Genomic DNA, 68,939 nt, shown 5'->3' on the forward strand with positions numbered 1-68,939 from the left:
TTTGTCTCTCTGAAGCTGATGGGGACATGCATCCGAGAGGCAGGAGGCAAGCACTGGGGAGAAAGTAATTAATCTCAGGAGATTCGCCTCGGGGGTCAGATTGGATGGATTCGTTTTTAGCTAATTAAGAAGATAAGCGCGCCCCTCCCCCAGGAGTTGGCTGCGGTTGCACAGAGTGGCCAGCATGAGACTGTCGAGCTACTGACAGGGCGCCCCAGGGGAACGTGAGCCTTCATTTTGCCGAATGAAAGGGGCTCAGAGGTCCTCCATCCCTGAATTAACTTCTGGTTGGAGCTAATGAAGGGGGCGGACTTAGCAAACTGTTTACCAGGCACTCCACGAGAGATGAGCCAGAGGACTATGGGAAATAAGGTTGCTGGTTTTATTGTTGTTTTTTTAAATGTTCTCATGTGATCACAGTATACAGGAGGCTGCCTGCTGCAGCATCTCTGCATAAATTCTGCTCCTGCCTTTGGTCCCCTCTCCTACCAAAGACCTTTTTGCCAGGAGTGGGTGATTCGGCCCCGATTTTGCATTGGATGAAATGGAAGCATTCGCTCACCTGTGATAGAGACGCCTCAAAGGAGAGTGATCAGTGTGTCTCTGTGTGGTCGGAGCCAGTAAATGCTTCTGACTACCAGTTGCTGGAAGCCACAAGGGGGGGGCTCTTATGGATGGGTCCTGCTTGTGGGTTTCCTATAATGGGCACTTTGTTGGCCAACTGTGAGGACAGATGGGCCATTGGCCTGATCCAGCAGGCTCTTCTTGTGTTCTAAGAATCAGATAATCCGAAAAGAGTCTCCACTCTTCCACAAGTATTTCATCTTTTGGGTCTCTTATTTTTGCTGTCAATTTCGCCATCTCCATACAATATTCTGGCTGCAGTGGTCGCATACTTAAAAATTTTAACCAACTTTTTTGGGGGGACCTCTGTCCCTATTGTTCCCCAAAGAAATGCTTCAGGCTTTGGGAGTATGACTATTTTAAACATCTTTTTTCAATTTATTGTGTATCATTTCCCAAAAGTCTTGATTTTTTTACAAGTCCACCACATATGAAAAAACAACCCTTCGGACTAGCCTCACCTCCCCCGTGAAAAAAAATCACCTGAAATAATCACCTGAGTAAACGGCGTTTCCGTGCGCTGCTCTGGTTTGCCAGAAGCGGCTTAGTCATGCTGGCCACATGACCCGGAAGCTGTATGCTGGCTCCCTCGGCCAATAAAGCGAGATGAGCTCTGCAACCCCAGAGTCGGCCACGACTGGACCTAATGGTCAGGGGTCCCTTTACCTTTACCTTAAACTTTTTTTTGGAGGGGGGAAGTGTGATTCAGTGATAAAGAGTTCGTATTTTAAGATGGATATGCCAAATTTACATTTTCTGAGACAATATAATAACTGAAATGCAGTCGCATGTCTCTGAATTTTGTGACGCCAAGTAATGTGTCCAAAAATGCAAATACTGGGGTATACTGTGCATATAAATACCTATATTAGTGAAAATAACCTATAAGATTGCATTATATTAGGGAAAATGCTTCTTACGTATATTAGGAGGAAATTCCACTCAAATGTGGATGAATCTGCAGGAGATAAAAACAATAACTGATGTGGAAATGTGGAGATGTGAACTTAAGAATGGAACAACAAGAAATTGATAGAAGCCAAAATTGACATTTCAGTGTGCCTCTCATTTTAATTTAGTTGGGAGACATCTGCCTGACCTAACAGACAACTGTGTGCCTTCTCTACTTACAAGCTTGAGTACCGCTGACACCCATTGCTCTCCACACACACACACACACATAGCAAGCTTCTGTCCTGTGCCCAGGCTTCATCCTGAAATCGCAGGATCCTGGCAACAATCTCCCTTCTGGTTTGGCAGCCGAGGCAACCACCATCCTCTGGCTACGCTTGGCACATTCTGATTCAATCATCCTAACAACTCATTGAGAGGTTTAGGGATGGGGGGGTGGCACAATGCAAATAGCAGCGAGCTGATGGTATCGTGCATAAATAAGGGACGTCGCGGCCGCATTCTGGTCTAGGGCCTGTCAGAGGAATCCACTGGAGAGGTATTAACATTGAAATATCGGCACATGTTCTCCTGGAACATTTATTGGGTGACTCCAGGCTCCAATAAAGCTTTTATATAAATTATTCATTACAGGATTCAGACAAAATGCCAGAACCAAAACAAAGAAGCACAGCGCCACACCCACCCAGGGACTTCCCCCCCCCCCTTTTATTACCTCTGAATTTTGCACTACGCTATTAAGCTGGTGTGCAGCAGTTAATTAGGGATGGAGAGTGGGAAGGAAGGAAGGAAGGAAGGAAGGAAGGAAGGAAGGAAGGAAGGAAGGAAGGAAGGAAGGAAGGAAGGGGCTAGTTGGAAAAGCTGGAAAACATTCTGACAATTCTCCTATTGGCAAGGCTGCATTGGCCAGGAAGAGCTCTTCTGGATAGAGCAATTGTCCCATTAATAGTGGTAGTAGAAGAAGATTGTGCTGATCAAGGGTTTGGTTATTGAATGCTTTATTAAGAATTCAAACATCATAGGCAATAAAAGCATACAGTGGTATCTCAGGTTACGAACTTAATTCATTCCGGAGGTCTGTTCTTAACCTGAAACCATTCTTAACCTGAGGCATGCTTTTGCTAATGGGGCCTCCCACTGCTGCCATGCCGCTGGCATGTGATTTCCGTTCTCATCCTGGGGCAAAGTTCTCAACCCGAGGTACTACTTCCGGGTTAGCGGAGTTTGTAACCTGAAGTGTCTGTAACCCGAGGTACCTCTGTGCCTCAAAAAATACATTCAAAACCACACACCTTGCTACCAAGTCAAACACACATTCCACCTGCTCTATTCGTGCCACCCCCTCTATACAATTCATAGTGTTACCCCCCCCCCGGGGTCCCTATTTTCCAGGGCCAGTCCTGGAATTACAAAAGCCATCCCAGCTTCTGGTTTGATCCCGAAATGTCCCTATTTCCCAAGCCAGTGCCACCAACCTCAGGAAGGAGAGGGTGAGCTGGTGCTTGTCCCGAGGTGTGGAAGTGGTGACTGCAAAGGAGCATCCCATTGCCTCTCCATGGCTGTTGCTGCTGGCTTCCTCCCTTGGGCAGCTTGTAACAGCTGGAGAACAGGCAGGGAGGAGGAGAGGCTGCTGCCTGATCCCACCTATCCTAAAACCTTTTATGCACCCACCATCCACCAATGGTGCTGTGGAAGACCCACGTGTCCTTGGCCTCCCTCCATCTACCGCTAGAGGGACCTGTTTTTCCATGAGGAGCTTGGTTTTCAGGCACCAGAAGCCCCTTTCCCTTCACCACTGGACCTCTTCCCTTAGTACCACTAACACTGACACCACCCTATAATCAGAGACAGCTGGTGTCTGGACATCCATGTTAAGCCTATTGATTTAATTGACACAGAAACAGAAAGTGTATGTGTATTGATGAAGGTTGGAAATGGGAAATGGCTAAATGTGCATTGCTAAAATTGGAGTTTTTCCACGGTAGACAGCATCTTAAAAAGCAGAGACATCAGCTTGCCAACAAAGGTCCGTATAGTTAAAGCTATGGTTTTCCCAGTAGTGATGTATGGAAGGGAGAGCTGGACCATAAAGAAGGCTGATCACCGAAGAATTGATGCTTTTGAATTATGGTGCTGGAGGAGACTCTTGAGAGTCCCATGGACTGCAAGAAGATCCAACCTATCCATTCTTAAGGAAATCAGCCCTGAGTGCTCACTGGAAGGACAGATCATGAAGCTGAGGCTCCAGTACTTTGGCCACCTCGTGAGAAGAGAAGACTCCCTGGAAAAGACCCTGATGCTGGGAAAGATTGAGGGCACAAGGAGAAGGGGACGACAGAGGATGAGATGTTTGGACAGTGTTCTCGAAGCTACCAGCATGAGTTTGACCAAACTGCGGGAGGCAGTGGAAGACAGGAGTGCCTGGTGTGCTCTGATCCATGGGGTCACGAGTCCGAGAAGACTAAACAACTAAACAACAATAAAGTTTTTCCTATAGCTCCTTAATGGATTAGTGATTACCTGTTGATGGTTTTCTACTCTATGCTGAAAGTGAACCTTTGATCATATGATGAAGGTGTAGAGATGCAAATCACCATTTTGAAGGGAGTTGCCTTTGAGTCTTTGTTTCCCAAACTCCATGGATGTAAATGAAGCTCTCCTGAAGGGACAGTAAACAGCCTAAGGCCAGTGAAGGCTGCTTCTAAATCTGTTTGGGTTATTTCATATTTTCTAAGATGCTGAGCCTGTGCTAGGCAGCACAAGACATTTTGTGGATATTTTGGGATGTATCTTTGATGCTTATGTTCTGTTTCTGAAAAGTTCTGCCTAGTAAAAGTTTGAATAATATTTTTATGGGCCTGGGCAATGATTTCCTCCAAAAGGAGTCAGTTCTTCAGCTTCCAGTCTATTCAAACTGTGCAATATTAATATCTGCAACCAGTGCTTTTTTCTGGGGGGACGCATACCCCTAAACATTTTGTGAATCTAAGTTTGGCCTTATTGAGGGGCAGTATTTCAATATGAGTAGGAAAATGAGAGTACCCCTAAACATTTTTATAGGGGGGAGTACTGTCTGCAACAGTCCATCCTGCCAGAGATGCTTAGGCCCTCTGACACTTACCTTATTTTGTGCTCTATAAGACTCACTTTTTCCCTCCTAAAAAGTAAGGGGAAATGTGTGTGCATCTTATGGAGCGAATGCAGGCTGCACAGCTATCACAGAAGCCAGAACAGCAAGAGGGATTGCTGCTTTCACTGCACAGCGATCCCTCTTGCTGTTCTGGCTTCTGAGAATCAGAATTATTTTTTTTCTTGTTTTCCTCCTCCAAAAACTAGGTGCATCTTGTGGTCTGGTGCATCTTACAGAGTGAAAAATAGGGTAGATCCAATTAATTTGGCTCCCATAGCAGCCCCTGAAAAATGTGCACTGCGCTGCTGTTTCTGAAAGGGGTGAGCGAGCAACCCTGGGCTGGAAGAAGTGGTGGCCCATCCCAGCCCTCCAGTTGTAAGAACTGGGCTGTTGCAAGCAGCACCTGCCTGGTTTCATCTGTTAAACACTGGCGGGCACACGAAAGCCGTGCTGCTACAGTATCATGAGTAGATGTTGCAGTGATAATTGGACATCTGTAGGCAAGATTTCCTCAGCTAGCCTAAGGCAGGCAAGCCCGTCACATTGGAGAACACACTTGAAATGTCAAAAGCCTCCCCCTGGCGTTTTCACACCAAACAGGAGGTGACACCAGGGAGGAAATCTCGGAGACTTGCCAGTTCCTGCTGGTGTTTTCCGTTCCCTGCCTCTTTAGATAGCAGGAAGGACCCCGGGCAGCCTGTCAATAACAGTCAGGGTGAGGCCCAAACTAGCGTTTGGAGATCTGCAGGTGGAATGACACTCCCGTAAAGAAAACATTGCCGCATTTGGGGCTTTTTAAGTTTAGAGAAAAGGTGAGTAAGAGGCAACATCATAGTCATTTATAAAATTACGCATGTCATTGAGAGAGTGGAGAGAGAAATTTATCTCCGCCGCTCATCACACTAGAACTCTCGGACATCCAATAAACCTGAATGTTAGAATATTCAGGAGGTCAGACAAAATAAAGTACTTCCCCTAGGAGACAGTGTGTAGTTAAACTGTGGCACTCCCTCCCACAAGAGGCCGTGATGGCCACCAACTTGGACGGCTTTAAAAGAGGATTAGAGAAATTCACGAAGGAGAAGGCTATCGACACTTTCTCAGAAGAGGCACCTGGTTGGCCAGGGTGTGAGGGAGTTCCAAAGTTGAACTATGCGTTGCACAAAAAAGTACTTTTCTCTTTTCTGTCCCACATCTTCCATTGGATGTCCACAAGTACTAGTGTTTTGAGAGAAAAACTTTTCTCTGTCCACTTTCTCCATGCCATGGAGAAATACATAAACTTCTACCGTGTGGCCTCTGACTTGTCTTCTCTCTAAAATAAAAAGCCCTAAACGCTGCAAACTTTCTGCATAGGGAAGTCCCTCTCTACCCCCCTTGACCTCGCTGCTCTGCTTCAGTCATTGACTCTGGTTTCTTGCACTTAAAGAAAGAGAGAGACTGAGAGACAGAGGAGGGAAAAAACTTATCGTAATCCACTTCCTGTGCTTATGAACTTCACCACTCATGCCACCCTTATATCATCCTTTTCGTCACCTTTAAATAATCTCCTAGCAGACCCCATCCCCTCACTCCCTTCCGCCTACCCCAACCTTGGCTTGGAAAAGATCCATACGCATTTCGTGTCAATTTGATGTTGGGAGGTGGGGGTGGAATTTAATAAATGTGAGCATCAAATATTCATTCCGGTACAGGGGCTTAAGTAGTTTTAAACTTGCCAAAATCAACATCGCCCATCTATCTTTAATGAGACTCCTGTAAAAAAAATGACTTCAGTCATCGTCATGTTGTGTGCACCAGACAGATACATTTACACAAAGCCAGGGTACTATATATATATATATATATATATATATATATATATATATATATTCAACTCCCCAAAGAAATCACACTAAATAATGCAACGTGTTTATGAAGAGACTTTCAGTTTATGGAAGTAGTTTACTCTCTAGGTCAGCATTTGTGAATTTTGTAGAAGTTTCAGGCATGGGGCTTTATTCTGTTTGCAAGGAAAATGAAGTGCTTGAGTGGCCAAACCCCCCCCCCAAAAAAAAAAATACCAGATGTCACTCCTTTAAGCACCATGCCAATATCTAGCTGCTAGATCATGCCCAAGCCCCTTGCAACAATTTCACTCTACTGCAGCTTCAGTTAACGAAGGAGTCAAATTTTCAGGAGACTCTTTTTAAACTTCCACAAATATTCTTAATTATAGAGCTGGATCAGTGGGTCAGAGCATGGTGCTGATAACACCAAGGTTGCATGTTCAGTCTCCATATGGGACAGCTGCATATTCTTGCATTGCAGGGAGTTGGAGCAGTTGACCCTCATGGTCCCTTCCAACTCTATGATTCTAGGACTGTGCAATATTGTTATTTTTTTAAATCTCTAGAGGGGTAGCTGCCTTAGTCTGTTGCAGCCAAGACAGCAAAGTCTTGCAGCATCTAAAAGACAGAGGGCAGTTCCTAGATGTTTAGCAGGGAAACAATTGGAGGAAGATAGGGTTGTGAAATCTCTCACCACCAGCCTATTCTACTATGCCCTGCCCTGGCTGATCTTACTCCTTGTAAAGCATGATTTAAACCTAAACTTGAATTCCAAGTTTAGAAGCAACCCACTTTTTTTCCCTTAAAACAACAAGAACAACAACCATACCAGTCATAGCTGTCAACTTTTCCCTTTTCTTGCAAGGAATCCTATTCGGAATAAGGGAATTTCCCTTAAAAAAAGAGAAATGTTGACAGCTATGATACCAGCTTGTGGTGTGTCCTAGTTCCACAAGAGAGTGCTGGTCCTTCTCTTATTTTTTTTCCCCCTAAGAATGAAGGTGGCAGATTTGACAATGCTATAAATGTGACACAGTTATGGGCCTGGGAGCACATGAGACCCGAAAGAGATCCCGGCAGAAGACAACCGCTGCCCGTGCAATTCTTGGATGGTTTAAAAACAGGATTAGACAACTTCGTGGTGGAGAGAGCTATTGATGGTTGCTAGTCAGGATGGCTAGGCTCTGTCTCCACAGTTAGAGACAACAATGCTTCTGAATACCAGTTCCTGGAAACTGAAGGAGGGGAGAGGGCTCCTGTGCTCAAATACAGCTTGCTGGTTTCACACTGGGGCATCAAGTTCAGCCACTGTGAGAACAGGATAATACACTAGATGGGCCATTGGCCTGATCCAGCAGGCTCTTCTTGTGTTCTTGCTCAGATCTCTATTCCCAGATAGGATAAGGAGCATCTGTGTCCATCAGCCACAACATCATGGTGCAGCACAAAGAGTCTCCCACTTTGCTGTAGATGGATGTTGGGTTGCATCCTGTTTACAACTCCCTGCCCCTCGCGCTTTCTCTGGACCTCGAGGCAAGATGCCATTTTGGATTTAGCCTCTGGGAACAAAGGGCCAGTCATGGTTGCATTCCTGCATTGCAGGGGATTGGACTAGAGCAGGGGTCAGCAAACCTTTTCAGGAGGGGGCCGGTCCACTGTCCCTCAGACCTTGTGGGGGGCTGGACCCACCCTCTCCCAAAAACACCCCCTCCTGAAAGGACCCCCCCCCCCGAAAGGACCCCCTGTCCCAAAAGGAACCCCCCGTCCCGCCGCCACTCACACCACAGCCTCCAACACCGCCTTGTCTTCGGCAGTGTCGTCATCGTCCTCTGCCTCAGCTAGGAGTCCACAGGGCACAGAGCCCATGCCGTTGGCCTGGCAGCGGACGCAGCCTCCCCACCGCCGCCTCTTCCTCCCGCTCAGCTCTTGGCCATATGTGGCCGCCTCAGTGGTTAGGAAGGGGCATCTCCCAGAGGTGTCCATGGCTTCAGATTGGCCGTAGGAGCTTCCTGTGGCCAATCTGAAGCTGTGCCAGCGTCGCCACCCACCCAGAGGTGTCCGCAGCTTCAGATTGGCTGCAGGAGTTTCCTGCAGCCAATCTGAAGCCGCGCCAGTGTCACGAAAGTCAGTCCCCGCACAGCAAGGCCTCCACACCGCGCCAGTTTAGCACGGGGACTGACCGAGCGGGTGGCAGGGTCCGCAAGGTTTGCAGGCCTGATTAACGAGCCCAATGGGCCACATCCAGCCCCCGGGCCTTAGTTTGCCGACCCCTGGACTAGAAGGCCCTTGTTTACCCCTTCCAGAACTTCAGTTCTATGATTCTATGCCACTAGATAGTTATCTAGGACTACAAATATCTTTCCTATCAGGGAATGGTCTTCTCTTAATAAACACATGCTTTCTGACTTCATACCAAGTCTCCGTCTGAATGCCTTTCAACCAAAAGCATGCTCCAAGCAAGGATTCGTTTAACTAAAGTTAACTTTCCCTGCCGCATTTAAACTCTACATACGAACAGGCCAGACCTTGTATAACCTCTGTGTCAGCTTTCTGCGAGCAGATCGGGATGAATGCTTAACAAACAGCTTGCCCGGAGGAGCCCCTAGGAGACCATGCAGAAAGCGCACAGCCGCCTTTGAACAATAGGTAATGTATTGTGGGGTGTTTTCCTGCTCTGCCTTTAACTGCATGAAAGCCACGTTGGCTTTTTGACCAGCAGAGGATGGGCTGCTGCAGAGCAAACGAAGATGGCAGACAGATAAGATGCTTCAGCAATATGTAATAACAGAGGGAAGAGGCAGGCGCCGACAGTTATCCTTCTTCTAAAAATAGCAGTGGTGCAAGTGGATCCCCTTTTTGCACATTGTGCCCCATGCACATGCATCTAAATGCATTGTGCATGCGCAGCAAGGACCCATGTGATGCTTCATCCTTCCATTTGCACCCTGCCAAGGTTTGCTTTGAACTGTGGGTGTGACGCCAGATGATGATTATTTTCCAGGAGGCCTTAAAATGAAGACCACACAGGCCTACAGCAGTCTTGGCATGTGAACATAAAAACATCAGAAAGAGCCTGCTGGATCAGGCCAAAGGGAGCCCATGCAATCCAGCAACCTGTTCTCACAATGGCCAACTAGATGCCTCAATGGGAAAACTGCAAATAGGATTTGAGCACAAGAGCTCTCTGCTCTGCTCTGTGGCTTCCAGCAACTGGTATTCAGAAGCATTGCTGCTTCTGACCCTAGAGGCAGAGCAGAACCATCATGGCTTGTAGCCATGAATAGCTTTATCCTCCATGAATTTGTCTAACCCTCTTTTAAAGTTAGCTGAGTTGTTGGCCATCACTGCTTCGTGTGGGAGAGAGTTCCAGAGTTTGGCTATGCGCTGCATGAAGAAGGACCTTTTTTGATTGTGTCGGGCCTTGGCCAAATCCAATGGAAGAGCCTAGTCGATACAAGACTTGCTTCTCCCTCTCTCACCTCGAAAAAGCTTGCAATTTGGGTTACTAACCCTGCTGAATTTCACTTGTCTAACTAGTATAAATCGACCCTTTCAGTCACGCAGTGTTCGGGCAAAACTCCACCCAAGAACCGCCGGATTCTGCCTGGCTCCACCCACAATGTGACCCATTGGTACCTTGGCTCCTCCTTCTCCCTGGATTCCATCCTGGCTCTACCCCTCACCCAGCTCCTTGTGTCTTGGCTCCAGCTGACCTGGGTCCACCTCTTGGAGGTTTATCTTACAAAACCCAGTTAGAAAAGCCCTGCTTGATAAGGGCCAGTGGCCGATTTAGTCCACTATCCCATTCTCTCAGTGGCCCGACCGGATGCTTCAACCGCCTGCTGTCATTGCCACACACTGTATTGCTGTGAGTTTGTTGGGGGCTAGTCTGGATGATGCCAAGTGCCTTCCGATTCTTGGGATCCAGAATCTGTTGGGGTAGAAGGCATGAGAGCAAGCTTGCCAAACCAGTCCCCTTATCGAGGCAATGGTGCCTGAGTAGTCAAGTACTGTGATTAGCATAACCAAAGGGGGGGTGTCAGCTGAGCTGCAAGAAGGCTGGAAGCTGGAGACACCTTGAACATGCTTGCTTCATGCTGGATCCAAAGCTGCAATTAACAGAGAAGCAAGATCTGATGGTGCGCTACTGCTGCGAACCCCGCCAACTTATGCTCAGGTTGTGCAGATGTGTAAATAAAACCATAGAGTGGCGTAGCGTGGGGGGTGCAGGGGGGGCCGGCCGCACCGGGTGCAACATCTGGGGGTTAGGGTTAGGGGGCGCAAATCCACGGGTTAGGGGGCGCAAATCCACGGGTTAGGGGGCGCAAATCCACGGGTTAGGGGGCGCAAATTACTTGCCTTGCCCCAGGTGCTGACAACCCACGCTACGCCACTGAAACCATATACACTAAAGACACCACAGTCTCCACTGACCTTCATTCCAAGAAAACCAAAACTGCGATCCCTGGAGTCCCTCACCTCACGGAGATTTTAGGGCTGCACGCATTCTTCTTTTCCATTTCAACTGGGGTGCAGGCTTCCTCATCCTGGTACAGCACGCTCCCACAACACACAATTGCTGCCTTTTATACTCCCGTAATTAGAAGATAATGGAAACTATTTTAAACCCTGCTGCATCAAGACGTCTCTTGAGGGCCATGCTAGATGTAACGTCATGACATCATTGATTGAATCTCCCGTGTTTAAAAATAAGATAAGAAACCGAAAGCAGTTGGTGGGAGGTCAACTCAAGATGACGGTGCTGCGGGAACAGGAGTGAAATCTCTCCCCCCCTTAACCCACTCCCACCCACTGTGGAGCTGTTATTTGGCCTACAGCAGAGGTTTTCAACCTTTTTGAGTCCATGGGTCCCTTGACCAACTACATTCTTTCTGCAGCACCGCTGTGGGGCTCAGGAGCCCAGTTATGTCTCTCCTTGCCTGCAGAGCTGGCAGCCTCTCACCCTTTTTCGAACACCCTCACTTGTGGAATATTCCCTCAGCTTCCTCTCCCTTCTCCTTGGGAGTCCTCCAGGCAGCTGCTGCTGCCATCCCTGGTCTCTCCCCCCTCGCCCCAAAGAGAGGTGCCTCTCAGAGGCACCATTCACTTGCGGAGCTTATAGCCAAGGCTGCTGCAATAAACAGCTTTGCAAGCCTTTGGGAGGCAGAGATGCGAGACGCCATCGGGGGGGGGGGAATAGGGACAGAGGCCAGTGTCGCCCATGGCACCCTGACCACCATTCAAGGCACCCCACTGGTTGAAAACCTCTGGCCTATAGGGATGTACTCAGGAGCAGGAGAAGTTGCCTTATAATGAGTCAACTGTTGGTCCATCTAGTTCACTATTGGATGAACTTGCAGCCATGGCTCTCCAGGATGACAGACTGGGTACGTTCCCAGATCAAATGTACGAATCCCCTATGAAAGGTTGCAGTGTTTGGGAATTATTAGAGGAGATTAAGAGGTGATGTGATAGAAGCTTATATAGCTATGCATGGTATGAGAAAGAGGATAGAATTCTCATACAACCAGAATTCAGGGCCATCCAACTGAAGCTGGATGTTGGACAATTCAGGGCAAATAGGAGAAAGTATTCATTCACGCAAGCACAAAGGTAAACCATGGAACTCGCTCCCACAGGAGGCAGTGATGGCTCCCCAACTCAGATGGCTTTAGAAGAGCATTGGACAAATCCATTAAGGAGAAGACTATCTATCCATGGCTACTAGCCATGATGGCCATGCTCAGTCTCCACTGTTGGAGGCAGCAATGCTTCTCTGCATGCCAGCTGCTAGAAACCACAGGAGAAAAGAGTGCCCTTGCTGGTTTCTCTCTGGGGCATCTGACTGGCCACTGTGAGAAAAGGATGCTGGACAACATGAGCCCTCTTTTGGCCCGACCGAGCAAGCTCTTCTTAGGTTGTTAGCCCTTTTCAGAGCAGACCTATTGAAATTAACAGACGTGACTAATGTAGGTCCATTCATTCCAATGGGTCCACTCTGAGTAAAGCTTTGCAGGCTACAGCCCATTATTATTTAAAATGTTTTTTAAATAAAACCAGAAGGGAGAGCTGATCACAGACATCTGGGTGTCACACCTTCATCAGTCCTAATTCTGGGACCTTTGGGATCTGACAAGCACCTTGTGCAATCCATCCTGCAAGCCACTCATGACTACAAAATATCCACAAGCTGACCTAGTTTGGCCAAAACTAGACACAGGCTTTTCCTGAATTGGGAGGGGTCCTGCATAGACAGAAGCAGGTACGGAAATTTGACTCTCTGCCGTTTTTATCAATTGGAACCACATCATTCCCTAGCGAAGGTTGCCACCAAGTGGCTGAAAGTTTGGAAAACACTGGGGGTTTTTTTCAGGTTAGAGATGCACAAACACACACACCGTGTTCTTAAATTACTGTACAGTAGTCAAATTGCTGTTTCTGAAACTTCAGAGTTTTAATGTTCCATTTGAAGAAGTTTTGCTCAGAGTAGAAGGTGGGAAACATCCAGTCCAGAGTTTTCTCAACCCCTTCTCCACAGCCCTGCTCCATGGCCTGTTAAGTATAATTGGTTTAACTCACACTGAAATGAGAATGGCTAAAAGAGTTTTGCTGACATGGTGTGTGTTTTCCCCCCACAGCAGTTTCCTGCGTGTTACAAATTCACCATGTTTGAAGGGTTGTGGCTGGTTCTTTGGTTTCTCTGAAACTCTGTGAAGGTGTAAATGAAGCTCTCCAGGAAAACAGCTCCAGGCAAAATGGATGCTGAAAGAGAGAGACCTTTTCTTATAGGTCTGTTTGGATTGTTTCATATTTAACAACAACAATTTTATTATTTGTACACCGCCCATCTGACTGGGTTGCCCCAGCCATTTTTGGCGGCTTCCAGCATATATAAAAACATAAAAAATATTACCCATTCTATGATGCTGAGCCTGTGCTAGACAGCACAAGAGACTGTATGGATATTTTGGGTGTACAGTATCTTTGATGCTTGTGGATTTTCAAGAAAGTTCTGTGTGTCAAAGTTAAATATTTTTATGGGTCTGGACAATGTTTATTTCCAAGAGGGGTGAGTTTTTATGCATCCAGTCTCTTCAACCTGCACAATATTGTTATCTCCAAACTGGCCTATTTGAATGTTTTTGCCTAACTAAAATAAAAAAATTCCTTCCAGTAGCACCTTAAAGACCAACTAAGTTAGTTCTTGGTATGAGCTTTCGTGTGCATGCACACTTCTTCAGATACTATCTTCAGTATCTGAAGAAGTGTGCATGCACACGAAAGCTCATACCAAGAACTAACTTAGTTGGTCTTTAAGGTGCTACTGGAAGGAATTTTTTTATTTTGACTATGGCAGACCAACACGGCTACCTATCTGTAACTTTGCCTAACTAGAATGTCTGTCTTTCCTTGAACTCTGACTGGCAGAAATTGGGTTTGCTGAGCCAATGGCCTAACTCAGTTTTTTTTGGTTTTTTAAAAGCAGCTTTATGTGTTCATTTGTTTTTCCTTTCTTGTTAGGCTTGGTATTAACTGTGGAGAGTAAAGGTAAAGGGACCCCTGACCATTAGGTCCAGTCGTGACCGACTCTGGGGTTGCAGCGCTCATCTCGCTTTATTGGCCGAGGGAGCAGGCGTACAGCTTCTGGGTCATGTGGCCAGCATGACTAAGCCGCTTCTGGCGAACCAGAGCAACGCATGGAAACACCGTTTACCTTCCTGCCGGAGTGGTACCTATTTATCTTCTTGCACTTTGACGTGCTTTCAAACTGCTAGGTTAGCAGGAGCAGGGACTGAGAAATGGGAGCTCACCCCATAGCGGGGATTTGAACCGCAGACCTTCTGATCAGCAAGTCCTAGGCTCTGTGGTTTAACCCACAGCGCCAACCACTGTGGAGGGTAGCAAGCTGCAAATGAGGCCAGCAAAGGCTATTTTGTGTTTAAAAGCTAGAGGAAGAATTTCCGCAGGTGCAGCTACCTCCCTACAGTACTGTGACATGAGAAGGTTCACCTGCCAATATTCCCTCTTCAGAGCTGAAGACACAGGAGCCTTTTCTCCTTTCTATATGCTCTCCTTAGTTACACAAGATATTTAACCTATGTAACCAGGGAGCAGTTGTTCATGCAGAACAATTGGATCATTTTAATTCCAGAATATGGTCCCCTACAAAAAAAGAGGGAGAGGCAGTATGCCAAGTGGGTGGACAGCAAATAGCAGAATAGCAACAAATATCCATGGCTGAGAAAACATGGAAACGGAAGTGCTAAACAAGTACAGGGAAGAACCAGGCATTTGTGACTTCTTATACCGAGTCAGATCATTGCCCTGTCTAGCTCAGTATTGCCTACACTGACTGGCAGCAGTTCTCCAGGGTTTCAGGAAGGGTTCTCTCCCAGCCCTAACTGAAGATGCCTTTGGGGATAACCTTCTGCATGCCAAGCAGGTGCTCTGTGATTATTTTTTGTTCTGGAAGGAGAGGGCACCTGCTGCTTCATCCCACCTGTTATCAGAAAAAACTGCTCCTTTTCCCTTATTGGGTATCCAAGAGCCCATATAGAGTCCTTAAATAGGTTCCCTATCGGAAGGAGAAAATAACAGAGGCCAGCCAGAGAATACTGAGAAGTAAAGCAGCTAGTAAGCTTGATCTTTATTAACTGTTGCAACAGGGTGCTCACTCCCACATGCAGGAGGCAGGAGGGACCCAGAACAATGGCGTGCAAGCCCTTATATAGACTTTTGAAGTTGCCCACCCTGTAGCCAGAGACCACCCCCCAAAAAATCATGCATACATCACAGAAACAGGCGGTCTACAACAAAAATCCTGTCTGCCAGAATACTTGATAATAGTCACTGAATACCGGATAATAGTCAGGCATTACCTGGACAGCCCATTCTTTTGTGATGGTAAATACTTTAGTTCCTGAATCCAGGTCACAGGCTCACCCTATTCATACAGACATATGCCCTTAAGACAGGTAAGCAAAAGACAATGGAGAGGCTTTCCCATTTCCATCCTCCTTGCAGAGAAATATTTGAGGTTACTGTGAGAGTTAAAATGGTTTGGGAGAGTCAAAATGACTCCAGGATTGTTCTCCTGTACTATTTCAGACACGTGGCTTATATACTTATGTATGTGTTTGCCTCGTACATTTATGAACGCTTGTTTTATATGTGGGACCTTAGAATTCTTATAGCACACCTAGCCTAAAACCTAGGATTTCTCACTAGCGGGCTAGAAAGGGGTATTTGTGAAACGTGAGATTCAGATCGTGTCTCTCTATACTTTTTGTGGCTCTGTGTTTCCTGTATCGTCACCAGACATCACGGTTGCCCTCGAAAAAGATGTCCGTTCTTTCCTCAGTGTGACCTCCTGAAGTTCTGGTTTCGTCGTTAATAGTAGTAAAAGAAAGACGGACGGCGAGGGTAAGGCGGCATCCCTATAAGTTCTGAGTGGGGTGAAACACAGAAGAGACTGGAGACGCTTGATTTTTGTCTCTGAGCAACGCTGCCCTAAACAAAGATGGCGATGATCTCGCTTTCCTGGGGGCGGAGTGACGTAGCGCACAGAATAAAATGGCGGCCGTGACTTCTGAAGGAGCCCGAATATTGATCTTGGTTGGCTGTTTTCCCTGCGGGGAGGCTGCGGAAGTAGCTCTGCGTGCCGCCGGAAGTTGGTGATGGTGCCTGGCGGACCTGACCTGGTTGCGGACAGACCTTCTTCTCCATGCGGGCCGGGAGTGTGAGTCGAAGGTGGAGGTTCTGCTCCACCCTGATTTGCATATGCTAATATATATTGATACATTTAAATAGTTGCAGGTTGGCGGTGGCCGTTAGGGATGCTTCACCATAGAGGGCTGCCCGTTGTGCGTATGCTAATTTATGCAAATAATTGTCACGTGTTTGTGTGAATTGGTCGCCGGGTTAGTAATAAACAGGTTTTGTTTCATGTGTTCTTATTGCATCGTTTCCCTAAATATCTCAAGGTGATCACATGGGTGACCCCTCTCCCAATGAAGGGTTCTCACAACACCCCTGTGAGGTAGGCTTGACCAAGAGAAAATGGCTCAAGATCAGCTGGAGTGTCAGTGGCTGAAGGGGAATTTGAACCCAGGCCTTATGGCGTCCAAGTCCAATTATTGTGTTGCTGTCTCTTTAAGTCCACCACTCCATTCTAATAAGATTTCAGGATTTTCATATGGGCTTAACTTGGATAGATAGATCTGTTATATTTGCTTTGCAGAATCTTAGATTTCTTTGTAAGAGCTTGGTGTAGAGATGATGGTTAGTAAGAAAAAAATTGTTTTGTCATTGATATCCCATCATTCCTTCCAAATTGCTCTGAGGGGCATATGGAATTCTCTCTCCTTTCATCCTCTCAACAACCCTACAAGGCTGAGAGGGACTGGCCCAGAATTACCCGGTGAGCATCATTGCTGAGCTGGGTGGGATTTGAGCCTGAGAGTTCAGTAATCGTTTTCTATCTCTGTTCTGGGCTAACTGAAACTCATTTTTCTGTTTATCATCAATTTGATGTGGAGGTTTGAGTCTCTGGCTTTTTTTGTTGTTGTTGTTCAAACAGGGTCCTTCACGCAAAGCAACTGACAAACGTCCTTCAAAGAAGCTAAAATGTGAAAAGAAAAGCCTGGCCAAACGGGAGATACAAGGAGCCAATTTCTGTGCGAGCACCAGCCACCTTCTCTTCCCAAAAGAGACAGCCGATAAAGCCGCCTCAGGCGTGAAGTTTCCGCACCTCAAGATGATGCTGCAAAGCGAAGGGAAGGAGGTTCCTCAGATGGCTGAAGAGATGCTGGAGGCTGAAGTGAAGCCATCAGCGCCAGGTACGGATGGCAAAGCCCTCTTCCAGCCCCGTGTCCAGAATGTGGAGGAAGAGAATGAGGAAGAAGAAGAGGAAGAGGAGAGCTGTGGAACTCAGTTGTCGGATGACTCTGAGATGGAGCCAGAGGTGCTGAGTCAAGGCTTCAAGTTGGACAACAGCATTTTCTTGAATGAGGACAGCAACCAGCCACTGCCGGTAGACCGATTCTTTGGCAGTGTGGCGTTTATGCAGGTAGGGGAAGGGGGTCAGCAGAAGGAAGCTTGGGGTTATGGCTGCAACCCAAATCTCACTCATTTAGGAAGCTCTCATATTATTATTATTTATTATTATTTTATTAAACGTATATCCTGCCCATAAGAAACCAGAGAAGGAAAAACAATTTTAAAAAATAAAAACATTTAAAAACAGTCACATAGTCATCACAGCTAATAATTTCAAGGGTGCCCAAAATATATGTCTTTGTAGGACTTCTGAGACAACTAATAAATTTGGGTAGGGGAGCTTTTTGGCTCCTTATTAGGATCTGGTCTCATGAGCTAAATTTTAAGTATGGGTGAGGTTGCCCACCTGTCATTCACTTAACTGCTCCCTTTTTTGATGGAAATGAATGTTTTATGTCTGTTTGACACTGAAGGGCTGAGGGAGACATAAAGTGGTGTTCAATGCTAGTCCTACTCAAAGTAGTTCCATTGAATGGTTATCTTAGGTTAATTAATTTCAGTGGATCTACTCATGACTATGACATAGCTGAATACAACCAAGAATAGATAATTATTTTCTTGTTTTACTATAAATGTTGTTGATTTATCAAGTTTTTGTTTTTATTTGCCTGGTTCTCATAAACCAGCAGAATGAAAGAGATGCCAAAGAGTTTCTTTGCAGTTCAGCAGCTTGTAGCTCCATTTCTAACTTTTATTTTTCTCAGGAAATTAAAAAGTAAATTCAATTTGTAATCATTGACTGAATAAATTGCATTTTTAGTATATCAAACATGATAATTTAATGGCAAACCAATTTATATATTTTAATACATTTTATGTTCCTAAAGTAACAAAGTGACTTTTGATCCATTAAGGGTGCTAAAGAAATGCATATTTTTTTCCAATTCCCTCTCCCCCCCCCCAAATTTCCCAGGGAGGGGGAGAATGGAGGGGGAACAGTTCTTTTCCACAGCTTCACAATTTCCAGAAACTTTACATGTCTAATCGGTTGTCCTGGATGTTCATGCATTCTAGGAATAACATGGTACCTTCCTGATGCTGTTGGACTACAGTTCCCATGATCCCATACTAGCTGAGGTTGATGGGAGCTGGAGTCACACAGAGCCCCGAGTGGTCTGTCTGAAGCAACCTTGGCCCATGCATTAAGTCTGCTCTTGGCTTGTTCCTCTCCTAGGACCTCCCAGCCCATCCTCTCTCCCGGGTGTCTGCCAGCAGGCGAGAGCTGAGAAAGGGACACTTCATAGCCAAGGACGATGACGACGATGAAAAGGAAGAAGTCGCTTGAGCACCGAGCACTGACCCGGTCACCTTCAGTAGCTGCCATTTCTTTTTCCCTGACGCAAATGTGCATCTCACCACCGTTATTGCATCTTCTAGAGAAGTGCATCTTCTTTTCTGAAAAAGTTAACCCGCCCAGTTCAGATGTTGGAGGCAAAGTCACAGACTGCGTGCGAGGCAAAGGCAGAAAGTCAGCAGAAAGTTTTGACAGCACTTGTTACGAACAACTCCTGACTCCCAGAAGGGGAGAAGAGCAAAGAGTTCCCAGAAGCAGCATGTGTGGGGGAAACAAGTCAGTCCCTTGATTCCTGTGAGAATGCAAGCTTGGAAGGTGGGAGTTGTGGGGTCACTTCGCAACTTCCTGCAGGCTCTTAGACCTCAGGGGTCGCACCAGCAAGCTTTGGAGGAGGGTTTGCAGGATCTCTCGGGCACAGTGAAAGATGCTAGCAAAAGTATGAATGACTATCCCCTCCAGCCTCCTTTTCCAAAGAGGTAATGATCCACTTTGCCTACAGTATTTCTTGCACTGCTGATCACCCAGGTTGCGAGGCAGCGGCCTGGAACGGCAGAAGCTTAGTAGAGAACTAATTAAAAACGATTTATAGAGCCCTTAAGTTGTGTTAGTTCATGTTGCAAAGCGGCTGATGCCAGAGAAGAGAAATCTGCTCTCTGGATTTTGTTGCTCCTAATGAACGGAAGACTGTCGGATAGTTCCCAAATGACAGTGTTATTTGTGTTGGCAGGATTTTATTTAATTTTTATTGCACATGAGGAAAACACAGCATGGAGGAGCGGTGCAGAAATTGAGGAGCCACAGGGCTAAGCTGGGCAGCAAGGGGGGGGGCGTTTACCAAACTTTCTACCTCAGGGAAGCTTCTACCCCATTTGATCTGCCATAGAAGCCTAGACTATTGCAGAGGATTTTGAGAAATAATAGAAGAGCCCTGGTGGATAATAGATGTGTCATCTAATCCAGCCTTCCAGATGTTGTGAGCTCTATAAATTCCCAGTAACCACCCAGCAAGGGATCAGGGATGATGGGAGTTGTAGTCCAACAGTTAGAGGGCAACAGGCTGGGGAAGGCTGCTCTATTCAAACGTCTTACAGCAGCAAGTTGGTTGCCTCCAAATGGGCGTCTGGAAACCAGGCATTCTCACAGTTTAGCTCCTCTTAGTCGCCTTAGCTAATTACAGCTTATAATCCTTTCCTCCACTAATCTGTCTAGCTCTTTATAGTAAGTTAGGCTAACCTGCCTCCCTCCAGATGTTCCTGGACTCAAAGCATACTTGACAATTGGTTGTACAAACAAGCTAAATTGGGAGCTGGAGTCTCAACATTTGGAGGGCTTTAGGGTATCCTCCCCTGATTTAGTCAAATTGAAAGGAAACCACCTCTGTTTCCTGCCCCCCCTCCTTAAAAGTAATTGGGAGGTATTTTATTTACTGTGTTTATAGCCCAGATTCTTCTCCAAAGAGCTTGAGGTGGTGTACATGGTTCCCCCCCCCTCCTTATTTAATCTCCACAACAGCTTTGTGAGGTAGGTTAGCCTGAGAGGCAGCAACTGGCCCAAGGTCAGCCAGTGGGGCCAAGTGGGGAGTTTGACCCCGGTCGCTCTAAGCATTATCCCACACTGCTTAGAGAACCAGTTGTCTGTGTGACATCACAGTGCTCATTGCATTAATCCCTGTTCTCCTTTCTATTTCCATGGCTAGAAACCAACATTTTGCATGTGATACACTCCTTGTGTCCTGGACTTGTTGGACGCAAAGGAATGGTGGGAGGAACCAGCTGGGGAATCCCCAAGGGAAGAAGGCTCAGAGCCAGGGGATTGGTGGGACAACAATGAGGAAGAAGACTGGGAGGAGGAGGTTCGGAAGCTGAAGAGGTAATAGGGCTTGGCGTGAAGGGGAAGTTGGTGTGGGGGGAGCATACAGTTGTCCTAAACGTGTAGGACTTGTTTCTGAACAGACATGCTTAGGACTAGACAGGAGAGCTAGATATGCTACAGAAATAAAATCAGGGCTTTACAGGCTCTGGGCTTGAAATGAAGGATTCCAGCATATGTGATTGGTTTCTTATTTTTCATGTTCCGTTCTGCAGTACTGCAGGATAAGCCAGGCTGAAATGGCACAGAAAACATAAGGCAGTGAAGCCATTTTCTGTTTCTACTACTTGATTTAGGGCTTCCCCGTGCTTTGCATGGTGGAACTTCCGCCACACGAGTACTCATATAGGTAAAAACATTGCAAAATCCCCATAGGATGTGAAGAAGAATCCATTGTTTGACTTGGGTGACGGCATAGGCCCTGGCCAATAGGCCCCCACATCAGGGAAATCAATGGAGTCGCCAGCATTCGAGAGTTCAAAAATGTGTGCCCTTCCTCCTGATGGAGACGGGCACGTGGAACTGAGGTCAAGGGCCAAGAAGGCATTGGGACTCCACAAAATAAAGGCTCGTCTGCCAGACCACCCACCCAAGTGCTCAGGAAAAAGTTACATCAACCCACAACCTAGAAGTCAGTCCCTTGGCAAATGGGGGGTGTCACTTCCGGATCTTGTGGACCCCTTTCCGTTTTCGGTAGATCTTGCTCTTGTCACAGCTGAGGTTGTGGTAGGCTTTCTTGTGGCAGGCAATGTGCACCAGTTTCAGATTATGGACGGTAAACAGCAGCTGGTAGAAGTATTCCCAGTTCACTTCCCTTCCGTCTCGGCCCTTTACAGCTTCTGCTAACGTCGGGAGGACCGTCCGCTTCTTCTCGATTCTGAAACAGAAAGCAAGCCCTATGAATGTTAATATCCAGAGCCTTTTTCAGAATTTGGAAACAAATGTTTCCTGGGGACCCAAGGCAGTGCAAGTTCTGTGCAAACCCAGGGGAAATGGCAGAATTCTGAGTCCTGAATCTCAGGGCTCAGGGCTGTTGCTTTTCAAGTTCATTTTAAAGTAACACCCATTGCCCCACCCAGCATTGTAATGTGGCCCCCAGAAGGCTGCCTGCTTAGCAACACAGTCCCTGGGCTGGAATAGGTTGTCCAACCCCAAACTAAGAAGAAATCAGTCTGCCTTCCGGTGCCTTTTGCCTTTCCAAAACAGCAGGAAATGCCCGTTCAGATATTGCACTTGTACCTACACATGGTCGAGGTTCCAGGTGCTAAAGAGGACTCTGCTCTCTTTGTTCCCATACGGATTGATAGAGTGTTGGCTAGGGCAGTTTTCTGCATCAAAAGGGCCCTGCGGAAAGATGACAGCATGAAAGAATAATACAGTAATGTTATTATTTATACCCTGTCCATCTGGCTGGGTTTCCCCAGCCACTCTGGGCAGCTTACAGCATATCCAAAAACATAATTAAAACATCAAACCAAATAAAAACTGAAGCTGAGAGTTCATGGGGGAAAGGGAATACATAAATTTACATAAAAATAAACAAGTTTAAATAAATCTCTGCAAGGGGACAGGGTGTCATGGAATGAGGATCACAGCTCCCTCCTGTGCCCTTGTGAAGCAGGTTAGGCTGAGAGGCAGCAACTCTCAGCAAGCTTTGAGGCCGAGTGGAGGAATCTGAACCCTGGTCTCCCGAGTCCTAAAACCTAAGGCAGTGGTTTTCAATCACTGTGCTTTGGCACCCTGGGGTGCCTTGAATGATGCTCAGGGGTACCACAGGTAACACTGGTTTCTGAACCCCTTCCCTCCCTCCTGGTGCCCTCTCGCATCTCTGCCTCCCAAAGGCTTGCACAGCTGCTTGCTGCAGCCCTGGCTACAAGCTCCACAGGTGAATGGTGCCTCTGGGGCCTTGGAGCAAGCAAGCAGGTGAGGGAGCCCACCCAGCCAATCCGCCAGCCCTTGCTGTTGGGAATGGACAGACAAGTCCCAGGCCCCTGTGGGGCAGTGTGAGGAGGTACTTCTCTTTGAGGGGACAGCTAAGAGACCAGGCACAGTGGCAGCAGCTGCCCGGAGGACTCCCAAGAAGAGGAGAGGAGAGGAGACCGAGGGGACTTTCCACAAGGGAGGGATGTTTGAAAAAGCATGAGAGGCTGCCAGCTCTGCAGGCAAGGGGAGACATAACTGGGCTTCTGAGCCCCACAGGGTTGCCACAGAAAGAATGTCGGTGATCGAGGGAGCTGTGGACTCGAAAAAGTTTTAAACCTCTGCTCTAAGGAATGCAACTGAGAACTAAGCCAGTTGGGACACTGCAAGGGCCTATCCAGCTCTGCCCAGCCCTACAAAGGGAAGCTCGGAGGCCAGGTTTCAATCAGAGGCTAAAGAGAGAATCCTGCCAAGGATAGCGCCTGCTCTCTGTCCCACTCACGCTGCTGCCATCGGAGGTTCACCTCTTGCCCGCCATGGATTCCCTTCCCACTCTTCTGAACTGTTTCAGTTGCTGCTTCTGAAACACCATCCCTGCCTTGGACCCCAAAGAACTAGGACCTCATTTCCCCCAGACATGGGGGCCTGAAGCCCACCAGAACCTGTGAAAAGGGGTCCTTAAGGGGTATGGCTTGAACATGCGGGTGAATCTGCTGACCTCATCAGAAGTCTAGGCAGCTGGCCCAGAGGTCAACCCCTGGCTGTTGGTGGCCAGTGTTTTTCTTGGTTGGTTTGGAACTCTATATTGGAGTGGAGAACATGTGGCCCTCCAAGCCTCTCCATCTGGCCCCCTGATTTCTGCCTAGGCAACACCCCTCTGGAGTCCTGCTCTGCACCTTCCTTGGGTGTTTTTGTCTGGCTGAATTGTGCCCTTGAACTCTGATAAGGCCTCTTGCTTGCCTGGATGGAGGGGGAAGGGGGAAGTCTGGCCTACTAGTATACGGCCCCCCCGAAGGTAACTTAGGAGGGAATGTGGCCCTCTGCCTGGAAAGTGTTCCCCATCCCTGCCCTGTGTCTGTTAGAACTCTCTTTTTTTTAAGACAACCGGATATGGACACACAGTTTTGCAACACCAGAAACTAGTTTGAAACTTACTTGACAAGAGAACCAGCCTTCTGGCGTGCAAAGGCAGACCTTCTTGTCTTCTCTCCTGTCAAAATAACAGCCATTGTACCTCTCCGACTTTAATTTCAACAGCATCTCTTCCGCAATCTCTTTGAATTTAGCTTGGACGGCCGGGTGGAGTGCGGAAGCATAGTTGCCGACCTTTATTTAAAATGAAACAAACAAAGCTGTGGCTTATTCGTGTATTTGAGGATTCCTACCCTATGGTTTGGCTCAATGGATCTTCAAGGTGGCTCACAAATGCATTGGGTGGTATTCAACTAAGTTTTACTCAGAGGTGACCCATTGAAATGAATGGGTCCAGTTTAGCCATGTTCATTCAATACACTGAGGCTGCTCTGAGTACAACTAAGCTGAGTGGAATCCACGGACTAAAAGAAAAATACAGATGAAAATGTAAGATGCGTAGCTAACCCCTATGTCCCCAGAATCTTCAAAAAATGTTTTTTGTGCCGCATAAGACCCCCTCAGACTTGTGATTTTAAATATTTGTGTGTGCAATCGGACAGTCCTGTGCCCAGTAGGGTCCCCTACTGTGGAACTCCCCAGCTACTTCCCATTTATAATCATTATAATACTGTTTAAATATGACCTTTAAAACTTTTACTAGCTGCTTCCATATGGCCCTCCCTGTGATAACTGATGCATCTAAAAGGTGAACTATGGGCTGCATCAAACATGCATTACCTCTTTCATGTAACCTCGGATCCTGCTCTCGCAGCTGTAGCGCATGTAACTGGACTTCGTCTTAAAGCGAGAGTCAACCCCTAGGAGAGAGGGGGGAAACCCCATTAAGCTTCTACCCGCATCTATAAAACAGGCCCTTCTTCTGAAAGCAGTTCTGAAGCCTTTTTAATACCCAGGGTGTGGGGCGAAGAACCCCTATTTGATCTTACTCCTGTACAGGCAGTGTGGTGTAGTGGTTAGAGTCCCAGATTATGTATTTCAGTCCTGAGTATTTCAGGCCTTTGGCTCAAGATCATGTCACTATCTCTGCATGAGCTGAGATTGAGAGGTGTGCAGGAATCAATGCTTTGTGTTGGGCTTCCTCTTCCAAGGGGCTTTGGACACACCCAAAAAAAGACTCCCTTGCAAGGTAGTAGACTCTCCTTCCTTGGAGGTTTTTAAAGAGAGGTTGGGTGGCCATCTGTCAGGGATTCTTTAGTTGTGATTCTTACGTCGCAGGGGGTTGAACTAGATGAGCCTTGGGGTGCCGCCCAACTCTGTGATTATATGAAACGTGTAATGTTTAGCAAAGAATAAGAAGAAAAATACAACTTTCCTTAAGGGGCGTGTCGGCACTGACTCAGAGCTCACCTTCGAACCATCTCCCGTCTTCCTCTCTGCTTTCCCCTGAAATATTTTCACTGAGAGTCTGAATGAGGTCAGCCAGCAGCTTCCGTCTCTTGGGGGCTTCCTCGTCAGAGAGCAGCCCCTGCGCTGCGCGAATAACATCGTCCGTTCGGCTGGAAAAGGCATCAAGAAACCGCTGGATCTCGCTCACATCTGCAAGGTTGTTAGAGTGGGGGGAGGGTGTGTGCAAAATTATTTGGGGTTGCTCATAGTCCTGCTTTAATCAAGATAATATTTTACATTATTATTAATGGTACTGAAAATAATCAGTCATTAGTATTAATTTTTAATCAGTATTAACAGCAATAATGAAATGCTTAACATTTTCAAAAAGCTCTCAAGCATTCAAAGCATTTGCAATATCTGAGTAATCTGAATCCATCAAACCTGGATTTATCTGAGTCAACATGGTTATACTTGTGGTGCGACCAATTACAGTAATTCATGAAAGGAAGGGAAGAAAGAGAAAATTTCTGCTTTGTACAAAAGTCAGCGTGTTTGATGTGACCCTTAAAATGTGCATGCTCACCAACAACGGAAATTTCCCAGTTAACAATATTATTTCATAATTTATTAATTTCATACAACGCTATGTGATATTTGTTGGCTGGGTTATGTGCATACACTCAAAATGCATGAGGACGGTGGATGTTTTCAGGTGGAGGAATAGAAGAAAACTCCCTGTCCTACTCACAGCCATGCCAGCTCTCTCCTGGGGGTAGCAAGATGAGTTCCGAATGATCTGGAATATGCTGAAAATACCCTTCCGTCACCTCTGTGCCATCCTCATATAAGCACAGCCGGCAGTCAGTGTAAGGGAGCTGTTGGGAAGGTGACACAAGGCACATGGAGTCAGGGCAGCCGTCACAAGACACAGGAAGATTCCCCCGCCAGCCCTCTCCCCAGACCAACTTTTATTCTTTTCTTATATTTATATCCCACCTTTTGTCCGCCATAGAACCCAAGGTGGTGTGTATGTGGTCTCCCATCCAGTCCTCAGTCCCCAACCTGCTTAGCTTCCGCAAGGAGGTGGCCTCATCCTAGCCAGAGCACTGGGGTTTTGTTCAGATGCCACCCTAAATCAGTTTGCTTGCTCTAAACCAGTGTTTCCCAAACTTGGGTCCCCAGCTTTTGTGGACTACAATTCCCATCATCCCTGACCACTGGTCCTGCTAGCTAGGAATGATGGGAGTTGTAGTCCAAAAACCGTGGAGACCCAAGTTTGGGAAAAACTACCCCGCTTCACTGGATTAAAGAAGGGAGTTGGACTATATGACCCTCGGATTCCCTTCCAACTCCAGTTCTGTGATTCTATTAACAAGCAACTTGAGCACCTGCAGTTGCTCAGCGGCGCCAGCAGGGGCCGCTCCTTGCACTTGATTTCCGCGGCGGTCCTAAAGCCCGCTGCATACCCAACCACCTCAACTGCACCTGCAAGAAGGAGCAGGCCTTGGAGAGCAACTCCTTCAGGCTTCTTGCCGCCACTCCGAATTTCCGATCGCTGCCGAGGCTACGGATTTTGAACGCTTTGGGTGCCATCGCGCCGCAGGCGGGGCTCGAACCCACAGATCCTGCCTTCCGGGTCTCGGCCCCGAAAGGAGCGGGGCTCTGATTAGTCGACAGAAGTGCTTGTCAAGCGTTAGGACCCGCCTCTGTCCTCCCTTAAAGGAATAGGAGATTATTTTTATTGGTCAACATCGATCCGCGACCGATAAGAAAAGGTTTAAGGAAATGATTAATTGTCTACTTTGAGGACAATGCTACCTTAGCACCAAATACAGTACTTCCTTATCTAAGCTGACAAATCTGTTTTATTCGTTTTCTTTAAGCCGCATGCGCAAAAGGGTCTTTCCCGCCTCAATAAAAACGGCCGGGCTTGGTCATTCCCAATGCGCATGCTCACTCCTTTGCCGCAAGCTTTCGCCATGTTAGCTGAAGGAGTGGTGCAGCCCTTCAACGCATGCGTGGAAATGTATTTCGGGCATGATCAAAAGCTCCGCCCCCAGCTGGTCATAGAGATAGAAAATATTAGAGTCGTACTGCCAAGTATACTTTCTCGGAGCTTTTAAATGCAATGCGCGGGCTGGGTTATGGAGGCTCCTTATGAGTTACTTCATCCCAAAGTCAGAAAATATTTATTGTAGGTCCCCCATCACCACTACATTTTTTTTTGTTCACACAACAACCCCGTGAGTTAGATCAGCCTGAGAAGTAATGCATTGACTGTCCAGTGTATGAGTATCATTCTTCCCTAGAGGGCAGAGGAGGAGGGGGAGGCTGGTGTAAAGATCAAGTGTCAACATCAGATGGGAGTTGGCCCCTGTGATGACAAGTGCTGGACAAGAGGGGCCACTGGCTTGATCCAGCAGGCTCTCTCTCTTTTTTGTTTCTATGTTGACAACAAACACCCATACCAAAGCACTAGAGAGCATGCTTTGCACTTAAAATGTCTCAAAAAATATCATTGGTGCTGCTTGAGAAACATGTATAAAATTGAGCAGGTTTAAGGGCAGACAGCTAATAACTCAGGTCCCTATTAATTTGATATCGATAGTTGGTTTCTATTTAAATTTGCTGCCACTGGAAATGTTACTTTCCTTACGTAGTATCTGGGGCTTGATTTCTCCCCATTCCTTCCCCTCCAGCAAAAGGTGGGGGCGGGGAATAATCAGGCGGACTTCTGCTAGATTAGTATACAGTATTTGCTTTAGCCTGAGTCCTTGCTCTGAAGCAAGGAGTGTCTCCAAAACAAGCCTTTCGTGTATGTGTGAATGTGTGCGTGTGTTGATCGTTAGACTGTGTACACCCTTGGAAATTCGATTAAAAAATAAATAAATAGCGGGATATAAATGGTTCTAAATAAATAAAATGAGTACATTACCATAACTGATTTGTTTATTATTATTATTATTTCTGTGTTCCCGCAGCACCTTCCTCTACCTAACAGCGCAGGGGCGGAAAGGGTGCGAAGCAGTAGAGAGGCGAAAGGGCAGAGCGCCGCCGCGCTAAAGAGAGCGAGACCGCGCTTGCTGGCGAGCCCAATGGCCGGGTGCCATTGTTTTTCACCGGAACTTCCGTTTGGCGCGTCGACTTCCTCGGATAGCCTTGATCTCTTTTTAGTCTCCGCCCCGCCGCTCGGCTCGCGCCTGCGCAGTAGCGTCCAAGTGGTTGCTAGGAGAGCAGTGGCCCTAGTGATGGAGCCGGAATAAAGTAGGTAGGAAGAATGGAAGAGAGAGAGAAAGAAAGAGACAAAGCGAAGAGGGGTGGGGAGGGAAGGCCGCGCCTCTTGTTCCCCTTAGGGGCCCCTCCCTTTGGGGGAGGGGGAGGAAGGTGTCGGCCCCTCCCTCATCCTTAGGTGGGGGTGGGGGTGGGAGGCGACCATAATAGAGGGTTGGGGGTGAAATGTGCGTGGGCATTTATATATTTATTTCATTGCATTTATTTCCCATATCTTTTCCCTCCAAGGAGCTCAAGGTTTTCCCCCTCCTCATTTAGTCCCCACAACAGCCCTGCGAGGTAGGCTAGGCTGAGAAGCAGTGACTAAGTGCCCAGGGCAACATCCAGGGAGCTTCATGCACAGCCAATAAATGAGTGGGGATTTGAACCCGGGCTTATGGGTCTCCTTCCCCCCCCCTGCTATTCCCACAGCAGCCTTGTGAGGTGGGTTAGGCTGAAAGGCAGCAACTGCCTCCTCCCTCACCAAGGTTACCCTGGGAGCTTCATGGCCAAGTGTGGAGATTTGAATCCTGGTCTCTCCCAGGTCCTAGCCTGACACTCTGGCCACTACGCCACACTGCCTCATGGTTTATGCCTTCCTGGCATGTTTCAACATTATTTGCCTCCCAGAAATGCAAAATGCAGCTCACAGATGAAACAGCGATTAAGAACTTACGATACACATATACTGGGTGAACAAGTCATATAAGAGCCTGTGGCTCCCCAGATGGTGTTGGACTCCCAGCAGTCAACATGACCAAGGTGATGGAACAATATCTGGGGGAGGTCACAGATGTTTATCATCTGTGCTGCATGGCAAGTTATTTTCAATCAATCTGGAAATCCAGAAGCCACATTTTGTACCCCTGAGGAACTTTTTCTTTTAAAACGTATTCAGGTTTTACATTGTTAGCCCATGGAACTGTCTACCCACAAGATCTGGCTTTGAGGGTCAGTTGACTATGCTGTATCCTTTATTAGTTTATCTAAACATTCATAAGAATGTAAGACAAACCTTGCCGAGTCAGCAGTGGCGTAGCGTGGGGGGTGCAGGGGGGCCGGCCGCACCGGGCGCAACATCTGGGGGTTAGGGTTAGGGGGCGCAAAACCACGGGTTAGGGGGCGCAAATTACTTGCCTTGCCCCGGGTGCTGACAACCCACACTACGCCACTGCGAGTCAGAGCAAAGGCTCACCTAACTCAGCATCCCACTGCCCAAATTGGCTAGCCTGATGCTTCCTGATAGCCTGCAAGCTTGTCTTGTGCTTCTGGGATTCTGAGAGGCAACTGGTTGACCAAAGTGCTTGGCCATGTGGACCTTTGGTCTCATCTGGCAGTGGTGCTCTTGCATTCTTAATTTGCAGAATATAATCTCAAACTTCAGTTGTTAAAAATCCATAATTTTGCATGTCTTACCCTAAAAGAATGTTGAATTATTTTTAAGAAAATAAGAAGAGCCTGCTGGATCAGGCCTATGACACATCTAGTCCAGCATCCTGATCTCACAGATAACTGTAAGAAACCTGCAAGCAGGACCAAGCACAAGAGCACTCTCCTGTGGTTTCTAGCAGCTAGGGTTCAGAGGCATGGTGCCTCTGACAGTGACAGAAAAGCATAGCCCTAATGGCTAGTAGCCATTCATAATATTTCGTAGACTTCTCCTCTGTAAGTTTTATCTTATATTTTAAATCCACCCACAAGTCAGTGGCTACCTCTGCCTCCTGTGGAAGCAAGCTCCGTAGTTTGTAACTACGCGATGTGTGAATAACTTTTCTTTGATCTGACCTGAATTTTCCAGCATTCAGCTTCATTGGGTGCTCCTGAGTTCTAGTGCTACTGGAGAAGGAGGGCGGGGGAATCTAACCACTTTCTCCGTGCCATGCAAAAATACATATAATTATAAAGCACCTTTCTTTTTTTCCAGTTAGTTCAAGAGGGCAGGATGCCGCACAAGATTGGGTTTATTGTTGTAAGTTCATCAGGGCATGAGGATGGCTTCAGTGCAAAAGAACTGATGGTCCACGCCCCAACCATCAATGGCTGGAGGTCACCAAGGTACTGTAAGTGACAGAAATTTTAGGAAGCACTTTGCCAGGTTTAGCGTTGTCAGGCTTGTGGGTTGCATGCAGTTTCCCTGGCACCTCTAGATGGGACCTTGCTAGAATCCTGAGGCCCTCGCCTTTGATTTTAAGAGCGTAGTTTCTGTCCATCACAGTTGAACTGCATGGGGGGAAGGGAATGATTACTTAGGAGCCGGGAACATAAGAACTTTGGCTTGGGGTGCTGAAGCGCTTGGGATGTTTCTTTCATTCCAGGCTCTGCCAGTATCCCCAAGAAATCGTCCTTCAGATGGTGGAGCGATGTAGGATTCGAAAACTGCAGTTGCTGGCTCACCAGTACATGATTTCTAGCAAGATTGAATTCTACATCAGCGAGAACCTGCCTGAATATTTTGCACCATACAAATCAGAGAGGTTCCGAAGGCTCGGGTAAGTCTCCCCTCTCTGCAAGATGAGCCAAGGCTCAGTTCCTTGTTTGCTTGGGGCAAGCAAGTTGTTTCTTAAGGTAGAGGAGTTGGTGAGCTTCTACTGGGCAGAAGCAGCAGGGACACTGCGTGGATTCTTGCAGGGTTTTCTAATAAGCCACATCCATTCAGGGGATCAATGTTTCTTACACATCCCAAGTAACCCCGTGGAAGCACACACAATCTCAAGCAAGTTAGTTCCATTTTCTTCACTCTTGGTTTTAGGGTTCTGATCACAGGGCAGGTGTCGGGGGGGGCATCTGGATTCAGGATAATAAGCCTTTCTAGAAGGGCTGTACCATACAGAGCAAGCTTGTTTTCTGCCGCTGTTCATTTCAGGCACACCTTTATTCAGAGAATAAAGTCTTGGACTCGCCGTGTTTTTATTTTGGGGCGCACAATGCACATGTCAGTACCAGGATGTCTGTCCTTGATGTTTTAAATGTGATCACTGTGATCACGTATAATATTGTCCTTTTTTTTCTCCGCCCACCCCTCGCAGTTACGTGTCTCTCTCAAATAATGAGAAAACTGGCTACAAGGCGCGAGAACTGAAATCGGTCTACGTAGATGCTGTTGGCCAATACCTAAAGTTGACATTCCACAAAAACTATGTCAATAGGTACAACCTGTACAGTCAGGTAAAATGAACCAAAAGGCCGAGGGGGTACTTCATGTTTTACTCGTCTTTCTGAAAAATGAATCTCTACCCAAGGAAGGCACAGCTTTTGAAGTAGCTGTGAGGTTTCGATTTCTCTGTTTGGGGGCCAATTGCTGTTTTGTTTGCAGATCCCAGCTTTTCTGCACAGCTCTCATGGCTTGTGCTTGCCCTCATGCAAGGCCTCCACCCAACCTCTTTTCAGCAAGACATGCTTGACCCATTGAGTGTTGTCTGACTAAAAGTGCACTGCCTTGCACACTTACCTGGAAGTAAACCCCACTGAATACAGTGGGGTTTATTTTTGAGTAAACATCCGCAGGATTGCATGGGAAACCCCACCTGCCTGTTGCCCACTCCAAAATCTGTGATGAGGTCTTCAGTGTGGAGGATCACATGAGGTCACAACACCTGAGATGGCAACTTTTGCAGAACTAGTTTTTAAAATACCGGCAGCCAGACTTTCAAAGGACTCAGAACTTCTCTTCAGATTTTAGGAGTTCAGTGTCGTCATTATGAAAAAGCATGATGGTGCTATTTCGCTATTCAAATCCATGGCAATACGGCGAATGCTCAGGTTGCAAACATGATCCATGCGGGAAGCACATTCGCAACCCACAGCATTCGCAACCCGCAGCAGCGCTTCTGCGCACATGCGGGTCACGATTCGGCACTTATGTGTAAAGCACAATTTAGCGCTTCTACGCATGCGCAAGCACCGAAATCCGGAAGTAACCCGTTCCAGTACTTCTGGGTTCGATGTGGTGCGCAACCCGAAATCACACAACCTGAAGCTTCTGTAACCCGAGGTATGACTGTAAATAAAACACACAATAGCACTCAGCCTCCCTTTTGTCTAGATTATCTCTCACCAGCAGGGCGTATGCTTTTATTGTGTACAGTTCTATTGTTGACGGCCTTGGATGTAAGCGTTGCAAAAAGATGAGAAAGGAACTGTAATAACATCAAGTCAATGCACTGGAGAATGCATTGGGGGAGAAAGAAATGACTTTTAGCCGACAGGGAACAAAAACTGAAAACGCTTTAGGAATTCTGATAGTACTAGGAAGAATGAAAGAAGGCATTTCTACGTCTCCAGCACCCTTGCTTCTCAGAATCAAGGGTGCTGGAAATGCAGTGTGCTCGATCCAGAGATTATGAGGTTGCGGCCAGTGATTATTATCCAGCAACATCTGTCAGGCCACAGATTCCCCAGCCCTGTCCTAAAGGAATCTTAGGACCCAGGGGTTGGATGAATAAGTTTTCAAGAGGTTGGGGGTGGAGATGGCACTGTAGCTCAGCGTTGGAGCATCTGCTTTCCATGCAGAAGGTCCCAGTTTCAATTCACCAATATTTTCAGGTAGGGCTATCAAAGACTGTGTAGGTAGAGCTGAGCCATTTAAACCAGATTGCTATCTTCCAGGAGTGGGGCTCTTTGCCCTATTGCAAAACCAGACAAAAATGTGCAAAGTAGGTAAAAATATCAGGAACAGGCCCAATTTGCATTGATTATTTATGTCACAGCACTGAGCTTTCCCTGCTGCAGAATTTCACTTCTTTTAAAAGGCATAGAAGAAAGCCTGCCCATTTTTCCTTTTCCTTTTAGGTTGCTCTTGTAGCAATAAATATCATTGGAGAGCCTGCAGATGCCAGCAATGACACTAATCATGTAAGTATATGAAGTAATGAGCTGAGGGAAACCCTGGACCACCTTTACCTTTGGTTAGGGGGGTGGTTCAGTCATAATGCCAAGCCAGTCCTGGTTTCCGGTCCTGGTTTTCAGAGGGCGGGTGCAAGCTGCAGTCTGCTGGTTCAGACAAAGAGCAAAACCATGGTACACCTCAGATCAGGATTGGTTGCTGGGAATCGCAACCTGATAGGTTCCTCCTCTCGTTATTCATTTAACGAAAGCAAATGAGAGAGAGCCTATGGACAGGGATTCAAGGCAGCTTACAGCTGAAGTAGAAACAGCTAAAAACATAGGAAAAAAGCAATAATTTTAAAAAAGTAAAGATTAATAGAATATATGTATATAGGATCTAATTATATCATACATAGTGTTAGAAGGGTACCACTTGCCATTCCTGGATGTAGGCTTGATTGTGATTTGTGGGATGCCCCCTGACTTTTATCTTTCCGAAGTCTTCTAGAGAGAAGCTGATCGACCATTACCTTGGGAACAACCCAGATGACTCGGCCTTGGATGGAACATACACCGGGTAAGGATGAGGAAGAGCCACAGCTCAGCAGTACAGCAGAAGGTCCCAAGTTCAAGTTGAAAGCTTTTCTATTCTGCCAGGCCTCTTCAGGCAGAAAAGAGTTCATCCTTCCACAATGGTTTATTGATGCTTGTTTTTTTAAAAAAACTTCTTTTTGCTTTTAAGTTGTTCTTAGCTTTTTAAAATGCTTTTATTGTTTGGTTTTAATCTTTTTAATGTTTTAAACCACTTTGATTTTTTTTATGATTTAAAGGTAAAGGGTAAAGGGACCCCTGACCATTAGGTCCAGTCGCCACCGACTCTGGGGTTGCGGCGCTCATCTCGCTTTATTGGCCGAGGGAGCCGGCATTTGTCCGCAGACAGCTTCCGGGTCATGTGGCCAGCATGACTAAGCCGCTTCTGGCGAACCAGAGCAGCACACGGAAACGCCGTTTACCTTCCCGCTGGAGCAGTACCTATTTATCTACTTGCACTTTGTGCTTTCGAACTGCTGGGTTGGCAGGAGCTGGGACCGAGCAACGGGAGCTCACCCCGTCGCAGGGATTCGAACTGCCGACCTTCTGATCGGCAAGTCCTCCATTAACCCACAGCGCCACCTGCGTCCCCTTTTATGATTTAACAGTACATAAATACATTTTAAAATACATAAATAATAACCCATCAACTCCAAGTTGGGCTGGAAGAAACTTATTGCCTGAATCCTGGGAGAGCCTCTGTCAGTCAGTGAAGGACCAGTGGTCTGGCTCGGAAACATACGAAGCTGCCTTACACTGTGTCCTAGCTGTCAGCCAGAATTTCATTTCCCCCATCCCCTTGCAAATAAAAAAATAAAATAAAATCCTGTGTCTTAAACAGCTCCCCTAAGTCCCTGTTATCCCTCTCCTTCCCAGGAAGCCAGATTTGATTTCACCACTGGATGACCTGGCTTTTGACATGTACCAAGATCCTGAGGTGGCGCAGATAATCCGCAAGCTGGATGAGAAAAAGCACGAAGCAGTGCGCCAGGAGCATTACGACCATGCCAAGAAACTCAAGCAAGCTATTGCAGACCTGCAGAAGGTAGGGCCAGAGCACGGTAGGGAAGGGCCACACGCAGCCAACTGATTTGATTATTTGCAGCAGAGGTTTTTGCGGAGTGTCAGCAGTTACTCGTAGTCACACACATTTCCCTGCTCGCTGAGGATTGCGCACCCTGTGCCTGATGAAGAGCACAAGTTGCCCAGCAGAAGTTGTTGCACAACTCCCGTCCTCAACCCTGACCATTGGCGATGCTGACCAGGGCTGATGGCAGTTGGAGCCCAACAACCTCTGGAGGAACCAAAGGTTCCTCACCTCTGCCAAAAATAAATCAGTTGGTTCCACTGGGCTCTTTGCCCTCCTTGTTTAGACGCAGCACCCATAAACTAATAAAAGCAACAGCCAAACAAGAGCCCTTTTCCCCTCAGGCCCTCCACATTCATTTCTTCCTCTTTAAAAAAGCATTTTTCCTTCACCTGTAGAGTTTATGCAGGAGGGATGAAGAGGCAATTATGCCCCAGAACATTCCTGTGCTAGGAGTTTCAGCCTCCTTGGAAGGTGGGCCAAGAAACAGAGTTGCATTAAGTCAGAGTAGACCTGTTGGAATGAATGGATATGACCAACTTAGGTCCATTAGTTTCAAGGGGCCTTCATTCATCCTACTCATAAAAGACCCCTTGAAACTAATGGACCTAAGTTTGTCATATCCATTCATTCCAGCAGGTCTACTCTGACTTAATGCAGGATGCAACCTGGAGTTTGAGAACATTCCTCTGGAAGGATTTTCAAGATGGGGACATTTCCTTCTTTTCTCTCTAAAGATCTGAAATATCAAATCTAGGAAAGAAGGATATTATTTCTGTTTAGGGAGCTGACTCTTTTTTCAAGCATGGAGGGACCAAGAAGATGTATCTGAAGGAAACTACAAAAGAGCCCGCCAGCTCTCTCTTAACACCAGCATGACAGTAAGAGAAGAAGGTTCTGCAACTTCCTTGTCTCTTCTTGGCTTTGGGATAAGCTGTGTCCACTGCAGAGAATTCGCAAGCCCATTGTTCCATTCCAGGCTCCAGCAGTGACCTCTGAGCTCCCCTTCTTCCAGGTTGGCGAGCGGCTGGGCCGCTACGAAGTGGAGAAGCGCTGCGCCGTCGAGCGGGAGGACTATGACCTCGCCAAGCAGAAGAAGCAGCAGATGGAGGAGTACCGCCTCAAAGTGTACCAGCAGCTGGAGCTGCACAATCTCCTCGACCCAGATCTGTTGGTGAGCAACGTCCCTGGCAGGACACAACAGGGACGAGATTGACCTTGCCCAGCTCTTCCTGCCATGCAGTTGAGAAGTATTGAGGGAGGTTTGGGATTAGGGTATAGAGGAGCCATCACTGAAGTCAGCTCCCATTGCAGCAAAGCTTTACTGTATGTTGAGATGCGATATAACAGGGATGGCCCCAGATACTGTTGGACTCCCAGCTCCCATGACCAGTGGCCAGGAATGATGGGGTGAGTTATCATCCCAGGACATCTGGAAGTGTCTCCCACAATTGCTGCATGGCAAAATCTCTCTTGATGCACTTTTCTTCTCTCTCTCATTCTCTCAGATCCGGCGGCCTCCCGACTTGCCTCTGGAACCTGTGGCTTATTCCACCACTTCTCCCCAGCAGAAAAGGCCTCTGCTTTCACCCCGGTGGGACAAAACCGAAGCGGAGAGTCCTGAGCCGCCGCCTCCTGAAAAGCCACCAGAAGCTCCTTCTCCAGAGCCCGCTGCAGCTCAGGCCATCTCTCCTCCCGCTGCCCAGGCCCCCATCTCCACCGAGGCTTTTCCAAAGATCAACGTAAGCCTAGTTTTCCATGTGTCCTGCAGATTAACGCCCTTCAGCACACAGCTGACACTGGATATTTCTGTGGCCTCTTTTTTGCCTTCCTGCTTTGTTCTGAGGGCAGAGAGCAATTGTGCCTGCTTTCAGTTCAGCTGGGCTCATTGGTTGCAGTTTCTGTAAACCATCTAAGGCTGGGGTTCCCTTTGGGCTGCTGAATGCTTCCCAATTGAGGTGCAGCGATGCCTTCAGAGTCAGAAAAATAACACAGGAATTGTAGGAAGTACGTAGCTTGGGTAGAAAAGTTTATCATCCTAGAGAAGGCAAAGGCAGCCATGCTTGGTCCTTTGTTTTCAGAGGATAGGTCTAAGTGACTACTCATGTTGAGGTCTGAGAGAACAGGGTGAGGAGGAAGTTGCAAAACAGGTGTAAGATGTATGAGCTCAAATAACAAAGCAATAGAGAAGTCAGCATAGAGATGAAGGTACAGGGAAAGTCTGGGAAGCTGGAGGTCCCTCACTCTATCTGTCTTAACCCCGTTTCCTGAATTGGACCCAATTTTCCAACATTTTTTTGCAAGGGGGATGTTCCAGCAGATCACCATTTTTGTACTAGTTCTCCCATGGCTAGTGAAGCAAGTGAAGGGCTACAGCTGAGTGACGGAGCATCTGCTCTGCATGCAGAAAGCCCCAGGCTCAGTCCTCAATGGCATCAAGTAGGGCTTGGAATGTCCCCTGCCTGAAAGACTGGAGAGCTGCTGCCAGTCAGTGTATACAGTACGGAGCTAGTACTTTTTAAAAAACAGCGTTGTCTTTCTTTCTCTGTCTCTCTTGCTAGGTTGAATTCTTACCTTACGATGAGAGGCCCCTCCCGACTATTCGTAAGCAGCAGGAGGAAGGCTTTCCCTACTTGGACCCTGAGATGAACGAGGAGGACCCTGGGGACACCCCGAGAAGTGGCGTCGTTGGGGAGCCAGAGCCACTGACCGAGAAAGCGTTGAGGGAGGCCAGCTCAGCCATTGAAGTGTTTGGGGAAGGCCTGGTAAAGACCTCGTAAACGTAGCTTAGTAATGGCAGGGCAAACGCATTACTTTCATGTATAAAGAGTACCCTTGCACATTGCAGGATGGAGCCCTGGATAAGTGGTGCAGATGGTACAAAGAAAATTGAATTGAAAATTGTTCCTATTTGAGCCAAAATCAGCTACCCAGGCCTCTTGGTCTGGCCTCTGGGGCTCTTTCCAGCCCGATACAGGCAACCTGGGGGGTGGCACTGAGAGTCAACCCTGCTCCTAGCTGCATAAACTCATCCTGGGTTTTGCTCCTCAGCATGCCATGCCAGCATGTGATATTTATTTATTTATATGCTGCCTTTCGGCCGAGAAAGACATCCCAAGGGAGCTCACAAGCAATATAAATGCAAATGCAAACCTACCAGTCAAAATATAGTGCAATACCATAAAAATCAAACTAAATCGTAACATTTCAGAAGCGTTAACATGTGTTCATTTTCCTGCCATAAAGGCAGCAGAGTAATTAAAAAAAAAAAACATAAGCGGAGAGCAAGAATAAGAACTTAAACAGCAGCGCCTCCTTTAAAGGGTTCTAGGCAGGGAAGGGGGGAAAGGCAGGTGGAATCACTTACCCCTGGTGGCTCCAGCCGTCTCTCCCCTGCAGCAGTACTGGCCAGGCTCTTCCTGATGAAAGAATGACAAGTGTCGGCTTTTGTGCAGATCTGGGCTGTTCCAGCTCCTGAACATTCCCCTTTTGCCAGGTTGCAGGGGCCTATTCCAAGACATGGTCCTACCGCGAAGACTCGTTGCTCGCCATATACAAAAAGATGACGGAAGTATCCACAAACACGCCAAAGGATGACCTGAAGAACCTTCTTCGGGGCGCCATCTTCCTCATAGTGAGAGCCATAAAAGACATAGTCTCCTCGGTGAGCAATATCGGGCGGGGGGCGGGGGGGGGTCTAACATCCCTGTGAATGCCCTCTTCTATATCTTCTAAATGAGAATGTGGGAGAACAAAGCGGCAGGGTCCAGTGACTCCCAGTTTCACATGGTTGTAAAGATTTCCACACGCAGCAGCCCCATGCAATCGAAATTTCTCTCCCTCTTGACCACAGTTCCTATTTTAACCACCTTCCTTCTGGTAGGTTTTTCAAGCTTCCTTAAAGCTCCTAAAGATGATCATCACGCAGTACATCCCCAAGCATAAACTTGGGAAGCAAGAGACCACTTACTGTGTGGAAAGGACCTTTCCCAACCTTCTCTCCAGGACGGGGGACTCCTCTGCCCGCCTTCGTGTAGCGGCTGCCAACTTCATCCAGGTCAGTCTAGTCAATACACAAAGACTTGCAGTTGCATGCAAGTGTTTGCCTGAACACATGACATTCAAGGTTCATGCATTGATCACTTCAACTGCATTACTGCAATGCGCTCTCTGCGGGGCTTCACTTGCACATGATCTGGAAGCTGCTAGTTAGTGCTGAATTCTGTGGCATGATTGCTGACAGGTATGGAACAACTGTGTGTATCTATGTCACTACAAAATACTCCTCTTCTTTGTGTAGTTCTGAAGTAAAACCTGTAAGGCTCAAACCACTGCTGAATCTTGCAGGGATTGGGAGGGCAGTTCTGTTTTGCTGAGTCGTGCCTTTATGGGCCACACATTAACCGCTGACCCGAGTGTGCCATGTCTTCTCCATCTCCCACCAGGAAATGGCCCTCTGTAACGAAGTGAAGCCTCTTCAGATTATACCTGCTCACCTGGTGCAGCCTGTGAAGCCAAATTCCCCTACACATCTTGCAATGAGCCAGGTGGAATTAGTGGAACGCTTGCTGAAAGACCTGGGGACGGATAACACCGGTTTTACTGTCGATAACGTCATGCGGGTAAGGAGCTGAGCTTCCAGTGGTTTCTGAATCTGTCTAAGACGGCTTCCTACATTCCTACTGAAGCCACTTGCTCAAGGTGCAGCACAAACTCTGCAATTGTGCTTATACATCCATACCCCACTCTCCTTCTTTCTCAGTAAAATCACTTAGAAAAACTTCTTTGGAGGTGGGAGGTGTGTTGTCGATGTTGCAGGCATTAGCCACTAGCACCCTGCACAGCCAGCTTTTTTCTAACACACAGGAAACCTGTAGAACCCATTTTTCCCTGTTTATTTCTCAGGACATCAAATGTAAACTTAAACCACCTCCATAAGACTCAAAAAACGATTGCATGTTTTCTTCACCCTTAGTTTGCAACGGGAGCTCTGGAGCATCGAGTATATGAGGTCCGGGAAACAGCCCTCCGGATCATCCTGGATATGTATCGGCAGCACCGAGCCGTCATCCTGGATTACCTTCCTTCTGATGATGCCAACACACGCAAGAACATTCTGTACAAGACGCTTTTTGATGGGTTTGCTAAAATAGACGGCAAACTCACAGAAGCTGAAATAAGGGTAGGAAATGCAACTTTTTTCAGGTCTTGTGGTTTTCATAGAGGCTGTGCTGACTGAGGCAGGAAAACAATGGCCAGTTGCTGAAAACCACAGGAAGGGAGAGTGCACTTGTGCCAGGATCCTGCTTGCCAGTTTCCTACAGGTTGGCCCCTGTGAGAACAGGGTGTTGGACTAGATGGGCCACTGGCCTGATCCAGCAAGCTGTTACATTCTTCTGTGTGTCAGGCTCAACCCATCAGGAAGGCGAAGTGACCCTTGCTGGATCAGACCAAAATGCCATCTGGTTCAGCATCCACAATGACCAACCAGATGTCTCCAGGTAGCAAGCCATAGAGAAAACAGGCCTCCTGCTCCCACTGTTCATTGGTGATGCCAGGTATCCATAGGTATACTCCCTCGGAGCTAAACAGCCTGTTCTCCATGAATTTGTCAAATCCCTCTTGGAAAACAGCCTTGAAGGCAGCAGCTTTCATCTTGTGGCCGTGTCACCATTGGCTTTTGCCTCAGACATTGTCCCTGTCTTTACTCAATGTTCCTCCTTTTCTTATTTTGATGCTGTGTAAGCTGAGAACTTGCAGAATCCTAGTTCCAGAAGACAATCAGGCCAGTGTTGTTGGTGACTCGGGCCCCAAACCCAGCAACCTTCAACTCTGTGTGTTTTGACAGGCTCAGAGAAAGACGGCTACCGATGAAGCTGAAAAGCAAAAGAAAGACGAGATCAAAGTGTTGCAAGGTCAGCTGGCAGCTCTGAAGGACATGCAGACGGAAGCTCAGGCTGTAAAGGTATCTGATGGCCACCAAGGGTCTTAAAATGCTCTTCGGTTGCTTTATCCTTATGGATAGAAGGAAGTCATAGAACGTTTCTTTCATTCTCTCTCCCTGCCTTTTGAAATAGTGTAAGTCTTCCACCATTGCAGACTGAATGTGTATGCGTACCTCTGTCCCTCCTAGTCAAGCTGCTTTTGTGGTGCCTCATGTACTACCGGAAGCTGGTTGGTGGCATACAGCATATATAAAAACATAACAAAACATCAAACATTTAAAAACTGAATATCCTACCACTTCAAGTGCAAAAATATAACAACCTTTCTCCTCCAGGATTGTTGCATCATTGAGATCTTTGGAAGCCTCGAATGAGTAACATCATGCTTCCTTAAACTGAGCCAGACAAGGCTAGCCCAAAACATTCTTATCCAGTGGTTTCCATTCTTTAACTTTGGGGAAGAACTGAAGCCCAAGTGAATTGCATGCAGAAGGTCGTTCCTCAATATGCCCAAGTAGGGCTGGGAAAGACCCCCGTCTGAAACCCTGGAGAGCCACTGTCAGTTGGTATAGACCTGGGGTAGGGAACCTTTTTGACTCCACAGGCCACCATCCTTATCAGGATCAGCCTTGTGGGCAAAAAAAATGACACTTGGGCAGGCACATCTGCCAATCACCCAACATCCCAAGAAAGTCAAGTGCAAAGTGCTGTGGAAACGAAGGTTTTTCCTCTGTTTTAGCGAAGGGTTCCATGCAAACCCATTCCTGAATCAAACTCTGCCTCACGACAGCAATAGCTCTTTGTGGTCTCAAGCAGAGGGATTTGTTATTTAATATCTTTTGTGGCTAGAAAGGGCAGGGACTGAGCCTGTGGCTTTCTGCATTTAGGAACATGTCTTTTACTAGATATGCCAACTGTCAGACATTGGACTTCTGCTATGGCTTCAGCCACTTCCTTCTCCTTCTATTTAATTCATTGTTATTAACCAGATTTCTTCTTCAATTCCTCGGTTGCTGAACAAAGAAAAGGATTTCGACTGGAGAAAGGGGACTAAGCTCTGATGCTCCAGATGTTTCTGGAGTCCAGCTCCCATCATGCCTGGCCATGCTGGCTGAGATTGATGGGAGGCGGAGTCCCAACAACATCAAGGTTCCCTCCTGCATAAGCACCTACCTGGGAGCAAGTTTCCCTGAACTTTAGGCTGGCTTCTGTATAAACAAGTGTAAGAATGTACTGTGATTCCGTTTACATTTTTGTTTTTAATTTATTCTACTTTTCTTCTTCAGGAGAAAGAGAATGATTTTCAGAAGTCCAAGGCTCAAGGTAGGCACATTTTTTTAAACCCAATATCCTCTCATAGTACATGCCTTTTATAAATTGTATTTGTAAAACTGCATATTCAGTTCATCTTGAGTCTTGGATTGCCGTGGGTCAGAAGAAGTCAGAAAGCTGTAAACAGATATTAGTCGGGCTACACATTATTTACATGTTAAGAATATTTTAAGTGATGGAACAGAATTCCAAGTTACTGTAGTCTGTGTGGTGTATTCTAAGGAAGTGGGTGGCAGCATCCAAATTCCTCACTCAGGTAACTCAGGAGCAGGTGAAATTCCTGCCTTCCATACAAGCAACTTTTATTTTATTCTTACTTTATCCTTTTGCACAGGTACTGCCTTGTTTGCCCTCTGTAGGTGGGAGAAGGGCATTGTTGCGACACTGGAGGCTCATTTCACTTTCTCCTTTTCCAACATGGCATATTCTCTCATTTGCCAGCAAGTGCCCTTCTGCCTTCAACAATAGTGGGCAAGGCTGATGAATGTGTTGTATTCTTCCCAGCAATAAAATACATTGCACTCTGCAGTGCTTAGAAGATGTGACACCCCCACCCCCACCAGGTACACTGCTGTCAGGGATGCCCTAAGCTAGCCTTTCGCAACCTTGGGTTTCCAGATGTTGTTGGACTCCCATCGGCCTCATCCAGCATGGCCCAGTTTGTCAAGGATGATGGGAATTGTAGTCCAACAACATCTGGGAACCCTGGGTTGGAAAAGGCTGTCCTAATGCATCCTCCGCTAACCCCTCCCCACAAAGTGCCCTTTTTCACCAGGAAATATATTTCAACACTGGTTCATTTCATTTCATTTCTTTTTTTCTTTCCCTCCACCTTCCCTTTATTTCCTTCTTTTTAAGCCGAGTTCTTGAAAAAAGCCCCACAGCCTCCAAAAGCAGACACTCCAGATGATCACACTTCAGTTGCAAATTACCTCGACAAGTAAGTAAGAAAAATATCAGTGAGCAGTTAGTTCCAGAACAGATAAATCGGGCTGAATAAGTCAGAACTGCCCGTCTTTTGGCTGGATTTTTTTTAAAGTTCTTTGCCCTGCTTCCCTCCTCTGCTGCAGCCTAATGGAACGGCCGCTGCCAAGTGATGAGACTGAAGGAGAAGCCTGGCTTCTCAGCAGAACTAGTGGTGGCCCTGCATCCCTCTTTATATTCTGCACCCCAGATTCAAATCCTGTGTTCATTGTACATTAGGCAAAAGTCGTTTGCATTTGTATAAGCCGACTGCCAATGCATTAGCTTGTCCAGTTTGCATTCTTTGCCATAAATACCCTGCAGGTGCCTCCTTAACACAGTGGTAGGAAGAGAGATTTGACCACAGAGTGGGATATGCAGGACATAGATGTGCCCCGAGTCCCTCATTCTAAAGCAAACCAGGGTGCAGGAGGCCCTGCAATCCCTCTGCCTTGACCTCTCCCCTCGTTGCTCTTCCCCAACTCCAGCCTCTGCATCTTCTGTGGGGAGAGAGACGAATCCTTCACGGAGGAAGGCCTGGATCTCCACTACTGGAAACATTGCCCAATGCTGACAAGGTGCGAGTTCTGCAAACAGGTGAGCCCCCGCCACGAACAGGCGTTGTGCATTTTTGAGGGGACCTTGGGTGTGTGCCACAGCAGGGACTGTGTTGGTGAGCCCTGTAGTAGCAGCCCAGAGATCTGAGAAAGGTTGGAGAGAGAGATGGCTCCCCTTTGGTGCAGCATGTTGTGGTCCTGTCTATCTTTGCTGCTCTAGATGTGGCAGTCATTTTGTGTCATGCCATGCCCCTGTCCTGCAGTTGTTTTGGGACTGGGGCCTGCAGCACATTCTCAAAACTCCAAAATGTGCTTACTGGCCCAGAAAGGTGAACAACCTCTGATCCTGTATCTGAGTTCATCCCATAGAATGTGGGTCCACTCCAGCCCATGCACTCTCTCTCTCTCTCTCTCTTCTGTACAACAGCAGAAGAGGTGGCATCCAGACCAGAGATTTGATTGGGTGGCAGGGTGTGAAAGGGCTGAGCTCCTGCCGATCCACACTTGCACCCTTAATCCCAGGTGCTGACAATTAGGGCTTTGGCATGAGAAACATTTGGCTCTTTAGGGAATTATAGGGACAGAACTACCCAAACTGTTTAGAAACTTATTTATGTATGCTACTACAATGGCAAGAATGTTACTTGCCCCAAAATGGTAGATGTCCCAGCAAAAGAAGAATGGATACAAAAAACTTATGGAATATGCAGAAATGGCGAAACTTACTGGAAAAATAAGAAATCAAGATAACAAACTTCTTATAAAAGAATGGAAATGGTTTATTGAATCTTTACAGATAAATTGTAAACAGATAAGAACATTGGCAAGATTATTGTAATAACCTGCAATTTAATAAGAGTATATTTTAAAAGTAGATGAATAAATGAACAAATTAAGTTAATTTGGATACTGTATGCAGAAGATATTAAAAATAAATGTAGGGAACCACAGAAAGAGAGGGAAGGAAGCCAAGTTTTGAAATGTTAAAATGACTGTGAAATTATTGAAATGTATAAATCTGAAAATTATAAGTAAAATTTTAAAGAGAGAGAGAGAGAGAGAAACATTTGGCTCTTGCCTCAGACTGTGGACGGTCCCCTTCCAGGTGGTTGAGATTGCCAGCCTGACGGAGCACCTGCTGACGGAGTGCGACAAAAAGGACAACTTTGACAAGTGTCCGCGCTGCTGCGAAGCCCTGCCGAAGGACGAGCTGCCTCGGCATGTCAAGGGAAAGGCCTGCAACCGTAAGGATGAGCGGGGCTCTGGGTGGGCTGGCAGGGAGCAGGCACAGCGGCCTCCACCAACCAGGCCCCCTCCAGACATTTTGGACTCCCATCAGCCGAAGCCAGCATGAGATTGGGACATGCGGTCTGCAATGACATCTCTCTGCTTTCTCCTCTTTCCAGCTGCCAAGCCTGAAAAAGTGGCCAATCACTGTCCGTTGTGCCATGAGAATTTCACGCCAGGAGAGGAGGTGAGAGCCATGGCCCTTAACTTGGCCAGTCACTGCTTAAAGAGAGGGAAAGGAAGGGTTGACCTTACAAGAAGGGTTATCCTCCAATCTTGGTTGAACAGATGAAGTCCGGCTCACCCAGCTAGAATTGCATAGCACCTTGCCTGTCTTGTTGTATTAGCAGCTTGGCACAGCCGCAAGGCAGTGTGAAACAAGCATAGTGGGCAGCTCCACAGAAGTGCTCTCGATGCAGCTATAGCATCTCTCTGGGATGAATTCATCTTCCTATATGGCTCCAGCTGCTTGATTTGTGTCTGTTTGATCCTGCCCTTTCCCCATAGGTGGTTCTCTCCCGGCCCCCCTTTATCTTCCCAACCACCCTGCAAGGTGGGCCAGAGGTAGATGTCACGGAGCAGCATAGCAGAAAGCAGGGACCCCAACTCTTTCACACAGTGCACAGTTAGACGGTGGTGTTGGCTGCCAGAAGATGCAGAGATGGACCCTAACTTTCCTGGCTATAAAGCGGGGTAGACTCATAGAGAAGGCTAAGGCAGTCAATGACCCCTAGTCATTATGACCGTGCCCTTTGACCAGTATTAGACACAATGCAGTCCCAATTACCTGGGTGTGGAGAGGCTATTGCATTTACTCCCTGTCTATCCGTTTCCCAGAGACATCTGATTGGTGCTAGGCTGGATGCCCCTTTGGTTTCATCCAGCAAGGCTCTTTTTTCCAGGTTCTTCACCTTACGTGCTGCATCTCTTCCCTACCCCCAGCCTGCTTGATTTCATTATCTGTGTGAAAGATCTGATCCCTTTTTTACCTTCTCCCCTCCTTCCTTTCCCCATAGGCCTGGAAGGTGCACCTCATGGGCAAAGACGCCTGCCGCATGAACCTGAGACGGGCCCAGTCCTTGAACAAGAGCATGCCAATGCAGCCAGTTGCCGGTACAGCCTCCATTGTTGGTTTCACACAGATGATGCTTAGGCAGCAGGGTGGTGTCTGTTTGCCTCTCCAGAGCATGAGGCAGCTTTCTTCCAGCATCCGGACACCTACAGGTGTCCCTTTTGTAAAAAAAAACCCGCGGGAAGCTGAGACTCTAAGGATGTGTGTATGGTTTGTGTGGGAGACACATCTCCACACTCACCTGGGGAACCTGGGGTTGTACACTCAGCCCCGCAGGCGTGAACGAGGCATATCCTGCAACGGCGCCTGCTTTCTTCTCTGTCTAAACTCAAACACTCTTCTCCCCCACCCCAAATTTTCAGGCAGGCCTGTCGGAGCACCTCTCAATCGATCCGGGCCGACGGGCATGAAGCTTCGCTCCCCATCGGTTGGCAGCAAGATCCCCACCCCACGAGGAGGCATGAATAAAAGCACTGGCAGAACGTATGCAAAGCGATGACGCGGATCTCTTCTTTCCTTTTGGCTCCGCAACCGGCTGCACTTTACGTATCTCGCTCTAAGATTCTGCTTGCAGATAGCGGCGGTACCTTGCCTCACACTCCTCTCCTTCCCCAAGTGGCACAGTTATAAGCCAATCGCATCTCTCTATGATTGTTTGGCTCCGATAGGTTGGTCCTCTCTTCCCTGGGGATTGTCCACACAGGTGGAGAAGTTGCACATCAAAAACTCCATCTGGTGGGTGCTCACTCCTTGACTGTGATCTCTTGCAGCACAAAAGCAGGGGAAAGAGGAAGCCTTGTCTAAGCCTTCTTACACCCTCTAGTTTCTGGGTCACTTTCTCCTTGCACTACAGGCCCAGACACAAGAAGGTGGGTTCTTATGTTACATGGGTTGTCTGAATTTGGTGGGATTTGCCATGCCAGTCTTTCTCCTAGTTCTCCTAGCCCTACCTAGTTCTCATAAGAATTTCTCTAGGCAGTGACTTACAGTCTAGGCTCAGCCTGAAGCATTTGCTCATGAGGTGTGTTCTACACATTAGGATCTGTTGCGTCCCCTGCTGCTCTTGCAGATTCCCCACTGGATTCTGTGGGGTTTCTGCAGGAGATGTTCCGCCCATAAGTCTGATGTGTCTGTCTCCCACTCTGCTGCTCTTATTGTCCCCCCCAAAAAAACCCTACCACCTGAGGAACTCTAGGAAGGCCATGCCTGTTCCTTGTTCATAATCAGATACAAAAGAAACGCACAGATTTAAGCCCCACAAACTAGGCAGCCGGGCTGCCAACCATAGGCCTTTCTGCCCTCTTCCTGTCTGGTTGAAAGGTACATTCCTCACCCTATTTTCTAGAAAGTTTTGCTGATCCACCATCACCTCCAAATGCACATGTGAGAGAACTGCAGGGGCCAATAAATATTGGCCTAAGAACCAGTTCGTGCCATTTGGGTGGTCTGGGGGGTACAGCTTTTGGCTGCCTGTTCCATTTCATCTTTCAAGTGGGGGGTAGGAGTGGGAATTGCATGCTTAAATGCTTGCATACTTTGTTAAAAAAAGAAACCTCTCCAGTGTCAGAGGAAAGGGCTCTCACCTGGCCTTCTCCTTGACATACTAGAGTTTCTGCATACATCATGGATGGACAGATGATGGCCCTCCAACGGTTGTATCCAACCTAGTTCTACTCAGAGTAGACCCACTGAAAGCAGTGAGTTATGCCAATAAACATCAACAGGACGCACTTTGGGTACAACCCCAGAGGTTGTGGGACTCCAGCTCCCATCAGCCCCAGCCCACAACATTTGGAGGTCCACAGGTTCCCCATCCCTTGAATCCTTGGGATGTTTTCATTTTCAAAGCATTTAATTCCCCTACCTGCAGTCTAAAATACTGAGGTCCAACCAGAGCTGCCCCATTTGACCTATTTGATCATGTTCTGCTTGAAAAGATGGGGCAGACCAGAATCTCTAGAGCTCAAGAGGCAGTTCTAGTAACCCAGCACATGTGTGGGCACAGCACATTATGTTAAGAAGCAATAGGGAAGAGGGGAGAACCCAGAATCTTCGCTATGTGCAAAGCACTCTGGAAATGAGAACTGACAGGTGGTTGCAGTTCTTGCAGATCTAAATAATATATCAGCCTTGTGTTCCCAAACGGGGATTTTCCAACCTCTCTAGGAGGTTGCCCTCCCTCAGAGAGCATAGCATAACACTTTGGATGATAAAAGGATGCATCCATTAATGGGAAGGGAGTTCCCATGTAATGGAAAAGTTTGAAAACCACTGGATCAAGTTAATGAAAATCCTTAACAACCTCAGGAATGTTAATCAAGTCATGAAAGGGTTTAGTTGCCATCCCATCCTTCACTTTAACGGATCATCTGAAAGGACAGCATTATCAAACTTGTTCTGCATCTTCTTATAAGATGTGTAATGGCTGATGCGGGATCTGCAGGCTTTTGAATTGTGCAAACTCTTCAACAAGCACAAAGAAAGGGTAGATACTACTGTGACCACTTATGAACGTTAACCTTTTATTTTTTATGGCCTCGCAACTGTGTAGACTAGAGGGATTTTGGAGGAAAAAGAAGGAGTCTAGAGATCACCAGTTTAGGTGGCTTTTTAAAAAATAGATAAGTTCATGGAGGATTGAATGAGATAGTCAGATGGAAGCTCTGTGCAGAGCCTGCCAGCCATTAGGCAGAATGAGGCCGCTGCCTTAGGCAGCAGAAGCCCCCAAAGCAGTGTCCTACCACCTCTGCCAGCAGCAGAAAAGCACTGCCCATTTCAGGCAAGATCACATCTATTTGGGGCAATATCTCACCCTGAATCAGTGTGATCTTGCCTGAAATCAGTGCCAATGGCAGTGCTGTTTCTCTGCCAGTGACAGATGCAGTAGGAGACATACTGGTGGCACAGCGAGCAGTGGCAGGGGCAGGTATAGTGGCGGCAACAGCAGGGTCAGGCAGCATTTCCCATTTTGCCTCAAGCGGTGAAACAGGATGCACTGCCCCTGGCTCAGTGTATATGCAGATGTAACATACCTCTTTATTAAAAAATAATTTTAAAAGAGCTAGAGACTGGGCTGTGGGGAAAGCGACCCTGCTGCCCTTCTAGCCCTGCTTATGGGCTCCTAGAAAGCATCTGGTGGGTGCTAAGCTAGATGGACCCCTTGGGCTGATTCAGCAGGGCTTTTCTTAGGGGGCTTTCATTCCTTTCCTTCTGCAAAAGACTCACTTTAGCCTTCCTTTTCTAGTCCTCGCAGGTAGGGCAGCAAACCTAGCACAGCAGAGGAAAGGCTTTTGATTGGGGTGGCACACTGTTCCAATTTTAGATGGTTGTGCTGTGCTACGAGGAGCATAAGTGGGCATTAAGCACTTGCACGCTTTCTGGCACAAATCAAACATGCCTATGGGCGCGCACACACAGCATTCCCTTTATCTACTCACAAGCACATCAAGTAAGAGTAAGGCACAGGTTGGTGTATTTATCACTCCACACCCACCCACTGAGTGAGTTGCGTAGAAAAGCTCTTTCCTGCCCACTTAAGTGGGGTCTGGGGGCCACTGTAACAGCTGCGGAACGTGCCCTGCACGTTCCACCTCCTTATCCGAGCCCCTCTCAACCCTGTTCCATCCCCCCAGAAGCTACCATAAGTCAGGCCTCGTACTGGAACCTCTTGAAGCCCTCAGCCCTGACCCATCCCAGGCCACAGATACGATGCTGTGGGTCATGATGCACATGAGCTGCTGCTGAAAGGGGCAGATGGAAACACAGAAGGGGAGGGGAGGTGGATGTTTCCCCAAACAAAGGCCTGGATTGTCCTTTGGCTTGTTTAGGGCAGAACAAGAAGTTACATTGGCAAACGCAAGTTCCCAACCCTTTTGTCTGCTGAAGAACAGGAATCCTGGGGCAGGAGAGAAGCAGCCGGGGAGCCCACTTGCGCATGCACCTAGAACACCTGTTCACTGCTTTGACCCAAACCAGACCTGTTTTTCATATAACAGGTAAAAAAAGCCAGTGGAGGGGTGGGGTTGGGAGAACAGCCAGTGGGATACAGATTAAATACCCCTGTTTTTTTACCCCAGAGTGTCATCCCTTTTCCTGCATTAACATGCCTTCCTGTACACCTTCCTGTGTAATCACAGGATCTTGGTGACCTTGGCTAGAAATAACCGAGTTACCTCTAAGGAGGGAAACGAGTTTGCAGGAGAAAACTTCCAACACAGGATATCTTTAGGTGCACAAGATGTGCGCTTGCCCTTCAGATTCCCCAATCTGGGGCAAAGGTTTGTTACAACTCCCCACCAAGCCAGTCTCCAGTCAGAGGCTAATCTAAGGGAGCTGGCGCCAACACGTCTTCAGTTGGGGTTTTCAAGACTTAAGTTGGATAGCTTGCCATGTTGCAACTTAGCCATGCTGTATGGTTTTGTAGGAAGTGAGCAAATTGCTGGATAGCAGGCCTGATTCCAGAGTTTTGCACTCCTTTTGTTACATCAACTTGCACACAGGTTTGTACTGCTCTGATAATAAAGGTCTATATTTCAACAAGGAGTGGCAGTGATTCTTTTTCTCTTTTTGAAATATATCTTTATTTCTGTGTTTATTGTGTTCTATATGTAGTCCACCGTTCCAGAAATTTGGTACTGGTTACGCTCTGCCCTGTCCTTGCCACTATAGCCCAATTCTATAATAAAAATATTAAAAATTGGACTGTTTAAATAAAAGGCACACAAGTGTGGGAAAATGATTGCAGGATTCTCGACACACAAGCTCAGGTTTGGGTGAATCTCCAGAAGAAAGGAATTCCACAGAGAAGAGCAGCTAAGGATTCTGCTTAGCCTCATGGGTCTGATTTGTGCATAGAAGTTAAGCTTTGGAGAGCATTTTCAGCTGATGTTGAACTCTGTAGCATAGTGCAGATCAGGTAGTGCAGAGGTGGTCTGTGGACCTTTGATGATATCAGGTGGTCCACAACAAACTTGCAAACATTTGAGAACATTGGTGTTTGGCTCAGCACTTGATTTATTTTACTGGACAACAAAGATCAAGTCTGTGTTGATCAGGGCCAAAATTTCAAGCTAATAAGGACTACTGACATGGCACTGATTTTTGACAATGATGCCAGCACTTAAGGAAAAAACATTTGTTTTTAAGCCAGATGAAAAATCTGTGGCTTTTTAAATAGTATCACTTGTATATTACATAGTTTTTATTGGTCACATTCTGTCAGCTGCATTTGTGTTTTTCATTGGATGCAATCTAGCCAACTCTTCCTGTTTCATTATTATATTGGCCACAGATAGCTATGTGCTGGTAAGGGTTTCACAGGATGGAGTTAACTGAAAGGTAATATCTGCTCCCATATAGTACATTATAGAACTGAGTTTCTCATCCATTAAAAAGGGGTGCATCTGTTCCATTAGAAAGGCAAGACTAGTTGTTAAAATATTAGTTGGGTGTAAACTTTATAACATGTATGCATGTGCTTTGATGTGTACTACAACAGCAAAGGTTTGCTAAGTGGTCAGATGAAACACCCATCAACTTTCAAAAGATGGAATGGATGGGTAGGACAAAAGGTTTGGGAACCAGAGATCCTTGTCTGGAGATCCCAGAGTACCTTTGCCAGTCAGAGTAAAAACTATGTGCAATGGACAAGCTATCTGGCTTGGCATAAGGCAGCCTCCTGTGTTCCTGTGGTCTTCCAGAGATTGGACAACAACTCCGATCACTGGTATCTCTGTGATCAGGCTGGAGTGAGCTGGAATGGAGCAACATCTGAATGGCCATAGCTGCCCAATCCCTGACATAGTGGGACGTGGGCCTGAAGGCTTTTTTAAAGATACATCCAGGCATATTGAGCCGTTGTGTTTAATCACCTGCACTTTGAATTGGGCCCTGCATGCATCAGGCAGGCAGTTCAGATAGCCACCATTCGGCAGACATTTCTTCAGAGTACGCAGACCACTCGGACCATATCTATATGGACAAACCACCATATAGAGAATCATAGAATGTGCTTATGGCACTTTTAAATGAATGATTTTTTTCAAATATTTTTATTGAACTTTAATAACAAACAGGGTTAATTTAAATTGATTGTTATGGCAATTGCAAATCAGCTCCTCGGTTAATTCCAACCAAACATAAAAGGAAATGCAGGAAGCCCGATATGATTGCCTTTAAGTCGCACCGTTTCCGTTCAATTGACAGCCATAGAGTTTTTAGTACAGGGCGGTTTACATCCGGTGAGGGGCAACCTACGGTATGCAGACAACCATAAAGATACCATGAAAGTTGGATATTGGGCTAGAGCGGCCTCTTCATTTTATTACCATGCAAATAAGAAACAAGCGGTAACTGAATGTCGCATATCTACATGCTTTTCATGTCATATTTTTACTTCTAAATTCTACATTTGAAAACGTAACGCGCTGGGGCCTGCTGAAGGGCAGGAAATAAATTTAAAATTACCATCAAATCTTTTTTAAGGATATCACCCATATTCGCCACACACGCGTCCGCCCGCTTTTCTGCGCCCACTTTATAAGACTATATAGGACATCGCGCCATTTTCCATTTTTTCAACTATTGATGGCACAGGAAGCGGAAGCGCGTCTTGGACCGGAAGCGCGGCTGACGCCGGAAGCGGCTGTACCCAGCCGAGAGAAAGATGGCGGCGGCGGCGGTAGCAGTGGCGGGAGGGGAAGACGAGGACTGGCCGGAGGTGACAGAGTCCGGCCGGCGGGAGCTGAGCCTGGAGTCGGGCGCCGCTCTGGAGCGGCGTGTGCAGGCCGCCGGGGGCCGCTTCCCGCGGGCTCTGGGCTCCCTGGGGGCGGCGCTGCGGTCGCTAGAGGTGCGCGGGAGCGGCTGCGCCGCGCTGCGTGAGCCGGGACCGGTCCTGGGGCTCCTGACGGGGCTGCAGACGCTGGCGCTTCCCGGCTGCGCGCTGGGCCCGTCGGGGCTGACCCAGGCCGGGCGCCTCTTGCCGGCCACGCTGCGCACCCTCGACCTCTCCGGCAACGGCCTGGAGGAGCTGCCGGCGGAGCTCGGCGGGACCGGGGAGCCCCAGGTGGTGGTGGCGGCGGCGGCCAAGAAGGGCTCCCCTGCCGCCCTGCCTGAGCTACGCCTCCTCAACCTCCGCCGCAACCGCCTTCGCGAAATGGGGCCCGGCCTGGCTCGCTCCGCTCCGGCCCTCCAGGAGCTGCTCCTAGGCGGGAACCGCCTGCGCTCCCTACCCGGGGGGCTGCTTCCCACGGACGACGGAGGTGACTCCCGCCGCGCCGCCCCTTTAGCACTGCTGGGCACCCTGGAGGCGGCGGGCAACGAGCTGGAGGAGCTGAGCCCCAACATCTCCCGCCTGGCCTGCCTCAAGGTAAAAGCCCTCGGTGCTTCCCAGTTTCTGCTTTTGTAATTAAACGCTAGGAATAATGATGGAAAGCAAAAAAAAAGGTTTACAAATAAAAGCAACTCTTAATATACAGTAACAATGCAAGACATAATTCAGCATGCATGAAAAATGATGACTGTTCAAGACATCAATGTTTCTTGAGATGTTGATGATGAAAATTGTCCATCCCAGAGCACTGCTTGTTTTGCTGCTGCCATTCACACATAAAAATCTAGAGGTTGTCAGGAATGGGTGTGGAGCCCTCTTATGAATGCATGAATAGCGCTGAGGTTTCTGCAATATACGGAAAAGCAAATGATCAGAGCAGGGAATGGGCTCATTGGCAGATCTACTTTGCACGCGAAAGGTCTCAGGTCTGAAACCAGAGAGCTGCTGCCAGCCAGTGTAGACAGTGCTGAGCTTGATGGACCAGTGGTCTGATTTGGTATGGCAGCTTCTGTACTCACATTGGCTTGGGAGTTTTTATTGATACACAAAATGTTTTTCATTGTTGTCCGTCAGTAGACAGAACTTAAGATAACTCTTCTAGTGTCTGAATTAGAAGACAACCACTTAATATACTTCCCCCCCCTAGACTTTGGATGTTTCCAACAACAAATTATCGGAAATCCCTGTGGAGTTGGCTGACTGCCCTAAGCTGAAGGAAGTCAATTTAAAAGGAAATGCCCTCAAAGACAAACGGCTTGAGAAGATGGTAAATGGTTGCCAAACAAAATCTATCCTGGAATATTTGCGTGTCGGGGGTCGAGGGGGCGGCAAAGGAAAAGGCAAGCAGGATGGTGCTGAGAAGGAGGAGATGAGGAAGAAAAAGAGAGATAAAAACAAGAAAAAAGGCAGTGATGCAGAGGATGAGGTGGAAGAAACCCAGAAGCTGCTAGTGAAAGTTCTCCATATCTCTGAAAATCCAGCTCCATTGGTTGTGAAAGCCAGCCCTGGTGTCAAAGACGTCCGCCCCTATATTGTGTGCTGTGTAGTGAAAGGCATGAACTTCAAGCCCGGCAATGCTTTGAAGAGGTTTCTTTCAGTTCAGGTAAGGTTCGAAAGACGATACCACTTGCTTCTGGGCATGGACCAGCTTCAGAGGGGGATGTCCTTTGATTCAGTTAGTTGTAGATTAGGTTTCCCCAAGTAAAGATAAACCTCCCTCTCAGAACTGAAATGGGGGGTAGCCCTACTTTGAGCACGGTGGAAGGGAAAGCAAAAGGGGCATCTCCAAGCCCAGGCATGCGGGTGGTAACTTTGCCTCCCACTAGCACAGGGCAGTTAAGGATGTATGGCTCCCCTGATCAGAAAGAAGTAGATCCTGGGGGTCCTTGTCTGCCCTCAGTGTGGTAGAGGAGAAAGGGCCAGATTGTTACACTCTGTGGAATGCCTTTCCATCAGATGTCAAGGATTTGAGTAACTATATAACCTTTAGAAGACACCTGAAGGCAGCCCTGTCTAGGGAAGCTTTTTAATGTGTAATGTTCTATTTGCTTTTATATGTTGGAAGCGGTCTAGAGTGGCTGGGGCAACCCAGTCAGATTGGCAGAGTACTGATGATAAAATTGTTGTTGTTAGCACACTCCTTAAAGTTAAGCCTGTTGTTGTGACTCTTCAGCACAGCCGTGTTTTAATGACACATCTTACACTTCAGACCAAACTCCACGAGGACATCTGTGAGAAGCGAACAGCAGCCACCATCGCCACACATGACCTGCAGCTTGTGAAAGGTCCTCTTCTCTACGACGTTCGGCCACCAGATGAATTGAAGGTAGGCTGACAACACCAAGATTAGAAAGCCTTTCAGAATGATACCCCACAAAGGGACAGCAGCAGGCAGCTGGTGCTCTGGTGCTGTTGTGCATGATGGTTATCTGAAAGACAAACCTGCCCAGCCTCTGAGATCTTCAGGGGAGATGTTCTCTCAGTCCTGCCACCCTTACAATCAGGCTTATTGGGGCACGGGAGAGTGCCTTCTTAGTGGCTGCTCCCAGGGTTTGGAACTCTCATCCAAGGGTAGCTAAACTGGCTCCCTCCTTGGCATCCTCCCACCAGCTATTGAAGACTTTCTTATTCCAACCGTTTGGGAACTGAGTGTATTTTTTAACGAAATAACTTTTCAATAGTGCTGTGCTCTTTTTACTATCTGTATTTTAATAGATCTGCTTTTATACTGTTGTAATTCTTTTAGCATTTAATGACTATGTTTTTAATCTGTGTTTTTGAATTATTACCTGTAAGGTGCATTGAGTCCCAGTCTGGGAAAAAGGTGGGATATATATCATTAATAATAACAACAGAAACTGACTCCAAGACACTTCTGGCCTTGCATTCATGTTGCAGATCATCCCCTTGGGCCGGAAGGAAATCAAGGCCAAGGACCTCCTCCGTCAGCTGCAGTCGGAGGCCGAGGAGCAGCGGAAGCAGAAGAGGAGGCAGAATATATCCGGACTGCACAAGTAAGTCTGCACCTTAAAGCAGAGCACAGACCTTGAAATCTTGCGCAGAGGGCAGGCAAGAGCCAGGAGGGGTCCATGGGGAAGGGAAGCAGGAAGCGTCCTCAGAACAATCAGGATGGTTTGGAGCGGGAGCAGGAGGTCTGTGTCTTTGGAACTCCCTCCCCCAAGAAGGCTCCCCGAAAAGTCCTTTCTTTTCATTCTTTATTTTATTTAAATCACTAACGTCCTATGCTATAGCTGAAAGGGCTCCCAAAATCTCATCTGGTCCAGCGTCCTGTTCTCACAGCATCCAGCCAAATTCCTTTGAGAAGCCAGTAAGCGGCACTCTCATTTTGCATTTCTTACTACAGAAAGTATTGATCTGATGTGTAGAGATCTTTCCTATTAATTCAAGAGTGTTCTGGAAGCTTCTCTGTGTGAAAGAAACAAGCAGAAGGTTCATGATATTTGGCTTATACCGTCAGAGAAGCTGAGTACAGCTGGCTTAAATTGGTTCTGTTTTTTCTTTCTTTTCCTTCTGATGTGGTGTTCTGTACATTGCATGCTATAGTGTTACTAGGCTGCAACTGGACAGTGCCAGTCCTGAATGTTTTGGATTTGTGACCATTATGCTCATTTGCCTTCAGTAGCAGTAAAGCTCTGCTGGATGAAATATTAATTGCCTCTGGTCTATTTTTTAATCCTGCAATGTGTTTAAGTTTTTTTCTTTGCTAACTCTACGTCAGAGTTCTGCTATGGATCAATATTGAGTAGAATTCCATGACACTCTCCCCACTTGCGATTCCCAGCAACTGATCTTCAGAGGTTTCTTGTCTGTGTCTTCACAGAGCTGTGTTTTTTTAAAAAAATTAGAATACATTGAGTCAGAAGCAATTCTTATTTTTTTAAACCTCACATGTGTATTTGCACTTCCTCTCCCCATCCCCTAAGTAGCTTCCATTTTCTTATTCTACCCTTGATCAGGTACCTCCACTTACTGGATGGGAAAGAGAATTACCCCTGCCTGATTGACAACGAAGGTGCTGTGATTTCTTTCCCGCCAATCACAAACAGCGAGAAGACAAAGGTACAGATGCTGTGACTTGATTGCGGGCCAGGCTGTACATATTCTAGGAAAAGTCTGTTCTGTGATCTACATAAATTGGGGAGGTGCGATGGGTTTGCTTCCCCCCTCTTCATACTTCCCAGTTGAGGTTTTGGGTGAAGTGCTTGTTGTGCCCCGGAGGGAAGGAGCAGGGGCTGTTGCAAGAGGAAAAGTGGTGGTCAGGCGCTCCCACCTACTGCTTCTCCACTGCCTGTCGCATCCCTGGAATTTCAAATGCAGATCTGCTTCCAGACACTGTTCCACCCTAAAAAGAATTAGGTGCCCATGTTACAGTGGTGTATGCTTTTCTGAACCTAAGAAGATGCCTACAGAATCAGGCCAGTGGTTTATCTAGTCCAGCAGCATCCTTTTCTCACATTGGCCAGCCGGATGCCTCTGGGAAGCCCACAAGCAGGACTTAAGTGCTGCAATTCCCAGCACCTGGTATTCAGAGGCATCCTGCCTCTTGACACAACCTCATCCTCCATAAAATGGCATATTCTGTAATTTGGGGATTAACACAGGCTTAACTCTGCAAAAGTTGTTTTCTCACAAAGTATCCCCCCCCCCAGCTGAATTTCAAGAAGGTTCTCAATCTACAGCATGCCTTTCAAAAAATCACTTTTACCTACATTTGCCCGGGAGGGGGGTTAGTAACCACCAAAAGAGAGAGAACTGGCACCTGTAATTATTTTGACTGTGTGTCTGTGAATGTTACTGACCTAAAATGATACTCCATGATGCTGTCCTTCATAGCTCAGTTCCATCTGGCATTTCCCTTTCTTCTTTTTAAGCTTGGGAAAACCACCTCTGATGTGCTTCTGGAAGTGACAAGTGCCACAAGCCTGCAGACGTGCAAGGATGTGATGGACACCCTCATTTTAGTAAGGAGTCCCTCTGCTTCTGCCCTCTCCTCCTCATTTTGCACCCACACTTCACACTTGCAGGGTCCTGATTTATCTATTGGAGGCAGTTACGGGATTCACGGTTTAAAAGCAAAGCCCAATGTGCAAAATCAAATCACCTCTTTGTGGTTCTCTTCAGCCACTGTCCATCAGGTCTGTGGCCTTTACATATGCAGCTCTTGCACCCAGGACCTATACCTAGTTGTCCATGCAGGGGACACACACACACACACCCCTCCTTGTGTTTTGAAGTCTGCCTTCTCATATCCCTCCACTTTCCATTTTAGCATCTTCTGCCCGCCTTTACCCTAAAATGCTACATTCTGGATTCATAGCAGCGTCATGTTGTCTCCTGGGCCTCCAGTCCCATAATAACTGAAGGGAAACCTCAGGTTCTGAGCTGGGGAAAACATTGCCATATCTCTTGAGTAACTCTCTCTTATATGTTGCAATCTTCATTCCTTCACCACAGAAAATGGCGGAGCTGAACAGATCCACTTCAGAGAATACAGGCGAAGACCTGGATTCAGATCACGAATCAAACGACACTGCCGGGCATGAGAATTCAAGGCTTGAAGGCATTTCCAAGACCCTCCCTCTCGTTTTGGAACAGGTTCGGGTCGTGGACAAGGACGGGAACTTAAAAGTCCTTTATCCATCAAAAACTGATTTCAGTATGGTCTCGTCCCTCATGACGGTGATTCATTAAGCGCCTTTGGTTTCCTTTCCCTGTTGTGGGGCACGCTAGACAGCATTTGTGAGCAACCTCCCCTTGCAGGATTTTATCGTTTCTTTAACTCGTCAGCCAGAAATCCAATGCTGTGCTTTGGAGAGGGCTTGGTTGACAGCTAAAAGCAGGGTTTTTGTGATCTCGAGAGAGACTCAAAGACCTTCTACCCAAGCCAGGGATCCACACGGATCTCTTGAATAAAGGTGCAGGATCATATTTATTTTAATGAGACACACTAATATCCACGTGGCATAATGGTACTCTATAATCTCTGCATAATTGGGCATCGGGGCCAGGTAGGAAGCTTTGTGGGTGTGAGAAACACACCCACCCTCACCTGCCACCACCACTGTTAATCAGGTGTTGTGCTTTCTAGCAATACAGATGTGGCCTACTATTGCTTCAGACTCTGAAGCCTGCTTTGTAACCTTGACCTGGGTGGTGCTGCTGCTGCTGGTGCTGCTCTCTGAAGTCCTCTTCTCCCCATGACACTCAGGTGTCTTGCAGAGTATGTGAGAGGTTGCACTGACACCCAAACTGTTTTTCTCAGTTTATGCCACGCTGGCTTTTCTTCACATCTTGCCAGCAGAGTAGCATGAAGCCATACAAACAGGCCTGCAGACTTGTGTGTCTTGGGGAGCATCTACCCCACCCTTCCTCCCTCGTGCCACGTAGAAAACTCGGTTTTTGAAACTGACGCTTCTTTCAAAATCAATGGTTTGCCATTGGGAAGAGCCATGAGCTGCTCTCCACAGGGGCAACAAAAAGTCGGTAATAACGCAGGACCATGTACACCACCCCTCTGGTTGTGCCTAAAAGGCCTGTATCGTGGTCCAAGTTTCTAGCCTTCATTGATTGCATGGACGAACTGGGAAATGTAACAGCCAGTGATGCGGGGGGGAAGAGTACAAATAAAGGAGAAAATGACAAGTGTGCGAACTTCCATTCATTATTTCAGTTTATGCTGAACTTTTCCTCCAAAGGACCTGATCAGATTTTTTTTCATGTCACACACACCATAACAGTTTTCACAGTAATATCGCATACCCACTCTGTGGCGCTAGTCCCTTCCCAGCGTGTTTATCATGGATCTGTAATCAAGCTGAGTTGTGCTCCTTTTCATTGGGGGCGGGGGATGCCATCATCTTATTCAGATTCATAAACTTTCCTTCTGGGCTGGCTGTCTTTGTAGAATCTTAGAATTGTAGAGTTGGAAGGGACCCCAAGGGCCATCTAATCCAACCCCCTGCAATGCAGGCATCTCGGCTAAAGAATGCATGTCAGGTAGCTATCCAACCTCTGCTTAAAAACCTCCAAGGAAGGAGAGTCCACAACCTCAGGAGAGTAACCTGAGCCCTGCCAGAAGAAGTGCCTGTCCATGCTACTTTGGGGCCATGAATCTTTCTCACTCTTGAGGGCCACATTCTTATTCAAGCAGCCTTCTGGGGGCCACGGTCAAAAGTGGGTGGAGCAACAGGCATGACTTTGCACAGTAAGCTTGTTTCTATGCCCCTCTATCCTCCAGGCAAGTAAGAAGCTTTGAGCCAGTGCGGCATGGTGGTTAGAATATCAGACAAGGGCCTGGAAGACGGGGGTTAAAATCCCCACTCAGACATGAAGCTTGCTGGGTGATCTTGGGCCAGCCATTGGCACTCAGCCCTAACTACTTCACAGGGTGGTTGTGAGAACAGTATGGGGAGAACTATGTAAGCCGCCTTGAGCTCCTTGGAGAAAAAGGTGAGGTGCAAATGTAATTAATCATCATCCCCAGAATTTAAGGGCATTTCAGCAAGGCAAAAACGCTCACAGAGGGTGCAAAGCAGAGCCTGTATAGGTGCGTCTCTAGGGAAAGACCCAAGAGCCAGAGAAAAAAGTGTGGCGTTCCACATTGGACCCTGTGTCAAGCTTTCTTACACTGGGTTGAGATGAACTCGGCTCCAAATTAAGCTGAAGGACTGCTGTAATCAGAATTTGGTTTAGCAATGGAGGGTGCTCCCATATTTTCAAGAATGATGGGAAACCCTTAACTACCATCAACCCCAGCGGGGTTCAGTGAAGTTCAACAAAGTTTTGTGCATGGGCACAGGCTCCCCATCACTCTCTTAAGGCATTTGGCTATTCTAAAGGTCGTGATTTCTGCATAGCTGGTAGTTGGAGGGAGGGCATCAGAATGGCAATTTGATCCATTTAAAAATAAAACCAGGATTTGTGTTTGGGTGGGTGGGAGAATGAGAGGTCCATTAAACTAGAGCATTTGACGCGTTCCCAGCGAATGTTTATGTAAGTGAGATTTCCAGAGGACCTTCAAAAGATTTTTCACGGGCCCCTTGAGGGTCAGGGGGGAGAGGAAAGAAATTAGCCTAATATTAACAGAGAGCAGTTTCCAGCCTCTCCTGAAGCCGGCCCACCCTGGTGCATGTATATACGGGATCTTGTGTGGTCTTTCTTCTCTCCACCAACGCCCCCTGCCTCCTGAAAGCCTATGGTCAATAACATTCAAGAGTCAAAGGTTCAGGATCTCTAAATAAGGGCAGGCTTAATAGGATTGTTTTGAAGTTTTTGCTTAAGAATACTAGAGATCCCTGAATCAACGACTAAGGATGCAAGGGAGCCCAATGAGCATCAAGTCCTGCTCCCTCCCATGTGGAAATCACAGCTAAAGAATCCCTGACAAATGGCCATCCAGCCTCAGTTAAGGAACCTCCAGTGTAGAAGAGTCCACCACCTGCCAAAGTCATCCGTTCCACCGTAGAGCACTTTTTACTGGCAGAAAGTTCTCCCTAAGGTTTCGTGGGAATCTCTTGTCATTAGAACCCATTGGTTTGGGCCATCCCCTCTGAAGCAGCAGGGAACAAGCTACCATGGGGCAGCCCTTCAGATATTTGAAGATGGTTTTCACATCACCTCTCAGTATTTTCTTTTCCGGGCTAAACATACCCAATTCCCTCAAGCATTCCTCATAAGGCTTGGTTTCTAGACACCTTTATGACCTTGGTCAACCCACATCTGCACACATTTAGCTTGTCAGTATCCTTAAACTGTGGTGCCCAGAACTGGACACAGGACTCCAGGTGGGGTCTGACCAGGGCAGACTTCCACATCATTAAAATAAGAATCTGATTGCCCCACCTAATCCAGCAATTTCCCTTGCGCTAGCTTGGTTTGTTGTTTGTTTTTTCTACTTGATGTACGGCTGCAAATTAGGCAGCCAAATTTGGAGGGTGACCGTCCTGTACACGTTGCCGTCCTCGTTGCTGGAATACTCAAGTGTGATCTGCTGGCAACGAGGCATTTTCCTCCTCCTCCCTGGAGCGAACGGGGACTTTTGTTACCGAGAAAACCATGCAGCCGATCTCTGCATAATGAAAGACTCAGCCTTGTCAGTTGCCAGTGTCGTTTTTCAGCCGTAGACCACACAAGAGTCCTGTAACTCGACAAGGTCCTGTGGAGTGTCTGCATTGCCGGGGAAAGTCCCCCACCTCGGTTTATTGGAGCTTGGGATTTCCAGGGGATACATCTTCCCACTTGGGGTGATCCGGAGAAAAAAAGAGAAGCCTTAGCTGAACGACAAGGCGAGCCTTTTTGTGGAGTTCGTTCTCTCCCTTTCCAAGGCTCTGTAACGAAAGAGAAGGTGAGAGAAGAGGCGCCAGGAGGTGGATGGCAAAGCCACGAGGAGGAGGAGACCATCGCCTCTCGGCCTCCATCGCAGGGAGGTCTTTGGCCTCTGGGTCGCGGCGGGGCCTGCGTGCCCCCCTTGCCCGCGGGCTGCTGGCACCAGGGCCTTCTCGACAGCCACCGCTGCCCTTCCAGGCCTGGGCAGAGCAAAGGAAAAGCCACAGCAGCAGGCCTGCCAGGCTGAGTCCAGGAGCACGGAATGGTTCTTCTGCTCCTTCCCATCACGTGAGAAGAGTCCCCGGACATGGTGCTCTCTCTCAGAGCCTCCTCTTGCCTCCGCTGCCCAGTGGGCGGCACTCTGCACCCTATGTGTGGGGAGGGCAGCTGCTCCTGCTTGGGGAAGGCCTCGGGCGCAGAGGAACCGGGCCGCCCCACACGGCACACGGCCCACAAGAGCCTCGGAGAGACCGGGCGTCGGAGGCAGAAGAAGAGCCGGACTGTCTCTCTTCTCGGGATAGGCCTCCTCAGCTTGACCCTGAGACCGAGCAGCGCATCTTGGACTGGCTGGAAGAAGTGAACCACTGTCTCTTCTCAACGCTGAGCTGCGGCGTCAAGCAGGAAGCAGAGGCAGACACCTCCATCAAAATCATCTACCAGGGGGACTGAAGCTGGGGAGAGGCACTGTTCTCCACCTTGATCCCCCGGGGCCAGACTTGGCCTCCAAGCAGCAAACTGACTTTGGAGGCATGCTTAAACTTTTTCTCTCACTCAGTTTGCTCCAGAAGTCCTGTTCCGTCGCCTCACACCCTCACTGCTTCAAATGCAGCTGGACGAGTTTTGGGGTTGTTGTTGTTGTTTGGTTAGGTTTCTCTTTATTTTAGCATTGTCTAGGCTGAGATGTGTATGGATAACCCCCTTGTTTGAAATTTGCCTCTGCTGGCAACACATGTCACTTCCTCTCAGCTTCAGTTCCCCCACGCTACATGTACAGTATGGGAATAATAGTGACCTACCTTTCAGGGTCATTGTAAGGATTGCAGGAAGTTATGGTGTATGTGAAATGTTTGAAAGCCCTGAATGACAGAATTTACACTGTAACATACTGTAAGTCTCCTCCTTCCATTGACTGGCTGTAACTTTTTTTCCAAACAACTCTTTGCGCCTGCTAATCATGCTCAGCTGAACAGTGATCGATTATCAATTTGATTGTTGACATCAATTTGTAGAACGAACAGAGGGATTTCTCTTGGAAACAATATCTCAGGGAGAGGGGGGGAGGGAGAGAAAGAGAGAGCTCTTTGCCCTGTATGGGTGGGACTGGCTTTTAAAATATTTAAAGATTTTATAAAACAATATTATAAAATAACCCCAAAACATTAGGAAGAACTGCCTGACAGTAAGAGCAGTTTGACAGCGGAATGGACTGCTTGAGAAGGTGGTGGACTCTCCTCTGTTTGAGGTTTCTAAAGTTTGGGTGGCTATTCTTTAGCTGTGATTTTTGCATTGCAGGGGGTTGGACTGGATGACCCTTGGGAACCCCTTCCAGCTAACATTCTGTGACCAAAGGTGATACAGACAGCAACTCGCGTTTAAAAGTCAGGATCTGCTGCACCAAGGTGAACCTGGGAACCTATGTCTCTAAAGAGGTGATTCAAAAAAAACAGGAAACTCAAGTGCAGCAGGACCTAGGTGGAATTTATGGCAGCTCCAGTTAAAATAGTATCAGAGACCAGAAAAGCTTTCTAGCCTAAATCTGTCAGGTTGGTTGAACACTCCAGATCAGGATAAGGCAACTCCCTATGTTGTACACCTCTGCCTGCAGAATCCAGTGTAACTCAAAAGTTTGCATCCAGCTTTCGAAAGAAGGCCACCTCTCACTTTCTGTGCTTTTGGTGGGGGCAGATCTGTGCTCCCCTCGCAGAGGGCAGCGACCCACCCCGCTAGCTCCCTGCCCCGACATTCCAGTGGCGCGAAGGATGCTATCTAAACACGCCGTGCAGCTGTGCTGTGGGAGCCCTGTGGCAGGCGCATTCCTGGGCCGGTTTTCAAAGCTTTGCCCAGAGGACTCCTCTCGCGCTCTGCCCGCACGACATCCGAGGCTCGGCAGCTCGGAGGGCCCCTTGCTACTCTTGGACGGCGGCCAAGCTCTCCCCTCCTGTTTATTTTGGCAGGGCTGGGGCCCTCCTATCAGAAACACACAGAATTCGCTCCTCTTTGGAAGCTGGTTAAAGGCAGGAACATTTACACACACACACAGACACAGACACACACACACACACACACACACACACACACACACACCGCCTCTTTTCCATTCCCAATCTCTTCAACTGCACCTCTGGAGGAAGCAGTCAGGGAAGGAGGCAGAAGCAATGCTTTAGCAGATCCTGGTTAATGTGCCCCAGTTTTTACCTTTTTCTGGGGAGCAGCAGCTATTAGTACATACCCTCCTACATTTCTGCAATGAAAACGGGAACACCCTATTCCATACTAATACTAATTTTATTATTTGTACCCCGCCTACTGGACTGGGTTGCCCCAGCCACTCTGAGCGGCTTCCAACATACATAAAAACATTAAACATTAAAAAAAAAACCTCCCTCTACAGGGCTACCTTTGGATGTCTACTAAAGGTTGTATAGTTACTTATCTCCTTGCCTCGACTCCATACTCTCCAGCATTTCTCTGTTGAAAATAGAGACGTCCAACGGAAAAGGAGGACATTCTGGGATCAAATTAGAAACCAGGGTGACTTCTGTAAATCCAGGGAAAAACAGGGACACTTGGAGGGTCTGTTAATACTGTCGTGGAGGGGAGAGTTGCTCTTGCGCTTAGTCCTGCTTGGGGGAGGTATTTGTTGTTGTTTTTTTAAAAGATATTTATTGAAGTTTTACAAATTATATCAACAAAACAATACACACAAACACACACACACAAAAAGAACAAGTATAATTTCAGAACCTTATTTTCTTAAAACTTACTTCACCGACCTCCTCATACCTCCCCTTTCTGCATTCCCATTTCAAATATTTAGTTCAGCAAATCCTCACCCTTAATTTTATCTAATTGTCAACCTTTCTTTTCTTTAACTTAATCTTTACAGCTGTACTCCATTTGATTTCTAAAGCCACATCATTCTAGCACTCATTTATTTTGCAATGTTTCTTAAGATAGTTCTTAAATTTCTTCCAATCTTCTTCCGCCATCTCTTTTCCCTGGTCTCGGATTCTGCCAGTCATTTCTGCCAGTCCCATGTAGTCTATCACCTTCATCTGCCATTCTTCCAAGGTGGGTAGATCTTGTGTCTTCCAATACTTTGCGATGAGTATTCTTACTGCTGTTGTAGCATACATAAAGAATGTTCTGTCTTTCTTTGGCACCAATTGGCCGACAATGCCCAGGAGAAAGGCCTCTGGTTTCTTCAGGAAGGTATATTTAAATACCTTTTTCATTTCGTTATATATCATTTCCCAGAAAGCCTTAATCTTTGGGCACGTCCACCAAAGGTGAAAAAGTACCTTCAGTTTCCTTACATTTCCAACATTTATTATCAGGCAAGTGGTAAATTTTTGCAAGCTTGACTGGGGTCATATACCACCTATAAATCATTTTCATAATATTTTCCTTTAAGGCATTACATGCCGTAAATTTCATACCGGTGGTCCACAACTGTTCCCAGTCAGCAAACATGATATTATGACCAATATCTTGTGCCCACTTTATCATAGCTGATTTCACTGTTTCATCTTGTGTATTCCATTTCAACAGCAAGTTATACATTCTTGACGAGTTCTTAGTATTGGGTTCTAACAGTTCTGCTTGGGGAAGGTATTTAGTCTGCCATTGTGAGAAGAGGAGGCTGAGGTAAATGGGCCATCAGTCTGATCCACAGTCTTACGTTCTTATAAACTGAATGATGGCAGATGATTCAGGGCAGAGAAAAGAAAGTAATTTTCCACACAGTGTGCAGTTAAACCGTGGAACTCCCTCCCACAAGAGGCAAGGATGGCCACCTCCTTGGATGGCTTTAAAAGAGGATTGGACAAATTCCTGGTGGAGGAAAAGGCTGTCGATGGCTACTAGCCATGATGGCTCTGCTCTGCCTCTACAGTCAGAAGCAGCCATGCCTCTGAATACTAGTTTCTGCAAACCACAGGAGGGGAGAGGGCTCTTGTATTTGGGTCCTGCTTCCGGGCTTCCCATTGGGGTACCTGGGTGCCGCTGTGAGAGCAGGCTGCTGGATCTGTTGGGCCATTGGTCCAATTCAGCAGACTCTTCTTGTGTTCTGCAGAGATCCTGGAGACTGCAGCTTTCCAAGCAGGTACATTTCAGTGATAGGAATAGAAGCAGCTTTTTCTCTAGTAACAGAGATCACTTTTTAGATGCAGGGCCACAGTACCTCATAGAAAGCCACTAAAATCATCTCCACTGGGCTCCTGTTGTCCTCAAACTCTTTCCATAACAGCTGGCCATTCTAAGAAACCAACTTTAAGAATTGGTGCCCACGTTTGCTTCGCTTTTCTTATGCTCTCCTCCTTCCTTCTTTCATTTTCTGTTGTGTTCTTTAGACTGTGAGCCTGTGGGCAGGGACCATCTTGTTTCTAATTTATTGTATGGGAACTTTTGGGGGTGGGGCTAAAGAGCAGATTTACCACACAAAACCCCCTCTCCAAATAAATAAATTTGCCCTGCTGCTGGGTTGTATTTTGATGAGATGGCGGGACAATTGTTGTTTGTCGAGTCTCTCTTGAAACCAAAGTTGGAGGAGGGTAACACCCTCTTGGACAGACGTGGAGAAACTTGGGCACACAGGCTGAATGTGGCCCTCCAGACTTCTCTAGCTGGCCCTCAGGACTCAGGCATTACACCAGGCTTCCTCAAACTCGGCCCTCCAGATGTTTTGAGACTACAATTCCCATCATCCCTGACCACTGGTCCTGCTAGCTAGGGATCATGGGAGTTGTAGGCCAAAAAAACATCTGGAGGGCCGAGTTTGAGGAAGCCTGTGTTACACTTTGGAATTCCCTTCCTAGTGACATCAGCCAAGCTCCTCTGTGGTGTTCCTTTAGGCAAGGGGAAATGCAGATCGTCACTGCCACCCTTGCAACGTTGGGAGGGGCTTCAAACCAGCTGAATTTTCCTCCCAAACCTTCTGAAAGATGTGCACGTAGGGAACACACACAGAGAGAGGCACACCAACCCACACAAAACAAAGATGTGATCTTACAAATCTCCTTACAGACTAATATTCCCACAGATTTATTTTCTTATGCTTTGGCTCCCTCTTGTGGTTTTAAGATACGCTGCATGTGTGTGCAGAATACAGCTGACTGTTTGCCTATTTTTATTCCACACCTTTCATAACCCTACACGCTGTCCCTATTCTGGGGGCCCTTGTCCCTGGTAGATCATGGTCCTCGTTTGGGCCTTTTGTCCATCCCTTGTTAGAATGCTCTCCGTGAAAGCTGGCCCCATACGTCAAGGTTCAGCTGCCTCCCTAAACATTTACATCTCTAAAGAGGGTACGTTGTTAAACTATGGAAATCACACCCACAGGACGCATCCGGTCAGCCACTGTGAGAACAGGAGGCTGGACTAGATGGGCCCCTGGCCTGATCCAGCAGGCTCTTCTGGTGGTCTTATGTTCACCCTCTCGTGCGCAGGTGCCTATTTTCATGTGCAGAAATGAGAAATCCCCTTGCAATGTACTGTCCGCTGCTTTGTACAACACAGATTGCCGAGGTGTCTTTCTTTTTTATAAATACTAAAATAGTTTTTGTTTTTGTGTTTTTCATAATCGTTGCAAAGGTACAAGTGAACAAATGCATGTAAGATTGCTTCCCTAAGGCCCGCCCCCCTCCATGCGTTCAGATTAGATGCATATAGAGTCAGTAGTAATATAGTTTACATGTTGGGGTGTTAAATGGTTGCAGAAGATTGTTTTTCTCATCTGAATAGATGGTTTGAGAGGCTACCATGAGCTGCTGGTGGTTTCATGGTTGCATTCTAGCGTATTGAATAAACACAGGCCATGTTTTCTCAAAGACATCCTTGACCTTTGTGGGTTAAAAAAAATGAAAAGAAAACTTCAAATTGCTTTGACGGTTTTCCATGAGGACTCAGTCCAACCAAGCATCCATTATTAAATTAGTAGCTCTTTTCCAATGCTTGCCCAGCTGCTTTTGAACGGCCGCTACCGGGTTATGGGACGATCACATACAGAGAGTGTCAATCCAAAATCCAAATAACAGCTATCCTCCTGACTTTTGGCTTGGCACAAGCCAGACTATTGCAGAGGGGGAATGAGGAACAAAGCACCCAGCTAAGTAGGAAAAAGCTTTCAGCAAAATGTTGGGACAAAGCTTTTCCAAAACCAAAGGAAGGACAAAGGGAAGAGAAAACTGGCCACACTCCTATACTACTTCAACAGTCAAGGGTATTTACTGAGAGTTGTGGGGAAACCCTTATTCATCTCACAGAGCTAGAAATCCCACCCGGACACAATTTTTGGGGTGTCCTGGTTCTTACTTATTGAAATATAGCAACCCTAGTCAAACCTCTCTGAGAATTGTAGCTCTCGGAGGGAAATGAGATTTCTCCCAGCAACTCTCAGCACCCTTAACAAAACTACAGCTCCTAGAATTCTTTGGGGAAAGCCACGACTGGTTAAAATGCCATGGTGCTGCTATAAATATGTGATGTGGATGTGCCCCA

The 68,939-nt window shown here is 47.2% G+C and overlaps 4 protein-coding genes across 7 annotated transcripts; 3 read left to right on the forward strand and 1 right to left on the reverse strand.

Annotated features, from left to right (window-relative positions):
• Positions 1-16,041: 16,041 nt before the first annotated feature.
• Positions 16,042-19,445, forward strand: LOC310711408 (UPF0688 protein C1orf174 homolog). 2 transcript variants are annotated; one of them, XM_083513322.1, is made up of 3 exons: positions 16,042-16,234; positions 17,075-17,563; positions 18,728-19,445. In XM_083513322.1, exons 1-3 carry the CDS (start codon positions 16,220-16,222, stop codon positions 18,836-18,838), a joined length of 615 nt encoding a protein of 204 aa, XP_083369448.1. In that variant the 5' UTR covers positions 16,042-16,219; the 3' UTR covers positions 18,839-19,445. The 2 variants fall into 2 exon arrangements, with proteins under 2 accessions (XP_083369448.1, XP_083369447.1); XM_083513321.1 differs by lacking the exon at positions 16,042-16,234 and adding an exon at positions 16,317-16,358.
• Positions 19,446-19,550: 105 nt separating this feature from the next.
• Positions 19,551-26,768, reverse strand: DFFB (DNA fragmentation factor subunit beta). The gene is made up of 7 exons (XM_083513253.1): positions 26,606-26,768; positions 25,869-25,995; positions 25,139-25,327; positions 24,509-24,588; positions 23,792-23,962; positions 21,960-22,060; positions 19,551-21,593 (listed from the first exon to the last, which is right to left on the reverse strand). The coding sequence occupies exons 1-7, from the start codon at positions 26,711-26,713 to the stop codon at positions 21,374-21,376; spliced, it is 996 nt and encodes a 331-aa protein (XP_083369379.1). The 5' UTR covers positions 26,714-26,768; the 3' UTR covers positions 19,551-21,373.
• A 44-nt stretch (positions 26,769-26,812) lies between these two features.
• CEP104 (centrosomal protein 104) lies at positions 26,813-50,590 on the forward strand. 3 transcript variants are annotated; one of them, XM_083512953.1, is made up of 23 exons: positions 26,813-26,895; positions 28,102-28,388; positions 30,315-30,445; positions 30,706-30,879; positions 31,417-31,555; positions 33,179-33,241; positions 33,715-33,791; positions 34,682-34,850; positions 35,908-36,066; positions 36,401-36,634; positions 37,454-37,657; positions 38,389-38,556; positions 38,776-38,949; positions 39,338-39,514; positions 39,868-40,074; positions 40,741-40,857; positions 42,124-42,160; positions 43,028-43,109; positions 43,621-43,729; positions 44,795-44,933; positions 45,096-45,163; positions 45,993-46,089; positions 46,411-50,590. In XM_083512953.1, the coding sequence occupies exons 3-23, from the start codon at positions 30,333-30,335 to the stop codon at positions 46,545-46,547; spliced, it is 2,844 nt and encodes a 947-aa protein (XP_083369079.1). In that variant the 5' UTR covers positions 26,813-26,895; positions 28,102-28,388; positions 30,315-30,332; the 3' UTR covers positions 46,548-50,590. The 3 variants fall into 3 exon arrangements, 2 of the variants coding, with proteins under 2 accessions (XP_083369079.1, XP_083369080.1); XR_014528393.1 differs by lacking the exon at positions 26,813-26,895 and having other exon boundaries at positions 28,233-28,388; positions 46,411-48,816; positions 48,892-50,590; XM_083512954.1 differs by lacking the exon at positions 26,813-26,895 and having other exon boundaries at positions 28,182-28,384.
• Positions 50,591-52,660: 2,070 nt separating this feature from the next.
• LRRC47 (leucine rich repeat containing 47) lies at positions 52,661-59,540 on the forward strand. Its single transcript, XM_083513039.1, has 7 exons — positions 52,661-53,414; positions 54,025-54,480; positions 55,087-55,203; positions 55,776-55,891; positions 56,855-56,957; positions 57,770-57,859; positions 58,353-59,540. Exons 1-7 carry the CDS (start codon positions 52,713-52,715, stop codon positions 58,587-58,589), a joined length of 1,821 nt encoding a protein of 606 aa, XP_083369165.1. The 5' UTR covers positions 52,661-52,712; the 3' UTR covers positions 58,590-59,540.
• Positions 59,541-68,939: the final 9,399 nt, after the last annotated feature.

This window comes from Podarcis liolepis, assembly GCF_965112155.1.
Source record: "Podarcis liolepis genome assembly, chromosome: 7".
NCBI classification, from domain to species: domain Eukaryota; kingdom Metazoa; phylum Chordata; class Lepidosauria; order Squamata; family Lacertidae; genus Podarcis; species Podarcis liolepis.

Coding starts and splice junctions, on each gene's coding strand:
- CEP104 (XM_083512953.1), top strand. CDS start 30,333: ATGCCGCACAAGATTGGGTTTATTGTTGTAAGTTCATCAGGGCATGAG. Junction 40,075..40,740: donor TCACAGAAGCTGAAATAAGG/GTAGGAAATGCA, acceptor GTGTTTTGACAG/GCTCAGAGAAAGACGGCTAC. Junction 42,161..43,027: donor TCAGAAGTCCAAGGCTCAAG/GTAGGCACATTT, acceptor CTTCTTTTTAAG/CCGAGTTCTTGAAAAAAGCC.
- DFFB (XM_083513253.1), bottom strand. CDS start 26,713: ATGGCACCCAAAGCGTTCAAAATCCGTAGCCTCGGCAGCGATCGGAAA. Junction 25,996..26,605: donor AGGCCTGCTCCTTCTTGCAG/GTGCAGTTGAGG, acceptor CCTTCCCAACAG/CTCCCTTACACTGACTGCCG. Junction 21,594..21,959: donor ACCTGGAACCTCGACCATGT/GTAGGTACAAGT, acceptor TTTCTGTTTCAG/AATCGAGAAGAAGCGGACGG.
- LOC310711408 (XM_083513321.1), top strand. CDS start 16,332: ATGCTTCACCATAGAGGGCTGCCCGTT. Junction 16,359..17,074: donor ACCATAGAGGGCTGCCCGTT/GTGCGTATGCTA, acceptor TTGTTCAAACAG/GGTCCTTCACGCAAAGCAAC. Junction 17,564..18,727: donor GCAGTGTGGCGTTTATGCAG/GTAGGGGAAGGG, acceptor TTCCTCTCCTAG/GACCTCCCAGCCCATCCTCT.
- LRRC47 (XM_083513039.1), top strand. CDS start 52,713: ATGGCGGCGGCGGCGGTAGCAGTGGCGGGAGGGGAAGACGAGGACTGG. Junction 53,415..54,024: donor CCCGCCTGGCCTGCCTCAAG/GTAAAAGCCCTC, acceptor TCCCCCCCCTAG/ACTTTGGATGTTTCCAACAA. Junction 55,204..55,775: donor GGCCACCAGATGAATTGAAG/GTAGGCTGACAA, acceptor TTCATGTTGCAG/ATCATCCCCTTGGGCCGGAA.